Below are 56965 nucleotides of genomic sequence, written 5' to 3'. Positions count from 1 at the left end.
AGGGGGGTCAGTTGTATATCCGAACTTAACATTTTATGGTCATCAATGCTTGAAATTATATACACTGAAAGCAATTGTCCATTGGGATCAAATGTTATAGTAAAAGGACATCTTGACATACAAGAAATGGCAAAAAATCTCTACTAAGCCAATCATTGGCCATAGCAGTCGCCATCATCAGACAGTCATTGGATGAACAGGTTCTTTGTACCATTACCAGTCTTCAGATGAGACCAGGTATAAGCAAACCTGTTCATAACTTGTTCATTGCAAATTTTCCAAAAATGTTGGGTTTGCTCAACATTTTCAGGATTTGCCTCCCATGAATCAATATAGTCTTAAGACCCAAGAGTAGGGTTGAGCGATCGGGATCAGAAAAGATCGGATTCCAATCGGTGATCGAGTAAATTTCATGATCGCGATTGAAGTTCCGATCCTGATCTTTTCTTGAGGTTATCTCAAGATCGGCTCAACCCTAAAAGTGATATTTCCAATAGAGAAGCATTGACTAGGGTTGAGCCATCGGGTTCGGAAAAGATCAAATTCTGATTTCACGATCGTGATCGGGATCAGCTGGAAAATCGGAAATCGATCCTGGAATCTCAAGATTGGCTCAACCCTACCCAAGAGTATAATAATAGGGGACCCTGGAATAATGCAGAAAAATAACCTACCACTCATACTTATCCTTTCTCAATTTCCTGAGCCCCACAACATTGCCAAATCTTTATTCCTTGACAAACCTGCACTCTTTAGCTCTCCCAAGTAAGGTCAGAAGCTCCAGGTCACCAGTAAAGCATGTGGTTGGGCTTCCGTGGTCATATGGGGGATATTGACATCATGAAGCTTTGACAAAGGTGTCATGATGTGGATGACCCAATGTGGCTGCTTAGGGCCCAATTGGCAATGACCCTGGGCTGGTGGTGTCACAGGAAAGACTTGCTAAGAGGTTATTCCAGGAAACATGATCCGTGTGCAGGGTACATATTAAAGCATGACCAAATGGTATATTTTATCATATTTTTGTATTACCTCTGGAATACTATGGGATGTGAAGATTACAGAAATGATATGGCTGTTGTATACTTATAATATGCTAGTTATCAGTCTGTGCCATCCTTAGTGCTCATAATGCCCATTATAAGGCGGGGGGTCACTGACGCCATCAGCGCTTGGGCAGGCATTGGATTTAGTATAATATAGTCTTCTGGAATTCAGAAAATGTTACCTATGCTCTATTTAAAGACCATGTGACGGCAGGCAAACTAGCTGTGCGTCTACCTGTAGGAGTGTCCCTAACATTCATTTACTCTTATGTGGTGGACTTATCAAAAGCAAACAGTCACTCATTGCCCCAGCCCTTACTCATAGGCTACAAGTCACGCATTCACTTCTATAATAAGTCACCCCTGGGTATGACAGTCAACATTTTCCTACCATTTATGCTTGAATTATATTGCAGAACATCCCCCTTTTTTTAGCTATCTTGCCACGTTCCCGGCTTTTGGGTAGTTTTTTTCCTCTGAAAACAAGAAAACATGCACTATAAGTTTCCTGCTCGGTTTTCGGCATTTCGATGGAAAGAATAAACTTATTTGCTAAGGTGTTAGTGCCATCAAACGCCACTGGATCCCATTATGTCAGTGGGGTCAATGCCATGATGTTATGGCTTCTATGCACAGAAACTTAGGATATTTGATTTCTGTATTTACATAGGAAACATTACTAATATTACAGAAATACAGTGGAGTTAAGGCTTTGCTCATATGTGCGCCCCACTTTCCGAAGCATGAAGGTGACTTCTCTAGGCTGCAGTCTTATGGTTAGACTGGGGTATTAAGTTGAAGGAATCCCCTGTTCTTCAAACAGAACCCCTGATAAAGTTTCAGGAAAACTCTCGGGTTCCCGTGTTCCAAATATTAGTCATGGATTGGCAGCAGTAGCACTGTCAGAGGAAAGTGAGGTCAGGAACAGAGCCACCGATCAACACAGAGAGAGAAGATCAGGAGCCAGGTGTAGAATGATCCAAGGACAAGGAGTAGTCCGGAGTAAGGATGGGGAGTAGTATTTCAAGCACTAGGTGTGGTGTCTGAAGGGCTAAAGAGTAGAACCAGAAACAGTATTACAGGGAAGAATGCAGTCAAGGCACAAGGCTGAGGTCTGGAACTAGAGCAACTCATATGCAAAGAAGCAAGGTGGGAATAATCCTGATGAATAAAAGTACTAGACATGTATAAATTGGTTGCCCATTGTAACACAGGGGGCTTTGGGCCCCTGTTTTTGTGATTGATAGGGTCCCCAGTAGCCCAATGATCAAATACTTGATCATCAAACCTATGGATAAGTGATAGGTTGTCATATTGGACTAACCTCTTTAAATAGAAGATCTCAATGAGTCCATCAAAAACAACCAGATGACACATCACGTTGCAAACCAGGAATACATGACAGAGGAACCAAACACTATTTTGCCGCGGCAGTAGAGTCATGGTGTGAAGGTATAGGACTTTGGCCAAAACAAGGAACTGTTGTAGAAGAATTGTGCCATTGTCTTTTTGTCAGAAGAAGTTGTGACTGTTTGCCGAGATGCGTGATAAACCTTTTCCATTGGAATTCCAGCATTTTCAATGGCAGGATTTTCAATGCAGACTTTATTAGTTTTGCTAGTAACAATACCAGGACAGATGGAAATCCTAATAGGCCTTGTTAATGCTAATGTGAACAGAGCCTAAACTGTATACAGTGTCATAGGCAAAACCATCTCAATTTTTACTTTTGCTTTGGGTGTGAATAGAGAAGAAAACCATATGTGGGTGATATCAGATACAGGTACAGGAATGTACCGTTTGGCAACTTTATATGTAGATTTTTACATGTGAAATGCTATTTCAATAGGGAGTTTTTTATAATCATGGACTATGAAGACTATTAGTCATTCTGTCCTTATCTTCCTGTAATACGTAACGGGATATACAGTAGACCTACAGGCACACATGGCTTTATATTTGCATTTAAAGTTCTGGCTCCCTTTCTGCAGACCTGAGCCAATAGTTTGGATAGGTCAATAACGGATATGTACACGACATTACTTTCATTATGTGTTTCTTTCATTCCCATGAAGTTGTTTCCCTAAGTGGTAGAAACTGAAAGACTGAGACAAGATTTATTTCTGACTGCAAAGACATCACTCCATATCCTAAATATCAACATCCGACTAAATCTGGACATTAACACTTCGCTCAAAGAAAAACAGGCAAAAAGTTGACACTACATAGTATTGGATTAACCAATATTACAGGGGAAATAACAAGGCTTTGTGTATCATAAACATGGCCCACCTATAGGACCCCTAGGAAAAGGACCCCCAGCTCAGATTGACCCCATCCACTTTCTTCCAAGCCAATGTGACCTCATGCCGGGCTTTCATCTCCAGAGGTAGCAGAAAAAAACCTCACATTCTCCATCTTTGTAGAAATTATTGGATCCGTTGATAACATTTAGATTGATGTCCCTGTTGTGTCTGTTAAAAATTGATCAACACGGTGGCTCAGTGGTTAGCACTGCAGTCTTGTGCTGGAGTCCTGGGTTCAAATCCCACCAAAAAAAACATCTGCAAGGAGTTTGTATGTTCTCCCCATGTTTGCGTGGATTTCCTCCCATTCTACAAAGACATATTGATAGGAATATAAATGTACATTGTGATCCCTATATGGGGCTCATAATCTACATAAAAAAAAAAAAAAAACGGATCAGGGGTTTAGGTCAAAAAATAAAGACCAATTCATCTGACAGGCTGGGGCCCCATAGGTCAGAAACGCCGCGATTTGCCCATGGCAGAAACGCTTTACAGTAACTGCAAAGTGGATGGGTTTCTTGCGAATTATAATCCCACTTTGCAGTAAAAACCGCAGCACAGACATGCCACAATTTCCAAAACCGGTGCGGTTTTGGAAATCACAGCATGTCATTTATATCTAAGGAAACGCTGGAGGTCTCCCCATAGATATAATGGTAACAGAGAGGGAAAACTCAGCGAACTTTCTGTTTAAAACACTGTGGGAAGAACCGCAATGTGTTCCCGCCGCACTTTAATGCTGCGGGACGTCTCATGGGGCCTTAGCCTTAAAAACTGGTGTAAAACACATAAGACTTGGCCATCAAAAATGGAAAAACTGAACAGACAGAATACAGCCATTAAAAAGAGATAGAAAACGTCAATGTCGTGAATAACGTCTTAGTCATTGAGTATCCAAAAATGGATGGGAGGGGAATGACATTAATGTTTTCTGCCAAGACTATTTCTTTGACAAGTTTGTTGCAGCCTTAGTTCTTATTCCACTCCTTGGTTTGTCCCTTTAAGCCTTGGCTGATCATCAAGTAAAACCTTATCTAATGGTTTCTGATTGGCCCAAGAAGCGTCATTTGCAGATATTGCCTTCCTTCCGATTCCATTTTTAAAGGTAGGAAACCATAACAGAGTCGTCTGCCAAGACCAACAACTTTCACTTCTCAAAACAAACCTTGAAAGCGAGTCTGGTGTTTCTGTTATCGGCCCCACACAATGTACACCAAGTAACTTCCCTGAACCAAGAAAGATTAGGCATCAAACGCAACCTCTCCGTACATTTATTCCACAACCCTCCATCATTGCTGCTCCGCTGCTGAAGCTTTAAAAGGGGTTAATGCAAAATACATATGTGATTCATAATAAAAGCAAGATGTGACCGCTAAGACAATGATCGGCCAGGAATAGAATGAGGAAATGCTTAGTAGCTGAATGGCTCCATAAGCCGCTCTGTGCTGCCATTACTTTTATGTGACTTTGCTATTATTGCAGCAAAAACATCACAATGAATGCTGATTCATTTCTTAAAGTCGAGGCCACTCCTGTCCATGGGTTGTGCCTGGTTTAACTATTTATCACATTTCAAATGAAATGGTACTGACCTGCAGTATCAGACAAAACCCTTATGCAGGGTCCCAAATTGCAAAAACGTAGTATTTTGGAAACACTGCAGCAAAAAAATGCTGCATTTTACATTACATGCAAAGAGGATGGGATTGTGGCTAATTCTTAGGCTAAAGGAGTTTTCCAACCCCAAACTGATTTTTCATACTGATGACCTATCATCAGGCTAGGTTATCAGCATATGATCTGTCAGGGTCCGACAACCAGATCCTGCACAAATCAGCTGCTCTACTAGCACAGGGAGCAAGTGCAGCACTGATTCTATTCAAGCAGTAGAAGTGATGGAGCAGCATAGGGTGGGTTCACACCCACACCCGGTCTCTGCTTTGTGGGTTTCTGTCTTCTGCCCGAGAAACTGGACAGGAGACGGAAACCCGGCAGTCAGTGTTCAAACCCATTCACTTGAATGGGTTTGCAAAGTGACCGCTTGTGAGCATCTGCTGGTCTCCGCAGCAAAATCGTTTTATTTTTAAACGGGACACAAAGTCCTGCATGTCTGACTTCATGTCCGGTTAAAGAAAACGGTTTCACTGTGCACAGGCAGGAGACACTCACGGGTGGTCACTTTGCAAACCCATTCAAGTGAATGGGTTTAAAAACTGACTGCCGGGTTTCTGTCTCCTGTGCAGTTTCTCAGGCAGAAGACGGAAACCCGCAAAGCGGTACCAGGGAATTGCAGTACCACTCCTATTACTTGAAAAGCATCAGTACTACCCATGGTCCCATTCACTAGCAGCTTTTGGCACCTGAAAGAACAGCTGTAAGGGGTCCAGGTATCGCACACCAACAGATCATATTCTGATGACCTATCCTGTGCACAGGTTTGAAGCCACAAAACCTCTTTACTATATCCTTATAGCAGTCACAACTTCATACATTTATATAAAGCTTCCACATAGACATAGATTTAAATGATAACATGGTGGCTACCTGTCACCACCACTAGAGGGAGCTCAAGAGCTTATTGCCTACTGTTGGAACACAATAACAGAATACAAAATAACACAGAAGACAACAGAAAAAATATAAAATAATAAATTATAATAAAGGAATGATATAAAAAGTAGAAGGCATAGAAACAAAGAACAAAGTAAAACACAGAACATAATCATAAAACAATATGTAATGAAGTCCTAAGTGCCATCTAGGGTACATAATTTTACACATAGACACAAATCATCCCCATAAAGTTGTAATGACACACAAAAAAAGTAAAACTAAAAAATGTGTGGTTTCTAAAACCAGAATTTTCTTGGTCCTTAAAGGATTGAAAGAATTTGGCTGCTGACGCTCCAGTTAACCTTAGAATATACTGAACTCAGTGGTTACATGATATAGTCAGCAGGTTTCGTTGAAGTGAAAGAAGAGGATTGTTGGCGTTGGATTCCAAGGATTCCTCCTCTGGAGACTGATGAAGGTGTTCTGCAGGAGCGCTGAGCTTTATTTCACTGTGTCATATGTGACCTTAAGAAACCTAAACTTGTAGTAAGGAACTGTTATAAGAAACTTGGAGCGTCATCCCCAGAAGAGATCAGGAACAACAAACGGCAGGTCCTGATTGGTTTCTAATGGGGTTGAGCTGATCTTGACTTTTCAGGATCGATTTTGAAATCTGATTTCCGATAATTTTTCATTCAAACCCGATCTCGATCCCAATTCCGATCACAATGCAAGTCAATGGGATTTTTTTTACTAATCAGAGATCGGATTTTAAAAACAATTCTATTCACTACACAGCATGGAATCCAACAATTGAACGCTTTAATTGTTAGAATCCAGGCTGTGTAGTGATTTTTTTTAATAACTAAGTAGCCAGAGGATTTTTTTTTAATCCTCTGGCTACTTAGTCCCCCCTGGTGTCCACTTACCTGCAGAGATAGCTGCTCTGGTGCCCGGTGTTCTCGTTCTTCTTCACCTCGCTGCCCCGCCTCCCAGGTTAGGAGAGTGTGGGCGGGTAAAGGGCGGGGAGACGTGACGTCTCCCCGCCCTTTACCCGCCCACACTCTCCTAAGCCACAAGCCCCGACTTCTTCCTAGCTCTTTAAACACTAACATGGGAGGCGGGGGCAGCGAGGCGAAGAAGAATGAGAACACCGGGCACCGGACCAGCCATCTCTGCAGGTAAGTAGCTACTATAGATGATAGCTAGTCTCCCATTAGAATGAATGGACGCAGCCAACGTGCAGAGGGTTAAGGCTGTGTGCCGGCTGCTTCCATTCATTCCTATGGAACCGCAGTGGAGCCTTCACACTGAGTATACACTCCGCTCAGAATGAGTGGAGCGTATACTCCGTGTGAAGGCTAACATTGTTAGCTTTTCCCACAACGCTTGGCCAGTAGCAAAGCATTGTGGGAAATAATCACCGATCTCAATCCCACCTAAAAAGATCGTGTTCAGAATTCTGATCGCGATCGTGAAATTCTCTCGATCGCTGATCGGAATCCGATCTTTTCAGAACACGATCGCGCAACCCTAGTTTCTAACAGATCTTCAGGGTACATGTTAGTTGTTGGTACTAGTTAGGGCAGAAGTCTTTTCCTTGAATTTCCCAAAAACACCAATGAAGTGACAGAACCAGATGTATCTTGTATTTGTGTCTCCTTACCCCAGGATCCTGAGTTGTATGGCATGAGATGACTATCTTTTAAAAAAAAACAAAAAAAACCTTTGTATTACTCACAAAGCAGATTTTTATCATGTCTAGCGTTCTGTCGTACACGGCCTAGAGTCCTGTTTTTGGCCAAAAATTTGTGACTTTTTCTCTTTTTAGCGCCTTCACCATTTCCTAAGGGGGCATAAGAAGGGCCACCGACCCCATCAAATTATCCTTGATGCTCCCATGCTATGTGCAATCTGCCGCACTGGAGTATCAGCCGACACCAGGTAAGTCTCCACAGGATCCATTTGTGAAAGTGATCTGCTGGTGTAGCCTATATCCGATCACTTTCCACCTACGTGATTACTGATCCAACCCCCGGGATCTCTTCTGACAACAGGACTTCTATTCTGCATTCGCCCCTACCCCTGCCCTCGCCACCAAAATCCCCACCCCCGCTGGGCCACTGGAAAGTTGGCCTACATGAAAGTGTTCCTTGGTACAAAAAAAGTTGCTGTAGAATACCAATTGCCCTAAAGCGTTAACTTGGATTGTGATGCCACAAAACAGGAAGCATGGCAGTGCAGATTTATACGATTTTCGCCTAGTGCCATAGTTTGGAGTCATGGTTAGCAGTTTGCTTTCTCCCTTATAAGGCTGTAATTGTTTCAGTTTTAGAAATTATTTTTAACTTTCGAGACCTCAGCTAAAATCTCCCGTCTTTGCAGGATATGATTGTGGGTGTATTGCCGTATGAGGTTGCTCAGTCCTTGTTTTTTCAATTATATCAGCATAATTCTGCAGCATTCCTGTTATCACTTTTCAATCCCCTCTTTCTAGCGATGCCAGAGAAAACAGAACTAGTCCTGGCCAACACAGAGCTGAAGTTAAAAATAAGATTCCTTACAAGAAGGTAGGAAGTTTAAAGCAAGCGGACTCTCTGAAGTTGGCATGAAGGGTTTATGATAAAAAATTATATTGCCTGAATATAATCAGTAGGAATCTGAGATAATCCACTTAACCCCTTCCCGCCGATGGCATTTTTTTATTTTCGTTTTTCGTTTTTGACTCCCCTCCTTCAAAACCCCATAACTTTTTTATTTCTCCGCTCCCAGAGCCATATGAGGTCTTCATTTTTGCGGGACAAATTTTTCTTCATGATGCTACCATTAATTATTCTATATAATGTACTGGGAAGCAGGAAAAAAATTCAGAATGGGGTGGATTTGAAGAAAAAATGCATTTCTGCGACTTTCTTACAGGCTTTGGTTTTACGGCATTCACTGTGCAGCCAAAATGACATGTCCCCTATATTCTGTGTTTCGGTATGATTCCAGGGATACCAAATTTATATGGTTTTATTTACATTTTGACCCCTAAAAAAAATTCCAAAACGGTGTTAAAAAAATCTTTTTCTAAAAGTCGCCATATTCCGACGGCCGTAACTTTTTTATACGTAAGTGTATGGGGATGCATAGGGCATCTTTTTTTTGCGGGACCGGGTGTACTTTTTAGTTCTACCATTTTCGGGAAATGTTATTGCTTTGATCACTTTTTATTCAAATTTTTGTCAGAATCAAAACAGTGAAAAAATGGCGGTTTGGCACTTTCGACTATTTTTCCCACTACGGCGTTAACCGAACAGGAAAAATATTTTTATAGATTTGTAGAGCGGGCGATTTCGGACGCGGGGATACCTAACATGTATATGTTTCACAGTTTTTAACTACTTTTATATTTGTTCTAGGGAAAGGGGGGTGATTTGAACTTTTAATTCTTTTTATATTTTTTTATATTTTTTTTAACTTTTTTTTTTTTGCATTTATTAGACCCCCTAGGGGTGTTGAACCCCAGGGGGTCTGATCACTAATGCAATGCATTACAATGCTAATGCATTGCAATGCATTGCAAAAAAGCATCCTTTCTTTTGCAGGCTGCATAGACCAGCCTGCAAAAGAAAGGATTTGCAGACAAGCCTGGGAGCCTGTACAAGGCTCCCGGCTGTCATGGCAACGGGACGTCAGCCCTGGAGCATGCTCCAGGAGCCGGCGATCCCGGCCAAAATGGCGGCGCCCATGCGCCGCCGGGAAAATGGCGCCTCCGGCGCCTTTGATCGCGGCGCCAGAGGGGTTAATGCCTCCGATCGGTCCGGGGACCGATCGGAGGCATTAGAGCCGGTTGTCTACTGCTTAAAGCAGTAGACACCCAGCGGCTATGGCGGCCGCCCGGCTCCCGGGCGGTCGCCATAGTTACAGACCCGACATGCGCCGTACTATTACGGCGCATGTCGGGAAGGGGTTAACATGCAACATCTACTTAACTTGTGACAACTGAAGACCACGATGGGCCGAAATCTGGACATAAACATTTCAAAATCTAGCTAGATTGTTATTTACCTCTCCGCTGTCCATCCAGCTCCCTCAAGATCTTCATGTTACTTGCGTCTGCTAACAAAGGAACCAGCGACATCAGTGGCCTAACTAGGAATGGCAGGGCCCTGTGGCGAACTTTTGGCATGGGCCCCCCTTTCCCCACCAATGCCAAATACCCCTCCCCCCCACCGCATTCCTGTGCACACTATTATGTCACATAGTGGCCCCTGCACACAGTATTATCCCCCATAGTGGCCCCTGCACACAGTTTTATGCCCCATAGTGTCCCCTGCACACAGTATTATGCCCCATAGTGGCCCCTGCACACAGTATTATGCCCCATAGTGGCCCCTGCACACAGTATTATGCCCCATAGTGGCCCCTGCACACAGTATTATCCCCCATAGTGGCCCCTGCACACAGTATTATCCCCCATAGTGGCGCCTAAACACAGTATTGTGTCCCATAGTGGCCCCTGCACACAGTATTATCACCCATAGTGGCCCTGCACACAGTATTATCCCCCATAGTGGTCCCTGAACACAGTATTATGCCCCATAGTGGCCCCTGAACACAGTATTGTGTCCCATAGTGGCCCCTGCACACATTATTATCACCCATAGTGGCCCCTGAACACAGTATTATCACCCATAGTGGCCCCTGCACACAGTATTATCCCCCATAGTGTCCCCTGCACACAGTATTGTGTCCCATAGTGGCCCCTGCAGACAGTATTATAACCCATAGTGGCCACTGCACACAGTATTATCACCCATAGTGGCCCCTGAACACAGTATTATCACCCATAGTGTCCCCTGCACACAGTATTGTGTCCCATAGTGGCCCCTGCACACAGTATTATAACCCATAGTGGCCACTGCACACAGTATTATCCCCCATAGTGGCCCCTGAACACAGTATTGTGTCCCATAGTGGCCCCTGCACACAGTATTGTGTCCCATAGTGGCCTCTGCACACAGTATTATGCCCCATTGTGACCCCTGCACACAGTATTATGCCCCATTGTGACCCCTGCACACAGTATTGTGTCCCATAGTGGCCCCTGCACACAGTATTATGCCCCATAGTGGCCCCTGCACACAGTACTATCCCCCATAGTGGCCCCTGCACACAGTATTATGCCCCATAGAGGCCCCAGTACATAGTATTATGACCCACTGTGGATACCTATGAGCAATTATCATACTCTGGGCGCAGGCCCCTGTCATGTGACATCAGGGAAGTCACAGAAGTAGGCCCGAAGCCTGCCCAGAGCCAAGAGCAGTACCAATACTTAGGATAGACCATTAAAATCAGATTGGTAAAGTCTGACTCCAGGGACGCGAACTGTTTTGATTCAGACAAACCCAAAATTGGGGGGATTCACTACTTATGAATCAATTAATGGGAGTCTATCACCTCCCCTAGCCACAGAAAGGCGGACATTCTGAACTGCATTCCAGTGCCCAGTATAGTAGATCAGTAATGGCGATGTAGCACTAGTGCAAACCACAAACATGTCAATTACAGAAAGCAGCCGCCATTGCAACATTACTCATTCTTTTTCTGGCCAAAAAATAACCCCCCCAACCCCCCTACCCCCCCAGGATCCCCCCACACTACCAACTGCTGCATTTCTAGGTATAAAATCTACATTTCAGTAAATACGATGCCGCCTCCATCACATGCCGTCTATAACCAGCTGAAATAATACATTTTTTCCACCAGGTTGGGTTAGAAAAACAAATGGACCCTTATGATATTAACCTCTCACATACCAGTATTCAGACCTATGTAAATGCCTGTAATGATCTGACATGCTTTATATTACTCTATACGTTGGGTATAATATATGCAGCCCCAGGAACCTATAGTGGATATAGGGCCATCTATTACAGTGTTTGTAATATGTGTTATAACTGGAAAGAGTACAAATATATTCAGGTCATTGGCTTGCATGGTATAAGTTTCTATGAATATGAATGCATACTGTGCTAAAGTTTTAGGCAGATGGGGTTGATACAAAGTCAGAATGCTTTCAGTAATAGAAGAGCAAATAAAGAAAAGAGGAATCTAAATCCCAACAATATTTGGTGTGACCTTTACCCTTTCCGTTCTATCAATTATTCTTTTTATTTGAAGACAGTTTTAAAGGAACCAGGTAGGTTCCGGAGGTTGTTCCAGACATCCTGGAGACCTAAGCACAGATCTTCTGTGGATGTTGGCTTTCTCCAATCCGTCTGTCTCTTTATATAATCCCAGACAGACTGGATGATGTTGATATCTCAGAAAAATACATTGAAAGCACATAGTAATGTGGAACACTTACAGTCACCAGATCCAGGCCATTAGTTGGCCATTGTAGGATTGGCAGAACTCAACGGCAGACTAATTTTACCAATACCTGGACCCTACATAGTGGAAACAGCCTCCGGGTGCCAGGAGTTGCTAGTGGGTGGGACTTACTTGAATAGGAATGGTGCAGCACAAGCAACTTCTGGCACATGGAAACTGCTTATCTATGCAGGATACGGGTCTGCACCCTAACAGATCATATACAATCCTGGGCATAGGTCATCAGTATGAAAAATCAATTGGGGACTGGATGACTCCTTTAAGTACTGAAAATCTATTCATATTTCATGGTTCTGTTATAGACCTCCAATCGTGTTTCTGCCCATTATACACAGTCCAGTCATATTAATGTGACCACCGCCTAAATAACCAATCGCAGAAGGCACGTGTCATCAGCCACCTGGGTGCACTCATCATTGTGGAAGGCACGATGGAGCAACACAAGTATGCATCTATCCTTGCAGACCATGTTCACCCCTACATGTGAAATGTTTTTCCTCAGGATGATGGCATCTACCAGCAGGACAATGTGACGTGTCATAAAGCTCGCAGTGTACATGCGTGGTTCAAGGAGAACCAGGATGAGTTTACCATACTCCCTTGGACAGCAAATTCCCTGGACTTGAACCCAATCGAGAATCTGTGGGACCGACTCGATCGGGATGTTCGCGCAATGGATGCTCAACCACTTAACCTAATGCAGCAGGCCACGGCACTGGAGTCGGCATGGCTCAACATCCCAGTGAACATCATCACAACATCCCCTCTCTTTCTGCACGTCTCGCAGCGGTCCGCTCTGCCAAAGGGGGCTATTCTGGATTTTGACAGGTGGTCCCATTAATGTCACTGGACTGTGTAGTATAGTATAATATACTTTATCTTCTTTTATATCAACAAGTCAGGAGTGCTGTGATGTTTTGCAGTGTGTCACACAGCAGGACTACAGAGCAGAGTAAGCGGGGGCGTTAACCTCAGACTCTGTTTCCCGCCCACATAGTTCCAAGACCCTATTACAACAGCATTGCCATAATCCAATAGCACGCTTACTATAGAGGTCAATTTGGTCAATAATAAAACGATGCAGAGAGAAGATTTTGCAAAGCTCCTGATCATGTGAATGTTGAGAGTTTACAAATTTTCACATTGTAACCAATTATGACGATTATTTGGTGATTAACACCCTGGCTATAAATACACAGTAGATGTGAAATATTTGCAGGTTGCTGATATTAATCTCACACATCTGCTTTTTTTCCCTCGATTGTAAATGCCAGTTTTATCGCATTGTGTGCTGGAAATGTCGCACATTAACGTAAGCTGTAATAGAAATAAATATGAGCTGGCGTAAAAGCATCCGCTGAAATAATTCACAGCTGATGCGCAGTGTGAACGCCGTGCTCTGTAAAGTGATTTTGGTTAGGGCATCTCGCTGTCCTATTGTAACTTTACGCTTAACCCTGAAATATTTGATATTTGTTACCAGCGGAGGGTCTTTCACTATATACTGTATGCTACCTGATGGAAAAGGAAAAACGGAATAGCAGTAAGGTTATAGTTCAACAGTAACCTGAAATGACAGCGTACCTTCACGTGACTGTTATGTGCATATCCGCGAAAAGTTACACTGTATCTGGCCAATATATGACTCATAATCTGCAGTTTTACCCTTGGCATGCTGTATCTAGAGTTTGCACGCCTATCTAGGCTGGTGGATGTAGACTAGTTGTCATACACTGAACATGGTGAGTAGAGGAAAAAATTGTCATATAATTGCATCAAGAACATGCAGGACATATACAGAGACCTACTGACAAGTACTAATGCATACCTCCCAACTTTTGAAGAGTAGAAAGAGGGACAAAATGTGCAGCGCCACTGCAAATTTGGCTCCGCCCACTTTTATGTTGACTCCTCCCATTCTCATTCATTTTTCATGTGCTCCCACACAGTATAATCCTCCTACAGTCACCCGTAAAATATATGTCCCCCCTCCATCTCTCCCCCAGTTTCATATACACCCTTCATCTGCCCCTAGTTTCATGTCTCCCCCCCTCCATCTTTGTCCCTAGTTTCATGTCCCCCCCAGTTTTATGTCCCCCCGTCTCTGCCCAGTTTCAGGCCGTTCTCCCCCCCTTCATCTGCCCACAGTTTCATGTCCCCCATCTCTGCCCCAGTGTCATGCCGTTCTCCTCCCCTTCATCTGCCCCAGTGTCATGCCGTTCTTCCCCCCCTCATCTGCCCCAGTGTCATGCCGTTCTTCCCCCCCTCATCTGCCCCAGTGTCATGCCGTTCTCCCCCCCTCATCTTCCCCAGTGTCATGCCGTTCTCCCCCCCTTCATCTGCCCCAGTGTCATGCCGTTCTACCTCCCCCCCATCTGCCCCAGTGTCATACCATTCTTCCCCCATCTGCCCCAATGTCATGCCGTTCCCCCCCCTTCATCTGCCTCAGTGTTATGCCGTTCTCTCTCCCCTTCATCTGCCAACAGTGTCATGGGCCCCCTAAATTATGTTACACCTTAATGTTTTACACTCACCTTCCAACGCTCCCCCTCCGCTCTCTCACTCATACACATAGTTGTAGGCGCGATGTGACGTCATCACATCTACAAATGCTGGAGCGCAGCGTTAAAGCAGGAGCTGAGCTGTGACAGCTCCTGCTTTAACCCCTTAGCGACCTTTGACGTAACTGTACGTCATGGGTCGCATGGGGATGTATGGAGCGAGCTCACACGCTGAGCTCGCTCCATACACGGCAGATGCCGGCTGTATAATACAGCCAGGACCTGCCAATAACAGCAGCGGTCGGTGCCCGAGCCGATCGCTGCTGTTAACCCTTTACACACTGCGGTCAAACGCGACCGCAGCGTGTAAACAGCGCAGGCGGCATGGGCGCCGCCATGTTTCCCCGATCGCCGCCCTCCTGAACGTCACATGAGGGCGGTGATCGGTTGCTATGACAGCCGGAAGCCTATTGAAGGCTTCCAGGCTTGTCTCCGCACTAGATCTATTAGACAATGCCAGAGGCCTCGTCTAATAGAAGTGCTGCGATTCTGCTATTCACTGCAGTACTGTAGTATTGCAGTGAATAGTATGAGCGATCAGACCCCCTAGGTTTCAAGGTACCTAAGGGGTCTGATCATAAATGTAACAGAAGAAAAAAAAAAGTTTTTAAAAGTATTAAAAAAATAAAAAAATCTAAAAGTTCAAATCACCCCCCTTTCCCTAGATTAGCTATAAAAGTAATTAAAGAACATTAAACATAAACATATTAGGTATCCCCGCGCTCCAAAATGCCCGAACTATTAGAATATTAAAACATTTATCCCGTACTGCAAACGGCGTAGCGGCAAAAAAAATAAAAACAGCCAAAAAGCGTTTTTTTCAACACTTTGCCTCCTATAAAAAATTGAATAAAAAGTGATCAAACCATCAGATCTTTCCCCAAATGGTATCAATAGAAACGTCATCTTGTCCCGCATAAAAAGACACCACAACCAGCTCCATACATGGAAATATGAAAAAGTTACAGGTGTTAGAACATGATGACACAAAAATTTTTTTCTATTTTGCAAAGTTTATCATTTTTTTAAAAGTATCAAAACATTTCAAATACTATATAAATTTGGTATCACCGCGTTCGTACTGACACGTAGAACACAGGTAACATGTCATTTGTACCAAACAGTGAACGCTGTAAAAATTAAACCCATAAGAAAATGGCGCAAATGCATTTTTTCTCCAATTGCACCTCATTCTGAATTTTTTTCCAGCTTCCCAGTACATTGCACAGCATATTGAATGATGCCATTACAAAGTACAATTTGTCCCGCAAACAATAAGCCATCATGTGACTCTGTGAACTGAAAAATGAAAAAGTTATGGCTCTTGAAATGTGAGGAGGGAAAAACGAAAATGCGAAACCAAAAAATGGCCTGGTCCTTAAGGGGTTAAACGCCTATGTATTTAGTTCATCGGTGTCCATCAGTGTCCGGTGTCCTGATCACTCCTCCCCCTTCCCTCTCCATAGATCCATAGTTTCAAGGAGGGATAGAGAATAAGAGTCTGATAAGAGTAGAAAGTGACATTTTTCTCTGATAAGATATATTGCAGTTTCTCATAATTGCCTGTACTATTCATTTATACAATATTTGTTGGAATAACAGGGCTAATTTAAATACTGACTCTAAAAATTAGAGAGGAATCTTTCTTGGTATAGGAAAGTGGTCCAATATTGGGCAAGGCCCTTTTCTCACATCTATGTCATGCGGTAGATGGAGTCATTAAAGATGATGCCAAAACCTGACAATGCCTATCCATATGCATTAATAAATGATGTGTACGTCATAGAGAAAGGGCCCCCTACCCAGAACCCTCCTCTATAAGCCAAAGTGTAGAGCGTCCAACAAGAGGAAACTGTGGAACATGTAGGTCGTCCATTTATCATACTGATGGGCTTACAATCCATCTAAGAGGCGATCACGTGATTATTCATTTCTGTCTGGCCCCTGATTCCCCTGGCAAATACAGATGCTTGCCAGGGGTCTGGCAAGTCAAACCCTTTGGGATGAGTAGACTGTCTTGATGGATTCCATATGAAAGGAGTTTTCTAAGCAGAAGTGCAATTGTAGCCCTATAAATATAATAGTCTCTACTGCTATCTACCTCCTGTCTCTTGACAACCCCCGGCTGTCCTGCTCTCATGCTTTGCACTACATTTATCATTTTTTGGAGTTGGAAGCTGTATGTAAGCTCGGTGACCCTACAAATTCACCAAGGGATCAAAGACTGATGATTTCCATTATAACAGGAATAACAAGTCTGTACACAAAGCGTCTGGAGCTATTTGCCTTTCATGCAGTAAAAAGATAAACCAACTTAAAAGTTTCACTATCAAATTAGCTACAAAGTATTGACAAGTGCACTAGTGTAAGAAAATAATGTACAAGTGGTGATTGCTTAGTACCATCGTCATCATCGTGACCTAGGCCAAGACATTACTTGTTAAGTGACATGAAATGCCCTTCAAGGAGAAAGTCTGCAGACTCGTCCCCCTTACTGCCCTTTCACCATTGGCAGCAGCATCTTTCCCCTTATTGCCCTTTCACCATTGGCAGCAGCATTGTCCCCCTTACTGCTCAACCATCGGAAAGAGCATTGTTCCCCTCATCGCCTTTTCACCACTGACAGTATCATTGTCCCCCCCTACTGCTCTTCCACCACTATCGGATTTGATTCTAAATCCAAATCGGATTCGGTTCTAAGCCTATTGCTGGACACCTCCTGCTTGGCCTGAAGAAGACACCCACCCGGTGTCAAAACGCGTAGCCTTGTCTCCACTATCATTGTTTTTTTTTATTGGTTTATTTCTTTTTATTGATACATCCAAGACAGGTTCACTCAGGGACATAACAGCTGCAAGAAAAATCCTCCCTTATTAGTGTGTATTGGTGTAATAAATGAGGTTGCTTTTAAAGAAGCTAAAATAAAAACTGCCCCAATTGCTTCCTTATAAGACAGACACCATACCTCCCAATCGTCCTAGATTTAGCAGGACAGTCCCGGATTCCAGGTCTTGTCCCAGTCAATGGAAGGTATGTACTGGCTTCACCTCACCTGTGTCCTCTCTGGATGCAGATGAGTTGTAAACAATGCTGAAGCAGGAACCGTCTGCTCCCTGCTTCACCATTTCTCCATTCATCTCTGGTGTGATGATCACTTACATTAAACCTGCAGCTTCCTGAAGACTCCAGACCAGAACGTGTTGCTCATAGCTGTGGCCTATGGTCATAAGAACTAGGCCTTACATCTACCAGGTATTTTGTTCCTGTCATCTTGTCAAATATATTCCACTAATGCATTCTATTTGCTGTGTATGTACATAATTTTCAGTAAAAAAACGACTTTAGTGAGGAGTGGAGTGTCCATGTGTCTGCCATCTCCAATGGGCATCTTCTGGTTATTCACAGGTGTTGGTGCCAGCTTTGAAGAAAAGATGTCATGCACAGTAAATGGTTGACTGCAGAGGAGTGCAGTTCCAGCCAAAGCATGGTGGCCATATTGCCACCATCCCAGCTCTAGCGGTTTGATTTGCTGGCCTCAGACAGCCAAACACTCCTACTGGGGAAATTTACTATTATAAGGCAGGCCTTAAGAGTAATGGCTGTCCATATATTAAAAAGATGACTTGAGTCCACCAAAACATGGCTTACAGGGGGAACCCCCATTTAGGATGTCCTTCTATGATGTTGTAGATCTCAGTAAAGTGCATATTGCTATTGCAATGCTGTTTTCTGAAAAAATGTTTCCAACTCCCCAAAAACCCTACCTAGTGGAAGGAATTCTTACAGTGTATGAAAACAATGGACTTCCCCTTTAATTCATAAGCTATAGTAGTATTCCTCGTTCCAAATATTTACTCTGCAGAAAGAAATCCTTTGGGACTCTCAGATCCCTGAGCCACTACAGCAAAGACTCCTGACTCATCGAGGCATTTACAGTAAGGTATGACACTAGAAAACGCTGACTACGAGCCTCTCATTAATAAATAATCAAGGCAGTACTGTCTGAGTAATCCACCTATTATAAGGAAGACTGGTTATATCTTACACGGTCACCTCATAGATGGCAGCCACCATCCCCCGTGGCAAACTTTTGACATGGGGCCTCCCCCCCACCCCACCCCCACCGACACCGAAGACCTCGACCAACCTCCTCCTACGCATTCCTGCGCGTTCTATTATTATGCCCCATAGTGGCCCCTTCATACGGTATTATCCCCCATAGTGGCCCCTACACACAGTATTATCCCCCATACTGGCCCCTGCACACAGTATTATCCCCCCATAGTGGCCCCTGCACACAGTATTATCCCCCATAGTGTCCCCTGCACACAGTATTATACCCCATAGTGGCCCCTGCACACAGTATTATCTACCATAGTGGCCCCTGCACACAGTATTATGTACCATAGTGGCCCCTGCACACAGTATTATCCCCCATACTGGCCCCTGCACACAGTATTATCCCCCCATAGTGGCCCCATCACACAGTATTATCCCCCATAGTGTCCCCTGCACACAGTATTATGCCCCATAGTGGCCCCTGCACACAGTATTATCTACCATAGTGGCCCCTGCACACAGTATTATGTACCATAGTGGCCCCTGCACACAGTATTATCCCCCGTAGTGACCCCTGCAAACAGTATTATCCCCCATAGTGGCCCCTGCACACAGTATTATGCCCCATAGTGGCCCCTGCACACAGTATTATGCCCCATAGTGGCCCCTGCACACAGTATTATCCCCCATAGTGGCCCCTGCATACACTATTATCCCCCATAGTGGCCCCTGCACACAGTATTATGTCCCACTATGGACACCCATAAATAATTACTCTGGGGTCTTTTCAGACTCCAAAGTATAATAATCGGAGACCCGGAGGAATAAAAACATTAAAAACTACTGTTTCTTACCTGTCCCCCGGGTCCTACGCTGTCTTCTCTGCTGCCGTCCTTCTGCAACGACGTCAGACGTCACATGACCCGGGACGCAGGCCGGGTTCATTTGACGTCAGAGACGTCAGGAAGGAGGCCTGGCAGGATCGTGGAGAGGTAAGTAACAGTGTTTTTTATGTTTCTTACCTCTCCCGGTCCCCCAATCATTATACTCGGGGGTCCGAAAAGACCCCCGAGTATAATGATAGCAGCGGAAGCGGCTGTCACCAGGCCCCTAATGTCCCGGGCCCTGTGGCAGCTGCCTCTGCTGCTATGGCGGTAGTTACGCCACTGCGTAAGACCAACCTGATCAGGTGTTATTTGGTGCATGGTGTATATCAGGTACCAGACAAGTATTTACAGGCAATCTGTCCTCACTGTAATGGAAATTAGGTCTACCCTCGGCTTACATATCATTAAAAGTGAGCAGACAGTGTAAGATTGAGATACCTTGGGCCCACCAGCTAAAATGGCCTACCCTCCACCAACCCCTAGAACATAAACTATTGTACACTTCAAATTTCAGAATATAATTCTTCCTCAAACACAGTCAATCAATAGGTGTTATATAGAATAGAAAATCATTCAGCATCAGCCTGGGATATGTCATCAATATAAAATCAGAGGGGATCCAACACCCGGAACCCATGCTGATCATCTGCTTGAAGAGACTGTGGCACTCGCAGTGCAAATACAAATCTACTAGAATACCCCTTTAAAGCAGTGATCCACTTTTTAAAAATTGATGGCCTAACATTATTATTTTAGATCAGTGGAGACCAAACTATTAGGACCCCACAAATCAGCTGTTTCCCAGCAATGTTACATACTGGGCATGGGCTACTCACTCCCTGTATTCTTGATAATACTGGGTGTGGGTATTATACCTGCATCCCTTTCAAGTCTATTGGATGCTGCTGCAGCCCCCATAACTGCTGCTATCAAGAATATGTCGTAGGGTTGGAGTAGGGGGCCACTGGACTGAAACATTTTACAGCTAAAACCACTCCTATAATCTCTAGATGACCCTTCCTAACATCTCACACCTAACAGGTATAGTTTATGGTTTATTCCTTCACCTGGATCATTGAATTTCTACACAAATGTACTTAGTCTACAATAACAGCTGAGATCTTGGTGAACTATGGACACCTCTACAGACCTAGCCATAGAGTCACATCTCCTGCTCATCTACAGATGATAGAGCACTAGAAGAACCAGCCATGATGTCCTCCATTCCTCTGGACACTAGATTATCAGCCATGATGTCCTCCATTCCTCTGGACACTAGATTATCAGCCATGATGCCCACATCACATATGGCAGAGCTGGTACATGTAGTACTGGCAGGCAGGTGACACCTGAGGATTCTGTGACCTCTGACATCAGGCGACCTGCACACGGCCAACTGTCATTTAGTATCTACTGAAGATGGCGGCGACAAGACTGTTCCACTGGATATCAGCGATACTGCGGAGAGTGACTTTCATTGGACAAAGAGGAAGAAGCGATAGGAAGAGAGAAGAAGAGAAGAAGGAAAATGAGAAAAGGAAGAGAGAAGAGGATGGAGAGAGCGGATTTATGAGGATGAAGAAGATGAGAGGAGGAGGAGATGAGAAGAGGGAAGATGAAAAGAAGGCAAGAGAAGAGGATGGAGAGAGCGGATCTATGAGGATGAAGAAGATGAGAGGAGATGAGAAGAGGGAAGATGAAAAGAGGAAGAGAGAAGAAGATGGAGAGAGCGGATGTATGAAGAAGAGGAAGAGAGGAGGGGAGGCCAGTATATTGGAGGATGACAGCTCAAGACCAGGCAGCAGCCAGGACCCCGGAACATCCAGCCCCTACCCTGACTTCTACATCAACCGCTTCCTCATCCATCAGGAGCTGGGTAGGGGCGCCTTCGGCAAAGTAAGTTTTAAAACTTTTTATTTTTTGTTAATAGGACAATGAACCAAATTCTTTCTTATTTCCCTAAATAAAACTATTGTTCCCTGTTATCAGCCACTTAGGTAATCTGCATTTTCCATTAATGAAGTAAATGACAGGACACCCAGAAAGTTCCTGTCCTCCATGATAAGTCCTTTCTATCTCTAGTGCTGAGGACCTCCAATAACTTTCTATATATATGTGTGTGACTCCTTCTATAGAGCTGCAGTGTAATAAGCTGCCACATAGTCTATTCTCATAGTACGGGATATCCCGTGTGATGGGGCGCAGGTCTCAGGGACTGAAGAGATTGGGAAATGTGCTTGTTATTTACCTGCCCTGGTCTGTGTAGGCTGCAGTAAGAACATAATGTATATATAGACGTCTGTACACATATTACAACCAATGTCCACCTAGATCTGTAAATATACTTGACCATTATTTCACTGTTCCTATCTACAGTTTCCTCTAGTTATGCCTATGTATATGGTACATTATATTCTTCTGATCTGTAGGGTCTGGATCCAGCTGACTGACCGACCACTCGGTCCACCCCTCTGTCACAGGCGGCAGAATAGCCAGAGACCCCTGCAGATAAAATCCCCCATGTAATAAATATGTAAGAATTTCCTCTATGGCCACTTTCAATGACCTTTCCATCTTTTTCTTCAGGTGGTCCTGGCATCAGTCCCTGGCCAAAACATCTTTGTGGCCGTCAAGATCGTCAACAAAACAAGGGACAATGCAGCAATTCTAATGAGAGAGCGACGGATACTCCTCAAGGTCCGGGACTGCCCATTCCTCTGCCATCTAAATGCCGCACATCAGTCTCAGGACAGAGCCTACTACATCATGGAGTATCTGTCCGGCGGCAGCCTGGAGGAGTTACTGAGACGGTGCGGCAGTCTGAACATCGAAACTACAAGGTACGTGAATGACGTGGGAAACGAGTGACAGTGGACTGAAGGGTGGAAAATATATGGTGACATGTCAGGTCAGATGTAGAAGAGACTGGAGGGAATACAGACGACCATACACAGCGCCTCCTGCTGCTGGTGACACTTAGATAATAGCGGGATATTAGGGGATTACTAGGGAATGATTTCATGTCATTGATACTACACTGTCCTCTCTCTCAGATTCTACACGGCAGAGATGGTATGCGGCCTCCAGTTCCTTCATGGACAGAACATCATCCACAGGTAAGCAGATGTCATCTGTAATGGTGGAATAATGTACCCAGTTTTTCCAGTGTCCTGAATGATACTTGGTTTTGCTGAGGTACATGCCATGTCTTTTATATCACTACAACCTTGGACAGATTTCCTATTCTCTTTCATTTACATGTGTCTTCTTTCATTGCAGAGATATGAAGCCAGCCAACATCATGCTGGACGGGAATGGTCACATCCGGATTATAGACCTGGGGCTTGCCCGAGATGACGTCACCTCCTCCAATAAGACCCGTGGAGCGGCGGGCACATTACGCTATCTGGCCCCAGAGATCCTTCTAGGAGAGGATTATGACGCAGCAGTGGACTGGTGGAGCCTGGGGATTATTGTATCCAGAATGTCATCAGGATGCTTCCCATTTACCACGGTGAGATTATCCATCAACACCAATGTACAAGACCTGCTCTCAGGACTGCTGCAGAGAAATCCTAAGAAGAGGCTGGGTGTGAAAGGAAACATCAGAGACCATCCCTTCTTTACCATCATCTGCTGGGAGGAACTGGAGATGAGGAGAGCACAGCCGCCATTTATACCACCCAAGGCAGTTCTGAAGAACCAAGACCTTCTGTGGCCGGAAGAACAAACACTTCACGCTGCGTCCAGTTTCTCATATGTGTCACCAAGCTGGACCCGGATCATCCGTGCCTAAGGCCCAGAACGCTGTGCCTCCGGACCCATACCTCTGCGGCTGGAAGAGACCTCGGCTGCCAGAAACATCCTCTCCAACCATCTCAATGCTGCAGATCTACCATCAAGCTGTTGTCCTGGACCTCGACTGCATCCTCTAATATCTGGCTGGCATCGGACATCACTACCTCCTGAAGACTGCCCGCGACCCCAAGGATTGGCCTGTGCATGTATACATCTCAGCACAGGCCAGGTAAGTTATACACTGCACTCATACATTACACATAGATTACACACACCTAGCTATAAGTATAGACATATAGATACAAGTATAGTCACATAGATACAAGTATAGACACATAGATACAAGTATAGACACCTAGCTATAAGTATAGACACATAGATACAAGTATAGACACATAGATACAAGTATAGTCACATAGATACAAGTATAGACACATAGATACAAGTATAGACACCTAGCTATAAGTATAGACACATAGATACAAGTATAGACGCATAGACTTATAGACATATAGATAAGTATAGATACTCACTGATACGAGTAGGCAGATGGATAGATAGATGTTAGATATTAGATGTCGGCTTTGATCCTGGGACATGATCTGATCGCCATATTTGGGGTCAGGAAGGAATTTTTCCCCTTGAGGACAATTGGCTCACTCCTCAAAAAGGTTTTCGCCTTCCTCTTGATCAACTCAGCCTTAAATAGGTTTAGTGTAATAAATCCTAAGGTAATAAGTAATAATTCATATAATAGAATATAAAAATAGAAAAAAAAAGAAAAATTAGTTTTAGTTTCATATAACGTAAAGCTTATATACTAATGATACACTTTTATCCACACCAGACTGGCTTTTGATCCTGGGACTTGCTCTGATCGCCATATTTGGGGTCAGGAAGGAGTTTCCCCCCTTACTTGAGGATAATTGGCTCTTTCCTCAAGGGGGGTTTTCGCCTTCCTCTGGATCAACACAGTCTATACATAGGTTTAGTTTGACATATTATATATTATACAGATAAATATCATAACTATTGTAGAGATTATAGGATTTTAAAATAGATCTGTTTAAAAAAAAACAAAAAAAAACGTATTTTTTCTCATTAGGAAGGTTAGATACTGTCTTTTGATCCTGGGACTTGCTCTGATCGCCATATTTGGGGTCAGGAAGGAATTTCCCCCCTTACCTGAGGATAATTGGCTCTTTCCTCAAGGGGGGTTTTCGCCTTCCTCTGGACCAACACAGTCTATAGATAGGTTTAGTTTGACACAATTTATATTGTAGACACAAACACAATATTGTAGTACATATATATAAAATAGAAAAAAAATAAAAAACAATATTAAAAAATCTAAATCAGATAGGTTAGATACTGACTAAGGACACACGTAAATAGTATACATTCAAAATAGGTTTAGTTTGGCACATTTCATACTGTACACATAAATATAGTAATTTAGTATAGTGACATTAGCCATGTACTTACATATATAGAAATGCTATATACTTCTAATATAATATTAATACATTGCAAAAAAATAGGTTTAAAGTAATAAAATAAAGTCTATATATTAGAAACAGATGTATAAATATAGTATTAGAACAGATTTATATTAATATAGAATGATACAATAACCGGGTACATTAGGTAAATTCCCTGTCTGCCCCACTATTAGCTAAAAATAAAATGTTAATTTCCCCCTTATATCTTTGTGTCCATGGCTTTATTACTATGGGATGTCCATGTGGTAGTCAATAAATGAGTATATTTCCTCAATGTGATCTGAAATCAAGGAGATAAAGAAGAAATCCAGAGAAAAGTGACTGATGGTGACACCACCTGCTCACTACACACATCAATAAGGCATACCTCCCAACCGTCCCAAATTCCGTGGGACATTCACGGATTCGGTGTCCTGTCCCGGTAGGCGGGAGGTATGTATAGGGCTCGTAACGGCCTATTAAAAAAAAAACAAAAAAAAAACGCAGCGGTAGCAGCTGTCACCGGGCCCCCTAATGGCCCGGGCCCTGTGGCAGCCGCCTCTGCTGCCTCTACGGTACTTACGCCCCTGGCAGCCACCTAATTACTTGGAGTTGGGAAGGATTGCTTTTCCCCTTATTTGAGACAAATGGCATTCAACTCAAAGGGGTTTTTTCTTTTTACTATTTTCTGGCTCAACCTAGTAGGTTATAGGTTGGATGGTCGGATGACCTCTGAAGAGGAACTGGGTAGGCGGAGCAAGAAAAGACTGAAGGGGTAGCCTGCACTTTGGCATCAAAGTCCATGCATGTAGGTGCTGCTTGGCAATGGCAAACTCTTAGCCACCTGTCACAAGACACCCTATGGACCCCATTTGTTAACAATGGTTTGGGGTTACATACACTATGTGATAGTATCTGGACACCTGGCTGAAAATGACTTACAAGTTGGTGGCGCCCTCCATCAGTAATGCTGGATACAATATGGTGTTGGCCCACCCTTAGCCTTGATGACAGCTTCCACTCTTGCAGGCATACGTTCAATCAGGTGCTGGAAGGTTTCTTGGGGAATGGCAGCCCACTCTTCATGGAGTGCTGCACTGAGGAGAGGTATCGATGTAGGTGGGTGAGGCCTGGCACGAAGTCGGCGTTCCAAAACATCCCAAAGGTGTTCTATAAGATTCAAGTCCGGACTCTGTGCAGGCCAGTCCATTACAGAGATGTTATTGTGGTGTAACCACTCCGCCACAGGCCGTGCAGTATGAACAGGTGCTCGATCGTGTTGTAAGATGCAATCGCCATCCCCGAATTGCTCTTCATCAGTGGGAAGCAAGAAGGTGCTTAATACATCAATGTAGGCCTGTGCTGTGATAGTGCCACGCAAAACAACAAGGGGTGCAAGCCTCCTCCATGAAAAACACGACCACACCTAATTTCACTGTTGGCAGATGACGTTCACCGGGCATTCTCCATACCCACACCCTGCCATCGGATCGCCACATTGTGTACCGTGATTCGTCACACCACACAACGTTTTTCCACTGTTCGATCGTCCAATGTTTACGCTCCTTACACCAAGCGAGGCGTCGTTTGGCATTGACCTGCGGGATGTGTGGCACCCAATCACCTGACCACGTTCGAAGTCCGTGAGTTCAGCGGAGCGCCCCATTCTGCTCTCTCACGATGTCTAATGTCTACTGAGGGCGCTGATATGGAGCACCTGGCAGTAGGTGGCAGCACAATGCATCTAATATGAAAAACGTATGTTTTTGGGGGTGTCTGGATACTTTTGATCATGTAGTGCAGTACAGACATTACATCAGGGTCCAGAAACATCATATTATGTCTAAACCCATGAAATATTCAGCAGTGAAGTGGTTAAGCCTGCAATGCACATATCACCATACACGAGCACTGCTATCTTTAGTTATTGTTACTGGAAGACCTCGGGATCTATTCATTTTCCAGTAAGTGAGACGTGCATTATAGTGTTTGCTGCCCCATTCGTGCACTGCAGATGCGGCGGCTTATCTGTAGTCATAGTCTAGACACGCAGAGAGACGTCTTTATAGTGAATGTCCACCTTATAACTCCATGTCATGCTGATACACCTATATATATTGGTCTGATACACAACTTAAGTCTCGTGCATGTATGTAGATAATAGAGTCTGACTGCATGTGGCCACCACTAGGGGGAGCTCACTGCATACTGTTTTAATATTAAATTCTATGGCCCAGATTTACTATCTGGGATGCGCCTTGAAATTGGCCAGAAGTCTCACTCCACATGGCACATGTTCGGCAGACAATGGCAACTCTCCGCTCACCATTTTATTGGCTAGTGAGGGGACGGGCACGCTCCAACTCATGGCAGAAATCTCTCTAGTGTTATACTACGTCTGTTCCTGACTGGCATAGATTTGAGTTTATGCAGAAGAATTACTAAGAAGCCTTATAAGATGTTCCCCAATCTGTAAACCGTAAGCAGTAAACTGCAGAATTTTAGAATACATCAATCATATTATTGGCTCCTCCTAGTTGTCGCCTTAGGATCTTCTATTATATGTATAACAGGTGTAACGTGATCTACATAAGCCCAAGCCATAGTTCATCTTGTGCGCCTGTCCCTGTTATCTGATAGATTACTATTAACCCCTTCATTAAGGTTTGTTCCTTATTCAGCTCATGTCACCTAAATAAATACTCACCAGACTGTGGACGGTTTATTGTCTCTGTATATATAGAGGTCACTTTTGTCTTCTTACTGATGTCACTGTGACCTAGATGTGGGATTGTGATTGGAAAGATGGATCAGTAAGAACTGCAAATCCACCAATAACACCCCCCCTTCAGTGTTACTATACTGCCACCTGCTGGGGATACAGTGCAAGAAGTCATTTATAACATCTGTGGATACTGATGCTTTTCACTGGTTTTTCTACCCCAGTCAAAGCTGGCCTTGTGTGTTTATGAGAAGGTGATGAGCACTTGCCCACCCGGACCTTGAGGCTGAACAGATTGCGCCATTTCCGCTCCCTGAGAAATTCTGTTATGTTACAAGCATTGTACTGTTCCCAACTTCTTAACAAAAATAAAAAGCTGTGGCCATCCCCCATCCAAAAAAATATCTACTGTGTGGTGACTTTATTTATGGCAATTTGGGGTGGGTTGGTGGTGAGTACTGTTTGTTCTTGCAGTCCTAAATATCCTGATCCCGGAAAACATAGCGGCTTCCACCGAGGTCAGCGAATGTCTGTGAATTTGACCCTATTCATCTGCAATATAACATAACATGCTGCAGCTTTTTCCTGCATCATTTTTCACAGGTTTCCTCTTTGGACATTCTTCTACAGTTAATACTATATAGAGAGAGAAACCACCATCATTTCCGTAGGTATAATTGTCACGCTGCGATTTCCAAAAAATGCAATAGTTTTGGGAATCGCAGCATTTCCGCTGCGAGTATTCTTCTGCAATGTGTGGATGAGATTTGTTAGATTTGCAGTTTTTGCAACGGCTGTCTCCGTGCTCCGTTGTCCTCCCAGCGCTGTCCAGCCCTGATGTCTTCTTGAAGTAGAGTTCCTTTCCGACTGTAACATCCAAGGTGCCTCCTGATGAAGCTGCAGACTGGCGGGACCAGAATACCGGGAACAGGTGAGTATGATTTTTTTTTTTTTGCACCTTCTCTGGCCTATTTATAAAAGTACCATCTTTGCCCAGACAACCCATTTAAAGTTAAAATCCAATCAAAGTGATCTTCTATGTTATAGATACTTGTGAGAACTTGTGCTGGTCCTACTGACATGTCTGTTTTAGGAAATAAGGTGCATTCCCTTTAAAACAACATTCCCTAGAACCGCGTTGTGCTGCTTCTGTGTTGTTCCTCCTAGAAATATTAGGATACATACCAGTTAGGATTGCTGCTGTCAGTGACTCCTATCCATGCACACAGAGACATCATTGTTGTGCTTCATTAGTTATGGCGAATTGTCCTTAACCCACTTATGTCCGTCATATTGAATAAATAAGACAACTGAGTGTTATTGCTCATAACTTTATTATAAGAGTATGATGGGAGTTCTGATCCTTGATACTTCCCAAAGTCCTGGAGAAGGAGAGTGAAGCTGTACAAGTAATACCTTCTGGTGTTAGGTGAGCATGACTGTCCGCCCCCCTCTTCTTGCCGGCGTGTACTGTCCTTTAATCTTGAGCGTAGAAAAACGTTCATTCAGTGTGACATTAGTCTGGAAAATCCACAAAATCACATCAGCGTTCTCTTTCTTACTGTGCAACCATGAAATGCGAATGTTCAAGCAAAACCATCAATAAAACGTATCATAAAATGTAAGAAATGTACTCCAAAAACCTGGACAACCCAACACCATTTCCCCTCGTGACCCTTATCTAGACCCCGGCCAGTGCCCTGTTCTGCACTGAATAAGGCAGGGGCGTAAGTTGAGAGGGTGCAGTCACACGGGGCCCAGGAGCCTTAGGGGGCCCATAAGCACTGGCATCGGTATTGAGATTGCAGCTTCCATCTGGCCCATAAGCCAAGGAGACCCACAGATTACCCTAACCTAAGGTGGATTAAACTCCTTAGTACCCGTAACCATCACTATCAAGAATTCACTGTAGGGATGAGGTAGGGGGCCCCGGACAAAACATTGCACCGGGGCCCACAAGACTTTAGTTAAGTCACTGGATGAAAAACAACTACCCTGAAACAGCCGTCTGTGGATAGGAATCTCTTCCTTTTGCTGGAGTTATTCTGGCTTGGCTATTACTCCCAGATTATGCCCTTAGGTTTTGTTGAAAACCAGGTATGAATCTATAGAGCGCAAATTCCTCTTTTACCAATGAGGTCTTATCTCCATACTTCATGCCCTGGTAGGTTATACAAATAAGGGTTGTAAGTTAAAGTTACATACTTGCTATCCACAGGGGTTTGATCCATGGGGTCAAAACCTGAGACCCCCAACAATCACAACACCAGAGATTCTGAGTACCCCATATAATTGGATCAGTATGTTGTGAATGAGCATTGCCATTCCACTCAGGTCTATGGGGCTGCCAGAGATAACATTCAGCTTCTCTTTGGCAATTTGACATGAATGGACCAGCCTAGCACATGCCCAGACTACTACTCGAATCATAGGAGGAACACGGGAATATCCTGTTCTTGGTGTGGTCCCGGCAGTCCCTATTCTGTGATAACTTGTAAATACTGGAATACCCCTTTAATATTTGTTGCTCAATACTGAATCTGTTAGACCTTCACCACCAATAAACTGGATCTAGCAGAACCAGAAAATCCTCCGTATACTGTACATTCGGTAACACCATATAACTCACATGATTGGCCATAGCCCGGAAGTTGAATCTCAGAGGAACTCCTTTCGGAGGGGGGCCTTTGGGTTGCCCTTCTGTTTTTCTAAATCTTCCTACCGGTCGTTTCATTACTGGTTTTTTGGTTCTGTGATACGGAGAAAAGACAAGATCATTCATTTCTTATAGAAAAGATCGGCTCCAACGGCAGAATTTTTATAGTGGAATCGGCTACAAAACTTCTGCCTCTCATTCATTTCAATGAATGAAAAAAAATCAGCTAGAGTAAAAAATAACTTCAGGCTGATTCCATCCAAACCTCCCATTGAAGTGAATGAGAGTGGGAAATTTTTCTGTCGTTGGTAGGAAGATTTACATAGAGGACTATGCAAGTTCCTGCTGAAAAATCTAACATGTGAACTTACCCTAACGGTAAGTTCACACGAGGTTTTTTGGTCCGGAATCTGAGGCGAAGGCACTGCACCGGCATCCAGTCGTGCACTCAGCTCCGGATTAGGCCCAATGAATGGGCCTAGTTTGGAGGCGGATGTCGTGAGGTGTTTCGGCCTGAAGAATGAGCATGTCCGTTCTTTTTTCCAGGAGCCGGAACAAACAGCTCCCGGAAAAAAAGACGTGACCGGCTCCCATTGATTTCAATGGGAGCCATCTTTTTGGTCAGGATTTTGAGGCAGATACGGCCTCAAAATCCTGACCAAAAAACCCCATGTGAACTTACCTTTATAGTAAGCACTACATAAGATGCTGAAAGCTTTACTTACTGAGGAGCAAAACTTGCTTTAGGGTTCGGGACTGAAACAGTTAAGGTGTTTCCAAATCCGTCAGTGTTTTGCCACCTGGTGAAGAAGAAGACATTCATTACAAGCGCCAAATAACTTTACTGACCATAAACTCAGGACAGATTTGTCCAAGCAAGATTATATTAGAGGGCCCCTCAGTCAAAATTGTTAGGCCAAGATCCCTCTTTACCACAACTGCCCCCCATTTACAGGTGAAAAAATCCCCCTTTATTGGGCCCCACACAGTATAATGCTCCACTGAATATTGCTCCCTTTTATTCCCATATATTTCCCCACAGTATATTTTTCCAGACATATAATACTGCCCCCTTTTTTTGACACCCACACATAATATTGTTCCTTTTTTGGCCCCATGTGTAATATTGCCCCCTTTTTTGGCCCCATGCAGTGACATGGTAGACCGCTACCTATTAGATTCCAATAAGTAGCAACCAATATTTTGCTCATCCATCCCTTCTCCTGTCCAGGAGCCCTACGCGTTACGTCCTGACTGATCTCAATGTTATGTCTTGATGTTCTTCAGTGTCGGGATATATTGTGCAGTGCCCCCTGTAGATTGAAGCAGAGACAAACCAGGAAAGGAGCAGGGATGGGTGATTAAAATATTGGTTGGTACTAATAGGTAGAGGTCAATTGAAAGTATTTTATAATGTAACTTGCGTAGCTTGCATTATGGACAAATCCGCCCTTACATCAGCTAATAATATTAATGACCTTCTTGCATTCGTTGGTCTCTTCCCACGATTCATAGTGACTTGTTGTGTCAACTGGAAATGACAAAGAAAGTAGAACATTAAATATATTAACTTTATTTTAATTTTTTACATTTTTTTATGTAGATTGTGAGCCCCATATAGGAGATCACAATGTACATTTTCCCCTATCAGTATGTCTTTGTAGTATGGGATGAAATCCACACAAACACGGGGAGAACATACAAACTCCTTGCAGATGTTTTGTCCTTGGCAGGATTCAAACCCAGTACTCCAGCGCTTCAACATTTGTTCATAGATGTTTCATACCAGAAGGAGCTTCCCAAACTGGACATCCCCTTTAAGGATGTTGCTCAACCATTCTTCTCTTGCTTAATCCATATATATTCTTTACTAGAGGGAGGACCCGGCTTCGCACGGGTATATTACATTTTATGTTTGTGTAGTGGCCCCATAAGAATTGTCCAATTTTGCACTGGTGTATTTTGTATGCTGTTTGTGTGTATGTCCATAAGCGTCATGCGATTATGTGTATCTCATTTTGGATGTCAGTGAAAAACCTGTGATCAGTTGTTATGGATACCTGGAGTAAAGCTGTATCTAATCCTTCCCCGTGTAGTACTGTGTTTAGATGCAAGTATCCAATCCTTGTTGGTGTGGTACTGTGTGCAGATGCACATATCTAATCCTCCCCGTGTGGTATTGTGTGAAGAGGCGCGTATCTAATCCTCCAGTAAGTGAAACTGTGTGCAGACGCGCATATCTAATGACTCTGGCGTGCGGTACCGTGTGCAGATGCGCGTATCTAATACTCTGGCATGTGGTACTGTGTGCAGATGCACGTATCTAAACCTCCCCTGTGGTATTGTGTGAAAAGGCGCGTATCTAATCCTACGGCATGTGGAACTGTGTGTAGACGTGGGTATCTAATCCTACGGCATGTGGTACTGTGTGCAGACGTGCGTATCTAATCCTACGGAATTTGGTACTGTGTGCAGACGCGCTTATCTTATCCTCTGGCGTGTGGTACTGTGTGCAGACACACGTATTTAATCCTCCCCCGTGTGGTACTGTGTGAAGAGGCGCGTATCTAATCCTACGGCGTGTGGAATTGTGTGAAGAGGCGCGTATCTAATCCTACGGCGTGTGGAACTGTGTGTAGACGTGTATCTAATCCTACGGCGTGTGGAACTGTGTGTAGACGTGTATCTAATCCTACGGCATGTGGTACTGTGTGTAGACGCGCGTATCTAATCCTAAGGCATGTGGTACTGTGTGTAGACGCACGTATCTAATCCTACGGCATATGGTACTGTGTGCAGACGCGTGTATCTAATCCTATGGCGTGTACAACTGTGTGAAGACACATGTATCTAATCCTCCCCTGTGTGGTATTGTGTGAAGAGGCGCGTATCTAATCCTACGGCATGTGGAACTGTGTGTAGAGGCGTGTATCCAATTACCCGGCATGTGGTACTGTGTGCGCATATCTAATCCTATGGCATGTGAACTGTGTGTAGACGCGCGTATCTAATCCTCCCCCGTGTGGTACTGTGTGTAAACACGCGTATCTAATCCTCCCCTGTGTGATACTGTGTGCTGAGACGCATATCTAATTCTCTGGCTTGTGGTACTGTGTGCAGAGACACGTATCTAATCCTCCAAAGTGTGGTATTGTGTGAAGAGGCGCGTATCTAATCCTCTGGCGTGTGGAACTATGATTAGACGCGCGTATCTAATCCTACTGCATATGGTACTGTCTGCAGACGCGTGTATCTAATCCTATGGCGTGTACAACTGTGTGCAGACGCGCGTATCTAATCCTCTGGAATGTGGAGCTGTGTGTAGACGCGTGTATCTAATCCTATGGCATGTGGTACTCTGTGCAGACGCGTGTATCTAATCCTATGGCGTGTACAAATGTGTGCAGACGCACGTATCTAATGCTCTGGAGTGTGGAACTGTGTGTAGACGCCTGTATCTAATCCTTCGGCATGTGGAACCGTGTGCAGACGCGTGTATCAAATCCTTCAGTGTGTGGAACTGTGTGCAGAAATGCGTATTTAATCCTCTGGTGTGTGGGACTGTGTGGAGACCCGTGTATCTAATCCTCTGGCGTGTGATACTGTGTGCTGATCTGTGTATCTAATCCTCTGGAGTGTGGAACTGTGTGTAGACGCCTGTATCTAATGCTTCGGCATGTGGAACCGTGTGCAGGCGCACGTATCTAATCCTATGGCATGTGGTACTGTGTGCAGAAGTGCGTATTTAATCCTCTGGTGTGTGGGACTGTGTGCAGACCCATGTATCTAATCCTATGGCGTGTACAACTATGTGAAGACACGTGTATCTAATCCTCCCCTGTATGGTATTGTGTGAAGAGGTGCGTATCTAATCCTAAGGCGTGTGGAACTGTGTGTAGACGCGCGTATCCAATCCCCCGGCATGTGGTACTGTGTGCAGATGCACGTATCTAATCCTGTGGCATGTGGTACTGTGTGTAGACGCGCGTATCTAATCCTCCCCCGTGTGGTACTGTGTGCAGACGTGCATATCTAATCCTTTGGCGTGTGGAGCTATGTGTAGACGCGCGTATCTAATCCTACTGCATGTGGTACTGTGTGCAGACGTGTGTATCTAATCCTATGGCATGTACAACTGTGTGCAGATGCGTGTATCTAATCCTCTGGAATGTGGAACTGTGTGCAGACGCGCATATCTAATCCTCTGGAATGTGGAACTGTGTGCAGACGCGTGTATCTAATCCTATGGCGTGTACAAATGTGTGCAGATGCACGTATCTAATCCTCTGGAGTGTGGAACTGTGTGTAGACGCCTGTATCTAATCCTTTGGCATGTGAAACCGTGTGCAAATGCACATATCAAATCCTTCAGTGTGTGGAACTGTGTGCAGAAATGCGTATTTAATCCTCTGGTGTGTGGGACTGTGTGCAGACCCGTGTATCTAATCCTCTGGCATGTGATACTGTGTGCTGATCTGTGTATCTAATCCTCTGATGCGTGTATCTCAGTTTGGATATCAGTGTTGTATTGTGCATGTGGAGTGACCGTGTGTATTGCAGTTGGAATATGAGTGAAAGACTTGCAGGTTTGTATTGGCTAAGGGGGGGGGCACTGTATTTGGAATGCTGTATCTCAGCAACGGTACGTCCGAGCGAGTTGGAGTCTTGTCTTAAACCTTCCCGGATACCTGAAGTATCTCTGTACCAAATTTGGTGAAGATCGGTCCAGTCGTTTGGTTCGCATTAGAGTACAGACAGACAGACGGACGGACGGACGGACGGACGGACAGACAGACAGACAGACAGACAGACAGACAGACAGACAGACAAGAATTCATTTTTATAAGATAGGGAGATATGTAGTCTACACTACTGGTTTTATGGAAAATGTGCAAATCTGTTTTCCAGGATGTAATTAGGAAAACGATGCCTCTGTTTGCTGCCCTCTAGGAACAGCCCCGTTAATATAATACATGGCTTTTTTCAATAAGCCTAATAACATAATGTGGGGATTATTGCCAAACTAGTATTTCTATTCCAAAAGGAACAGATTCCCAACTGTGGACAGCGCTGTTTCGTTCTGTTGGATCTCTTCAGCACAGCGTAGGGATACTAATTTGGCAGAGTGAGGGGATAATCGTACACATCAGGGAGAGTGTGTGCCTACATAGGCAGTAGGGAGACTTAAAAGTCATTCCTGCTTCCTCCGCTAGGGATTCTGGGTAAAAAATATGCAAATCTATTCTCCAGGCTGTAATTAGGAGAACAGTGCACTCCGTATGCCACCCTCTAGAGGGCAGCATTCTTAACATCATGCATGACTCCGTTAAAAAGTTTACTATCATGATGCAGATTTAATTGCCAAATTAGTATTTCTATTCCAAAAGGAACAGATTCCCAGCTATGGACAGCGCTGTTTTGGTCTATTGTGCCTCCTCAGTATAGCGTAGGGATACTGATTTGGCAGAGTGAGAGACTATAGACTAGGGTCAGGGGATAATCGTACACATTAGGGAGACTGTGTGCCTACATAGCTTTGCATATTTTTTACCTAGTTTGGCAGAGTGAGAGACAATAGACCAGGATTAGGGGATAATCACACTCCTTAGGGAGTGGGCACCTTTATAGGCGTATGGAGACTTACAAGCCATTTTCGATTCACTAGAGGATTATGGGAAAAATATGCAAATCTGTTTTCCAGGGTGTAATTAGGAAAACAGTGCCTCTGTTTGCTTCTCTCTAGGGACTACTGGTTTTGGCTTACGAACGTTGATGCAAACCCCTGACATGTGAATAAGGCCTTATGTGGCACTGTAGCAATTGGGTGCAAGGACCCAGGTGTGACTGCAACCTCTGCACTTCCTCTAGGTATGTCCTCTCCCAAGGCGCCTTCCTTTCATGTATTTCTACTAGTCTTAGCTATAGGGCATACTTTGAAAGTTTATCTTGGAGGTTGTTTATCTTGGCTGATAACAGGATTACAGTAGATAGAGAATATGTCAGTAATAAAGTGTAAGTGTTGGCCATACACATTAGCTTGGCTGACAGCTATCTCGCCTGTCTGATCCTACATGTCTGAGAGCAAAAGGATAGGGCAGTAGAAATACCTGAAGTCCCCCAATCTCAGATGGTCAGCCAAACCCATGAAAACTGGCGGGTCTAACAGATACAGTAATGCTTCTGGTCAGCTTAAACCTGTCAAGTTGTGTTAAATATTATATATTTACAATATTCTCTAGCAGACATGGGGTTAACACTCTACTGACATCATAGTCTTATATTCTGGGGACATGGGTGCGGTTAGAGTAGACCATTTTAGAAATCTCCTTACATAGCTACAAGATGGAAGGTAACACCCACTCTCATGAATATAAATGAGTAAGAAATACACATGTCTGGGTCTGTCTTTGGGAAGACCAGGGGAAGACCAGGAGGTCTGTCTTTGGGAACACCAGGGTTGGTGGTCCAGGCAGATGGACATCCATGGACGTCGTAACCAGCCCAAGTCCACCAACCAGATGACAAGCATGAACCAAGCTGTAACTACAAGATATCCAGATGATTTAACTTCTCTGAAGATGTAAGCTATTGACAATTGACTGATATTTGTGTTATTTGGACATTTTCCCTGTTCCTGTGTTTTCCTTCAAGATATTAATAAACCTCTACACTGATTTATAACAAGCTGACTTCTTCCTATTGTGGATAAGGCCTACAACACGTGACACAAGTCTATCCCACAATTTCAAGGCCAGGTACGGATATTTAACAGTGGACACAAGTCTCACCGGCAAATACAAGATATTTAACAAGTTGAAACCAGCAACATGTCCTTTAGTGTCACCTATAGACATTTAGCAGTGCCATCTTTACCCCCTGAAAAAAAACCTTTATACCTACCTAGAGATGAATCCGATGAACCACATCAAACCCATCTCTAGTGCTCCTGGTACCTGTGTGACTCTTCAGTGAAGTCAGGGATGTACAACGCGCTTCACTGCGCATGCGCCCTAAGTCTTTAACATGTGCGCTGAAGTTAAGGTGTGTACCTCTGGCTTTACTGAAAAACTGACTTGGCACCGGGAGCACAGGTGTAGGGTAAGTATACATGTACTTTATTTTTATCGTGGGCACGGGTGGCATTAAAAGAGGGCTATTTGGGACACTAAACCACCAGGTCCATAAGCAATTGTGAGCAGTTTAGTGACAAATGGCCATGACATGTTCACTTTAAAGAGAGGAATTTATTACACCACAATTACTAAATAAGCCAAATGTTTGCCCACTACATTAGTTTGGTCTGTTCACTTACTCTTCTATTTGGGATGACTGTATTTGTTCTTTGCTGGCTTTGCCCGTCTCTCATTTGCGGTCTTCTATTCTGCGCGTTAATTGTGCTGCAATACAAAATATAGCAATTAAAAGGACTGCTTGGTTCCAGTAACAGCGCCACTCATGTCTAAGGGCTTTGCCCGATACTGCAGCTCAGTACCTGTAAATGTGATAAACTGTAATACCAGGCACAGCCTGTGGACAGGAGTGGAGCTGTTCCTGAAAAAGCAGAACTAAAGCCATTTGTCAATTATTGTGGAAGGTTTTACCAATGGCTTTCACCTTTTATAAAGGAAAGGTTCTAAGTTGCAGGAGAACCTTGTGGATTCCTGGAGATGTGCCTCAGCAAAATCCACCTGATTTCCTGTTTTGTTTTGTTTTTCTGCAGCTTTTCAGGAAATAAAGGCTGCTAAAATTCTATAATGCCCACAGCCTAAGGATCCATAGGCCATCCATGGCGGGAACTGGATAACCCCTTTAAAGTGAGTCTGTCACCAGAAACCAGCATGAGGGTCCATTCACAATAGAGGAGTTTGGTGTGGAATTTCAGCGCTGAAAAAAAAAGCCTCCCATTGACTTCATTGGGTTCCTTTTTCTGCTAGTGGAAGTCAATGGGAGGCTTTTTTTCTCAGCACTGAAATTCCACACCAAATTCCTCACCATTTTCCTCCGTGTGAATGGACCCTAACAAACCCAGCCCAGTGGATAGATTTAGGCTAGAGTTCTCCTGGTTGTTTTCCCTTATGAATTGTTTCTCTTTTGTCAATATGCAAATGAGCTCTCTCTTTGGAGTAATGAGGGTTTGCTGCTCCAAAGAACCATTTGCATGTGGACAAAAAAAATCGATATCTTGGCAATGCTGTTGGATATGTGTGACCCTCATCTATCTTTCTACAGGGCTGCATTGATATATCTGATGATAGACTGACGCCCCATGTGGCGGAAACAGCTTTTTTTATTGCAGATATTTCTGCATTTTTTTGTGCCATATCCTGGGGCCTTAGCTTTAGGGTAAGTTCACAGGGGGGGTTTTGGACCGGAACCTGAGGCAGAGGCCAAAAATACGGGTCGCTGCAACTGGATGCCGGTGCAATGCACCAGCATCCACTCACGCACTCCGCTCCGGATTTGACCCAAATGAATGGGCCTAGTCAGGAGGGAGTGTCTGCAAGGTGGATGTTGCGAATCCGCCTGAAAGAATGAGCACCTCTCTTCTTTTTTATTTCAATGGGAGTCGTCTTTTGGATCAGGATTTTGAGGCGGACACGGCTTCAAAATCCTGACCGAAAAACCATGTATGAACTTACCCTTAAAGTGCATTTGTATCTCAAGTATAAATGTACACGCAATTTCGAAATGACGCTCAAACCATCTTCTCTTACCTCCGCGTTAAAGACTGCACAGGAATACTTGCCACTCTGTACTTCTTTGCGTTTCTTTGGACCTTTTGAGTTTGGGTATTTGCCATTTTCGGGGAACTCTGTAAAAAGACTTCATTTTAAGTGAGGACTATTGGGGTAGATTTACCAGAATTCTGCCTTAATTTGTGCCAAAAACTGCCCTACATAGTATTCACCACATTCATTATGGATTTTAGGCGCTTTTTACAACTTGCCCAATGAAGGGTGAGACTTGAATACGAGAAGATAAGGACTTCTTTTTACAGCTGCACTATTGGAAGGAATCAAATGTCCAGAAGGTGTTTGGTGTGAATTCTGCCTCCAACAAATAGTTACCTTTGTGGTCAGATTCGGCCTCTTAAGCGGACTCACATTACTGAGTGAAGCAGCCGCTCTCCGCCTTGTAATGGGACCGAGCGCATTGTTCCTGACAGTCACACCGGGATACCTTTGTTGCTTGAAGCCAGGTTTAGGTCTGCCAAGCCCTAGGGAACAAAACAACATCATTAACCAAAAGCCCCAAAATGTGCTAATGCAAGCGAAAAAAGCCTAAAAATGTCTTAGAATGGTATAAAGGTTAACCCTTACCTTGCTGATTTCTTGGAGGGTTCCTAAAATACCTCTTATTTTGGAAGTTTCCTCTTTTTATTCTACCATTCTGAACGGTCTGATGGAAGATGGACTGGGCGCCTGACTCTTCCTTTTGAAGTTTTATGATGTCATCTGCAAAGGAAATCAAGTTCAAAGGTCAACGGAGAGATTAAAAGGAACCTGTCACATGAAAAAGGCCGTACAATCTGTAGACAATATGTCATAGAGCAGGTGGAGCTGAGCAGATTGATGTATGGGTTTGCAGGAATAGATTCAGTATAACCTGTCATTTATCCATTGAAATCTCTGCGCGTTTTATGTTGACAAGTCTGGTAGGCGGAGCTATCAGTGATTGACAGCCTCCGCCCCATTGACTGTACATACCGAGGTAGCACGGGGTTCAGTGCTCCCTCTATACTGGTCATACTGGAAAGGAAAGAGTTAAAGGTGTTTTTTTAGATTACAGATATCGGTGAACTATTCTTAGGATATCTATCAATGTCGGACCTGTGGGGATTGGATGCCCAGCACCCCCACTGATCAGTTATTCTCAGCAGGTCTCAGTAGCACAGCTCCATTCTCTAGTGGCCAAATCGGGTTACTGCAGCTCAAATATTCTCTATCTAACTCATATTTAATCATATTTCCTAAGCATAGACTATTTATGATCCAGAAAACCCTTAAGGCCCTACGTAGTGAGCCACAACCAAGGAATGAGCGGTTTTTAAATCGTAACTTTTCCATAGCAGATTTTTTTCTGCAATGTGTGGACGAGATTAGCCAAAATCCCATCTACTTTGCAGGTACTGCAGAACGCAGCGTTTGTTTGCCACAGCAGAATCGCTGAATTTTTGCAACGTAGGGCCCTAGTCAATGCAACAATAACAGCCTACTGACATCTACTGTATATCTGTCTGCAGGGAAAGGTAGCAGTGAAAAGTTAGAGAAAACAAAAAGTGCCCGGTGTTTTAGGGTCAAAAGGCCTCTTAGTCATGCCATGACTAAGAGGCCTTTTGACCTCGAAACGCTTCAACGTTTTTTAACTGCTATGGGCACTTTTTGTTTTCTCTAACTTTTCACTTTATGGATTTTTCGTTGTATAAACTGTATTGTTCTTAATGAGCCATTAAAAGTTAAATTTTAAACGAGCCTGGAGGACTGCGGATCAACTTGATTTACATATATTTCTATCTGGAACATGCTTCTTCTGGTCCAGAGGAACATAAGATCGCGCGCCCTTATGGTGAGTTGCAGTGATATCTTCTTTATATACGACAAAGGTAGCAGTGGATCATGGACCGACCTGATACAGGATCAGGCCGAAAAACAGCACTCACCCAGACAGTATCCAAATATCTTCTTTAATGATATTAAAACATGGCACAACGCGTTTCGGACTCGTGATGGTACTTTATCAAGTCCAGGCCAGTGATTGTGCACTTGATAAAGGACCATCAAGAGTCCGAAATGCAATGTGCCATGTTTTAATATCATTAAAGAAGATATTTGGATACTGTCCGGGTGAGTACTGTTCTTCGGCCTGATCCTTTATCATGATCCACTGCTACACTTCACGTTCTTGTAACGTTCCTCCAGCTGCTGCCCTACACACTTCCAATGTCCTGCCTAGGATCCACTTGTGTTTAAGGCTCTGTTGGGTTTTGTGACTTCATCACAAGCCATCCAGGTGAGCAGACAATTGTCTTTCCATTACCTCTGCTCAACTACCTAGTCATACATGAGGATCGGTTCAGTATCTCCTCTTTTGCCTTGCAGGGAAAGATGTCTTTTTAACTCTATAATTTCCAGTCAGCAGCTTAGAGGGAAAAATAATGGAGGCATATGTACTGGGGCGTCCAGCGTCTAAGGAAATTGGTGGGCTTCCACTATTGTACTAGTTTGGGATAGACTTCTAGAGGTGGATTGGAGGGTTCCTGTCACTAGTCCTGCCCTAATATTTCAGGCCTGGTTCCCATCTACGCATGGGGACCCCCAGAGCGGAAACCTAATACGCATAAAAAAGCAGTTACTTTAGGAAACCAGCAGACCCCATAAACTATAATGGGGTCTGTGTGGTTTCCGTTCGGTTTTTGTACAAAAAATGCTGCTTGCAGGACTATTCTCTCCGTATTTTTCATGCGGCGAGGGGAACAGAATGGCCCGAACACAGATGTGAACAACATACAAATAAAAATCAATGTGAATAAGAAAAAACTTTATAAAATACTGTTTAGATTAGATAAAAGGACAGGTATGTTTGATGTCTATGGTGGTTTCGTATAGTAACATCTTACTTGTTACATCCACACTGCTTATGATACTGTATACACCGAGGAGGAACGTATAGACGGCAGTATCTCCTCCAGCCGCGCAGACAGGACTCCCTTCTGATAGTCTTTCATCTGCACTGTCATTCTTAATAATAATGTGGGAGGGGGAGTTCTTTGAAGCCATTGAATGCATAATAGATACATGTCCCTGTTACTTTCTCCATCAAGAAGACAGTATTGCAATTAGTTGTGTGAGATGACAGGATTCTGCCGAAAATGTCCAGCAAGTGAAAGTCGATGCAGATTTTCCTTTCAGCAACTGTTCCTGTCAGACAATCCGGGTGTCACAGTGAGTGGGGGGATGGGGGGCTCAGCTGCTGCTTCTTACAAGTTTCTGAGTGGTGTCATCTTTATGATCCAGTCCCAATGACACTTAACCCTAGAATGGCGAATAGATCCCACAATGTACTGTATGGTAGGATGGAGTCCTGCCCTGGTTGTACCATTGCTCAGCCTATATTGGATATTTACTTGCCTACATTCATCCAACGTGGGAAAGGGATGTGTCATATTATTGTAATGGCCGCAATGATTGTCACTTTACATTAGTCCTATGTAGAGGACCAAGTCAGGTGGATGGGTGGGTGATCTGGGGTATAACAGTCCATGGGGTCTCATCTTCCCCTCGTTTGGTGGCCGGTGGACACATATTGGGCAGCGATCTCCACAGTCGACTCCTCTCCAACTCCGGGAGATTGTCAACCTTGAAGTCTCCATTCACATGGGGCACTTGTGGACCCAGTTCTGATAGTCATTGGGAAGACTAGGCAGTTGAATCCCTAGTGGTCAGACACTTATGCTTACGCCTTTGAGGAAAACCCTTTCAAGTCCTATAAGTTACAAGGTGGATCCGCCATGAATTGAACTTGTTTAGTAACACCCCCACCCCCAGATGCCAAGTCTAGATCAAGAACTCTTTGTCATGTTCCTTTAACCATTTCTGACAAACATCTGCATTATCGTGTCTACAGAGGCCGCTGCCATTAGAGAATAACACTGCCAGAATGGGGTGTACTTGGTGTGCATGCGCCCCAGGGTTTCCCTGCAGAACATTGCCCACTCTCCTGACTTCTTCCTATGGTTCACCGTAATGCCATTTTTCTCCCAGGTTAGCAACGCCTACCCCACTGTCCACATGATGTAAAAGATGATGTGGTTTAGCAGACCGGCCACCTTCTTTCATGATCCAGTTCTACTGCTCACGTGTACACTTTTTCAGCGCTGGAAGGGTTACTACGCGTTTGGAACCGATCTATATCAATAAGCCGTGTGAGCCTGTTACCATATTAACCACTGCAAACCAGTAACAACCCACGAGACCTGCCATTTTGGAGATCTGACTCAATCCTCTAGTCTTCGCAACCTTCCTCCACCAGGAGCAATTCACTGTTAAGATAAAGCCATGGCCACAGTCAGGGAAGACGAGGATCCAAAAATGATTCTGCACAATAGGAACGAGACCTTCACCACATTCATGTTTAATAGGCTGGAAATATCCCTAAAGGGGCTTTACTAAGTGCCGAGCAATGGCATCCCCCGTATAATAATAATACCCCCAGTGCCTCTTATCTATCTTCAGAGTAATGCCCCTGTATACTGAAGGCCGGGCCCATTAGTCTGACTATTCTATCTATTATTCAGCCATCGCCGCCCTGCTTGCCTTTGTAAATGTATATTCCCAGATCTCCGCCTTACTCTGCATTCTTAGAAATTGAAATTGTGCCTCAAGGGTGAATCTAGTCTGAAGTGTATTATCCGGCACAAAAGATTTGTGAAGTGGCTAGACAGTGTCAGAGCGTCTGAGCAAGAAGTAATGCTACATGACAGCAGAAACAAACGCACGCGCCCAGTGTTCATGTGTCATGTACGGGTAAGGGCTGGAGTAATTATATATCGAGAAGATGATATAACAGGAACTATGGACATGGGATATTTAATCTGTCTATACATATTGCAGCACACAGAATAGGATATAAGTGATGGTATACAGGGGTCCCACCTGCAGGACCCCCACCAATTATGAGAATGGGTGAGTGCCCCATTTTGAATGAAGAAATGGTTTAGAATGCAGAGAACCCGGATGGTATATTATATTACCAGCATTTCTCAGAATGAATCTGGTCCGGAGATCAGGACTTCCAACATGAGAGTCATCTATGGCAGGAGTCAATGCAACTCCACTGTATTGTATATTAAATGGGCAGTAACATAACTATCGTCTCGTGGGCCCTGCAATCTTTTGTCCGGGGCTCCCTACCTCATCCCTACAGTGAATTCTTGATAGTGATGGGTACGGGTGCTAAGGGGTTTAGCCTTAGCACCTGTACACCCTTAGCAATCTTAGTGAGGTTAGGGTAATCTGTGGGTCTCCTTGGTTTATGGGTCAGATGGAAGCTGCAATCTCAATACTGATGCCAGTGCTTATGGGCCCCCCTAAGGCTCCTGGGCCCTGGTGTGACTGCCCCCTCTGCAACCCCTCAAATTACGCCCAGAAGAGTCACAGGGAGACAGGATCTCCTTGAATTAGAGTCATCTATGATGGTAAGAGCCATTGACTGCTCCACTTCAGCCCCACTGTCCTGTAAAGTATATAGCCTGGGATAGTAGCGCTGCGGTGAGACATGGACTCCCTGCATGAGAGTGATCTATGGCACTACGGCAACATTCATGTGTCAACTGCGACTCCATTTATCTGGGGGACATGAGACCCTATTTCCACGATCAGTTTGGGTCCTACCCAGTGGATAGGGAATAACTTGTAATGACCAAAACACCCCTTTAAGCTTCATCATAATATGACAAATCTGTAAAAAACACAAAAACATTTTTGCAGAAGGACCTGTGTTTTACAAGCATGCAGGTCCTTAAAGATCCCTCTGCATTGTTTTTCCTGCACCACAACAAATAAGCGCTGTGTGAACCCAGCCTGAAACACTTGCTGGATTAGTTTACTGCACCGTACTGTGGAAAAAGCAGCTCCGCTAGATAGGATTGTCAGATAAAGATGTGGAACAGATGTCAGGGATTCCATAATTAGCAAATATGGGATTTACACTCCAAGCTGGGAAATGATGCCTTACAAATAAGACCACAGGCTGGGTTTACATTATGCTTTTTTACTTTGGGCTGGGTTCACACAGGGCTTGTTTAATCAATTACTGCATGTTTTTTAATTGCAGTAATCACTAGCACATTTTCCTTTGCATCTAAACCAGAGGTTTTCAATTCGATTACCATTAGCTCAGAGATGAAATGCAAAGTAACACACGCTACTCGCTACAGCAACTAAAGACTACATCAAGTTCTTAATAAAAAAAAAGCAATGTGTGAACCCGTCCTAAGGGTCCTTTGGCCCGATGATATTTAATACCACTAGAAAACCGACAGTGCACTGAATTCATCACACTATCAGCTTTCCCAGCATGTGCCAGCATGTGCCATGGGCCCCACGAGACATAAGACGCTGCAGGAAAAATCGCGGCGTTATACAGTGCAAGCAAAGGGGATGGGATTCATGCAAATCCCATGCCCACTTTGCGGAAGAAATCGCAGCGCGGACTCGCTGCGATTTGCAAAGCCGTTGCGGCTTTGCAAATTGCAGCACGTCAATTATATCTACAGAAACGTCGACGGCTTTCCTGTAGATACAATGTTAAGAGAAAGTCCGCAGAGGAAAACTCTGTGAATTTCCTCTTAAAAGCGCTGCGGAAAGAGCCGCAATGCGATCAGGCAGCGTTTCTTCCCGCAGCGTTTTAGTGCTGTGGATACGGCCCCCGAGGCCTTAGCCTTTAAAGGGATTATCCAGCTTTTAAAAATGTATGTCCAGTTCATAAGATATGCTGTGATAACCTATGCGCTCCCAATAAGGCCTCAGCAATGTCAGACCGTGCAGTTGAGACACTACAAAATAAATCTAGGGCCTCTGTACATGTCAGGGAGCCATCCTGAGCCATCCTACAGACTTCATAGTGCTACAGAGAGGTGGCCAGACAGGGAGCTACTGCGCATATCAGTTAAGACGTCTCTGCCATCATATAGTACGATATCTTTGCTTTTCGGTGATACCAGGAACAGCAGTTACATATGGAGCCCAATAGACTCCAAGGACTATAATGGGGTCTGACGACTTTCCGTTGTTTAAACTGAAAATGGCGGATGAAAAAGCAGTGTATTCTGGACTTTTACGGCCACTGATTTCAGAAGGACATTGCCACAGTCTCCTATGCCTGTCTTCACGGATCCCACATACATTTGAGTGTACTGAGGGATCCGCAAAAACGGGTAAAAACAGGATAAGCCTTATATGTTTATGGTCCATGAAATAGACCATCAAAATATCGGTCATGTGAAAAGCCCCCCTCACATACAGTGAATGTATATATGAATAATGACTATAGCTGTGCGACAGCCACTAAAAAAATGACTGTCGTGTGAATACAGACTTATGCTAGGTTCACACTAGCGCCCGGAGTCCGTTCTCAGCTTTCCGTCTTCTGCATGCAGAAGATGGAAAGCTGTCAGACCGGGTCTGGCTGTGTGTGCTGGTGAGCGTTTTATGCTCTCCGCCGCGAAACCGTTTTTTTAAAACCGGACACAGAGTACTGCATGTCCGACTCTGTGTCCGATTTAAAAAAAAACGGTTTCGCGGCGGAGAGCATAAAACGCTCACCGGCGCTCATGGCCGGACATCTTTCAAACCCATTCAAATGAATGGGTATAAAAGAGTCATGCAGGTTTACATCTCCTGCTCAGTTTTGTTCAGGAAACGGAAACCTGCATGAACGGAGACCGGGTGCAGATGTGAACGAGCCCTTAGGCCACAGAAACCGCTAGAAAAGTACTGCACAAACAAATTTTTTTTATCGTCAATGGGGTCCACCAGTGTCCATGGGTAACCACTGTTTTAGCAGTCCAGCTCTCCATTGTCCGGGTCCCCTGGCAGACCCGAATGGCAGAGCCTGGCACAGATGTGAACCTAGCCTTGTAGCCTTGTGTTGCACTATCCTATGCACCGCATAGGACGATTCTGATTCCTTTGTGGATCTTACAGTATATAGACTATATTTAGGTATCCGGATCTGACTTGCTGCTCCTTTCATTGCCATCCAGACAGCTGACACATTGTAACAAGTATAATATATTTTACAACCCAACACATGTACCTGTAAATAATATATCAAAGCCGCTCAGCTCTTTGAAGATGCATAAATATATGCTGTAGTTCTAGAAGGCATTACTAAACAGAACACGACATATACAAAGCTCCCTGTTCAGACTTGAAGGTTTATTCATACAGTTTACTTTGATCAAAATGAAAATATTGAATAAGTAAAAGGAAAGATATTGGGGCAGATGTATTGTGCCTTGCAGGGTCGTTTTCTGGCATACCAGGTGTAAAAATTCTGAAATTTTTTGTGCAAATCAGGTTTTTGGGAAAAATTTGTGGCTTCTTTTTCTGCATCGCAGGGGGTGGGGGCAGCAGTCACATTTATTATCATTTACACCTGAAGTCTGGAATACATGGTGTGGGAAATGTACACCAATCATGACAAGGTGCATATTTTCGTCTAGGCACGTGACTCGCCACTTACGCTAGGTCCCAAAAAACGGAAACCTAATTTGCTTAAAAAGTGGATCCCATAGACTATAATGGAGTCCGCCAGATTTTTACCTGAACAACGTAGAGAGTGTGGATAATATTAAATCTCATTCACATTGTAATATGCTGCATAGGGTTGAGCGATAGGGATTGGGAAAAATCTGATCCCGATCGGTGATTGAGCAAATTTTACGTCAGGATACACACGTGCTTGCATGGTAGGAAGAAAGCTGATGCAAAGATGGCCTCCTGCTCCCTGGCTTCCACACAACCATGTATCACACAGTTGTCTATTTATCCATGGTGAATGCAGCAGGAGAAATGAGCGGCTGGACTAAGCTTCATCCAACAACATCAGCCAAATGCTAGATTTAGAGAAGCTCATCCTAGGGCAGTGATGGTGAACCTTTTAGAGACTGAGTGCCCAAACTGCAACCCAAAACCCAGTAATTTATCAGAACGTGCCAACATGGCAATTTAACCTTACCAGTACATTTTGCTCCACAGTGGTCCACACACAGTACAATCTGCTTCAGAGTGGCCCCCACACAGTGCAATCTGCTCCACAGTGACCACACAGTACAATCTGCTCCACCATGACCCCCACACAGTACAATCTGCACCACAGCAGCCCCCACACAGTACATTCTGCTCCACAGTGGGCCCCATACAGTACAATTTGCTGTACAGTGGCCCCACACACAGTCCAATCTGCTCCACAGTGGCCCCCACACAGTACCATCTGCTCCACAGTGGACCCCGCACAGTACAATTTGCTCCACAGTGGCCCCACACACACAGTACAATCTGCTCCACAGTGGCCCCCACACAGTACCATCTGCTCCACAGTGGTCCCCACACAGTACAATCTGCTCCACAGTGGCCCCCACACAGTACCATCTGCTCCACAGTAGTCCCCACACAGTACATTCTGCTCTACAGTGGGCCCCATACAGTACAATTTGCTGTACAGTGGCCCCACACACAGTCCAATCTGCTCCACAGTGGCCCCCACACAGTACCATCTGCTCCACAGTGGACCCCGCACAGTACAATTTGCTCCACAGTGGCCCCACACACACAGTACAAGCTGCTCCACAGTGGCCCCCACACAGTACCATCTGCTCCACAGTGGTCCCCACACAGTACCATCTGCTCCACAGTGGTCCCCACACAGTCCAATCTGCTCCACAGTGGCCCCCACACAGTATAATCTGTTCTACAGATGGGTGCCCACAGAGAGGTCTCTGAGAGCCACCTCTGGCACCTGTACCATAGGTTCGCCATCATGGCCCTAGGGTGATGAATTATCACAACCTGTACACCAAGATAAGGGAGAAAAGAGACAGCATGGCCGCCTATGATTGCAAGCTGTGGTACATAGGCCTATGAGTAGTCAATGGTCTTGGATATATTAGTCTGTGTTGACTCATATCTGGCTAAAAATAACCTCTGGTATCACCGCTGGGCACTGCCAAGGAAAGATCCTCATACTGTGCCCAAACTATCTGTTTAGTCACCGCTGTACTGAATACTACAGGATATACCACAACTAATGTAGGACACTCCTAGGTGCGCAGTCCGGTGTACTGTGACGCTGATCCAGGACGGAGGGCTACCCTACTTCATCTCGTGGGCGGATCTCAGAGGGATTTAGGGGTGTATAATCTACAGCGCCCAACGAAACCCAAACGGCAGATTAGATGCCCATCAATATTAGATCATCAAAGGTCCAACATCCAGCACTTCTGCTGGTCTGCTTCCATTTCAGGTGTCAGTGATGTCACATTCATGGTCACTTGGCCTGTTTGCAGCTCAGGCCCATTCAAGTACATGGAACTGAGTTGCAATACCAAACACAGCCACTATATAATGTACGGTGCTGTGCTTGGTGCGCAGTGATGAAGTTGCAGGGTTCTTCAGTCCGATGATTGAAGAGGTACCAGGGTGTCAGACCCCCCACCAATATTATATTAGACTAAGTCATCAATATGTTACGCTAGGATCCCACTAGCCTATCTAACGGACCAGAACAATGGAGAGGTGAAACGCTACACATACGGAGTCCGACAAAACCCATTAACTAAAATGGGATCCACTGGGTGTCCATTCCTTTAGACTGAAAAAGTTGAACTTGCAGGATTTATTCATCCAGTGATTTTGGGAGCACACTGCGGCGGAGATTCCAATGTAGGTGTGAACGTAGACGTAGTCCAAGAAAACTGCTTTAGGCTGAGGCCTCATGTTGCAGAAACACAGTTTTTCTTGTTGCAGATTTGCTGCGTTTTTTTCAAGGGGGCCAAAGTCAGGAGTGGACTAAACAGAAGGGAAACATCTAACGCTAAGTTTACAGGCGGACCCAAAAAACGGAAACCCTATCTGCTTAAAAAGGGATAAGCCATGGTTAGCGGTTAGCCACAGACCCCATAGACTATAATGGGGTCCGCCGGCTTTACCCCTGGTTTCTACCTGAACTCAGCAGAAAGTAATGTCCTGCTTGCAGGACTGTTCTCTCCAAATTTTAGGCAGAATGGGGGACAGAATCTCCGGATACTAGTGTGAACATGGCATAGGAGCTTCCTTTATATTTCCACCTACTGACTTTAGCTTGAAAATGAACTAAAATATGAAACAAAAAAGCTGCATTTCCACAGCGTGTGGCCGTAGTCTATGGCATAGTAATATCACTCAGGTTATTCATGTTATATCCATGACCAGTCTGACAGGGTCGTATAAATAGACCAATATATTGTTAGAAGTGGCGTATAAATGTCCAGTCTGCATATATATATATATATATATATATATATATATATATATATATATATGGACAGTGACTATCCCTATATAACACTACAGTACATTATACCACTCAGAGCACATGTACTCCATAAATAACACTGGTGGTAACAGCTGAGGACTCGTCACAGTGTAGCACTACTAGTCCCAGCTAGTCCCAGTACCTACCCAAGGACATGTCAATTTTCTTATTCTCCTCCTGGACCTCAGCTTCAGACTGACTCTCATCCACCTCCATGGCTGCCCGGGGAGCTCCCTGTACTCAGGCACAATGGCCACCGGCTAGGACAGGGTGCTGGGGCTGAGCGTGCCCTCTCCCGGCTGGAGCGCATGTCCTGGCCCCATGCCATCTGCTCAGGATGCCAAATAGGGACATGGAGCAGCTACTATAGGGCAGACCCTGCCGGGACCAGGGGCACTGCGAGGACTAACCCAGGGACCTCAGAGTATCAGGCAGGGGAAGAGATACAATGTAACACACAGCCTTATTCACATCTACACGAACGCTGCGTTTATCGTACTGTAGGAAGTGTGTGTGTGTAGGCTACCAGCAGGTGGCGCAATACAACACCAAAGTTATAGGCTATAGATATGTAAGTGTCTATCTATCTATCTATCTATCTATCTTCTATCTATCTATCTATCTATCTATCTATCTATCTATCTATCTCCTATCTATCTATCTATCTATCTATCTATCTCCTATCTATCTATCTATCTATCTATCTATCTATCTATCTATCTATCTATCTCTTCTATCTATCTATCTCCTATCTATCTATCTATCTATCTATCTATCTATCTATCTCCTATCTATCTATCTATCTATCTATCTATCTATCTATCTATCTATCACTATCTCCTATCTATCTATCTATCTATCTATCTATCTATCTATCTATCTATCTATCTATCTATCTAATCTATCTATCTATCTATCTATCTATCTATCTATCTATCTATCTATCTATCTATCTATCACTATCTCCTATCTATCTATCTATCTATCTCCTATCTATCTATCTATCTATCTATCTATCTATCTATCTATCTATCTATCTATCTATCATCTATCTATCTATCACTATCTCCTATCTATCTATCTATCTATCTATCTATCTATCTTCTATCTATCTATCTATCTATCTATCTATCTCCTATCTATCTATCTATCTATCTATCTATCTATCTCCTATCTATCTATCTATCTATCTATCTATCTATCTATCTATCTATCTATCTATCTATCTCTTCTATCTATCTATCTATCTATCTATCTATCTATCTATCTAACTATCTATCTATCTCCTATCTATCTAGCTATCTATCTCCTATCTATCTATCTATCTATCTATCTCCTATCTATCTATCTATCTATCTATCTATCTATCTATCTATCTGTCTCCTATCTATCTATCTATCTATCTATCTATCTCCTATATATCTCCTATATATCTATCTATCTATCTTCTATCTATCTATCTATCTATCTATCTATCTCCTATCTATCTATCTATCTATCTATCTCCTATCTATCTATCTATCTATCTATCTATCTATCTATCTATCTATCTATCTATCTATCACTATCTCCTATCTATCTATCTATCTATCTATCTATCTATCTATCTATCTATCTATCTATCTATCTATCTATCTATCTATCTATCTATCTATCTATCTATCTATCTATCACTATCTCCTATCTATCATCTATCTATCTATCTATCTATCTATCTATCTATCTATCTGTCTATCTCCTATCTATATAACTATCTATCTCCTATCTATCTATCTATCTATCTATCTATCTATCTATCACTATCTCCTATCTATCATCTATCTATCTATCTATCTATCTATCTATCTATCTATCTATCTATCTGTCTATCTCCTATCTATATAACTATCTATCTCCTATCTATCTATCTATCTATCTATCTATCTATCTATCTATCATCTATCTATCTATCTATCTATCTATCTATCTATCTATCTATCTATCTATCTCCTATCTATCTATCTATCTATCTATCTATCTATCTATCTCCTATCTATCTATCTCCTATCTATCTATCTATCTATCTCCTATCTATCTATCTATCTATCTATCTATCTCCTATCTATCTATCTATCTATCCATCCATCTATCTATCTATCTATCTATCTATCTCCTATCTATCTATCTATCTATCTATCTATCTATCTATCTCCTATCTATCTATCTATCTATCTATCTATCTATCTCCTATCTATCTATCTATCTATCTATCTATCTATCTATCTATCTCTTATATATCTACTAGCTGGTACCCGCGACTTCGTCTGCGGTGATTGTAGCAGTGGGTATATACAGGTGTGGGTAAGGTTTTCGTACTGTGTATAAGGTATGGGATATGAAATGTAAGCTCGTATCTTGTTTTTGCTGTAATTCAGAGAATACGTGATACTTTTGTGTTGCAGTTACTTTGTATTTCAGCCGCTATATATACGGTGTTGTGAGAAACTTTACATAGTGACTTTGGGACAGAGGTATTTGAAGTTAACTCCTTCCCGTCGATGGCATTTTTTGATTTTGGTTTTTCATTTTTGACTCCCCTCCTTCTAAACCCCATAACTTTTTTATTTCTCCGCTCCCAGAGTCATATGAGGTCTTAATTTTTCTTGGGACAAATTTTTCTTCATGATGCCGCCATTAATTATTCTATATAATGTACTGGGAAGCAGGGAAAAAAATCTGAATGGGGTGGATTTGACAAAAAAATGCATTTCTGTGACTTTCTTAGGGGCTTTGGTTTTACGGCGTTCACTGTGCAACCAAAATGACATGTCCCCTGTATTCTGTGTTTCGTTACGATTCCGGGGATACCAAATTTATATGGTTTTATTTACATTTTGACCCCTTAAAAAAATCCAAAACTGTGTTAAAACATTTTTTTTTGAAAAGTCATCATATTCCGACAGCCGTAACTTTTTTATACGTCCTTGTACGGGGATGTTTAGGGCGTCTTTTTTTGCGGGGTCGGGTGTACTTTTTAGTTTTACTATTTTCGGGAAATGTTATTGCTTTGATCACTTTTTATTCAAATTTTTATCAGAATCAAAAGAGTGAAAAAACGGCGGTTTGGCACTTTTGAGCATTTTTCCTGCTACGGCGTTTACCGAACAGGAAAATTATTTGTGTAGTTTTGTAGAGCGGGCGATTTCGGACGCGGGGATACCTAACATGTATGTGTTTCACAGTTTTTAACTACTTTTATATGTGTTCTAGGGAAAGGGGGGTGATTTGAATTTTTAATCCTTTTTATTTGTTTTTATATTTTTTTTAACTTTTTTTAAACTTTTTTTTTTTGCATTTATTAGACTTCCTAGGGGTATTGACATGGGTGGGCGGTGTCGCGGATTGTCAGAGCGGTGGGGGTCGGCAAACATGGCTGCTCCGGAGCGTTAAAGAGAGCCTCCTGGAATATCGTTAAGGTGAGGGGCAAAGTGGTAAAGTATATGTATATGAGATTGTGTGGGGTTAGGGGCGAGGCTGTAGAGGGCAATATGAATTTTGTGGCTTGCTATGGTCCAAAGTGTGTGAGATTGCAGAGATAGTGGTGTGAGTTTGGGTTTTGTGGGGGTCCTGGCACAAACGTATGTGCGCTGTTGTGATGAAAAGTAACCTATTGCGCAATCGAGTGTATTAACTATGTTTGTGGAAAATTTCAGCCAAATCGGTAGAGCGGGTTTTGCGTGATTGAGGAACAAACATCCAAACATCCAAACACACAAACCCACAAACATCCAAACTCACAAACTTTCACATTTATAATATTAATAGGATCTATCTCCTATCTATCTCCTATCTATCTATCTATCTATCTATCTATCTATCTATCTATCTCCTATCTATCTATCTATCTATCTATCTATCTATCTATCTATCTCCTATCTATCTATCTATCTATCTATCTATCTATCTATCTATCTATCTATCTTCTATCTTGCTAAAGCTGTCCATACACGTGACGTGTTGTCAGTGGGGAGAGGGGAGTAATTTGTTGTTAGAAGAATTTTTCTTAAGAGGAATAGATATGTTGACATCCAACATGATTGACCCCTTTTCCCCCATTGGTAAAAATCAAGACACCCCCATACCCATTAGGTGGTCAGTTTGTCTGTTCTGGGATTTTCTCATGAGGATAACCCTACTTAAACTTGTAGACGATTTAAAGATAAACATTTTTGCAAATATAAATAATTGTTAAAAAATCCAAAGTTTATAATTATTAATATTTGCAAAAATGTTTAACTTTAAATTGTCAACAAATTGGTTTTATTCATGGGAAGACCCTTTTAAGACACAATATTACGCAGGAAAAAAGAAGTGACATGACCATTCTTGCCACGGATTCTGCAGCATTGTGTGAATGCATTGCGGTTCTTCCTGCAGCGCTTTGAACAGAAAGTTCACAGACTTTTCCTCCGCTGACTTTCTGTTACAATTATGTAGGTTATGTTCCTATAGGAATGGCATATCGTGTTCATTCTGTGGTGTACTACGTATACTGGGGTATAGAAGACAATTCGGCAGCGGCGGACAAGGGGCACTATTCATTGGTGGAGGACTTTAGATAGTTGACACTTTGCCATGTATTGTACAGTGTCATGTGACTATTAGTACAATGTGTAGCTGCATTCATTTCCCTATGTATACACAGCTATATGGCCGGCATAATGTTTTTCCTAGGACTGACTTTTTTATAACCCGCACACACGACAACCCCTCTGTTTGTTCAGAATGACTTAGACTTTGTTTAGAGACCATTTTACTAGGAATCTGTATACATGGAGACACTCTGTGTACGGCCTTATGGTGACAGTGTACTGCACCATGTCATTGTGTCTATCAGAAATATGGGATAGGGGTCATATATACATTACCCAACATGTATACAAGAACCTGTATCCTGAATGGCAGTGCTGCTTTTCACTTCCCCTTTTCTTCCTAGGCTATGTTCACATCTGCATTGCACATAATAATAGATTCCTGAAGGACCCCATTATAGTCAGAGGGGTCTATAGGGATCCATTTGTCTTTGTCATATTTGTCCCTATTAGGTTTTTGGTTTTTTTTTTTGCTTCTATAATGGACAAAAAGAAAAAAACAGAAATCCCGACAGAGATGTGAGGCTTTTTGCTTGTGATCGGATTACCTCCTGGCCCAGACGTTTCTTCTGTAGCAGACTATAGACTACCAGGACATCACCTTCCTGATTCATTCTCCTAATCTTGATCCTAAGGGCTTGTTCACACGGGGCAAGAGGGGGCGAATTTTGATGCCGAATCCACCTCAGAATCCGCCTCATCACAATAGAGGAGTGTCCTTTTTTCCCTGAGCGGTATGTCCCGGCTCACAGAAAAAAGAAACGAGCTGTCCTTTCTTCAGGCGGATTCCGCGGCTGATTCAGCCCGGGCGTCCGCCTCGCGACACCTTCCTCCGGACTAGGCCCATTCATTTGAGCCTACTCCGGAGCGGGAAGCCACAACAGTCACGGCAGGCGCATTTTGGTCCTATTCTGACGCGGCATCAAAATCAGGACCAAAATACACGTGCCCCATGTATACTAGCCCTAATACTGATCATCTTGGTAAGTTAATGGTGGCTTCTGTTCTTGTTTCCAGACTTGGACCCCCAAATTCAAAGTCCATCTTACCTTGCGACTGGCGCTGTCGATGGAGTTTTCTGTTTGGGCCTATCTCATATGACCATATTGGATTTAAATAGCTCTCTGTTATCAGATGCTACTGTTGCTGGCATTTGCTCCTGGAACTCAAGATGTTCTGTATGAAAAGGACCAGATTTCGAAAAGGATTTCGAAAAGGATCACCGCGCTCAGCCAGCAGTCATACAATATTCTTTATTTTCGTTTAGAAGAACACACTATGCGTTTCGAGCACAACGCTCTATTTCAAGTGTATAAGCTTAAAGGGATTCTACCACTAAAACACTTTTTTTTCTAGTTACCACGTTGGAATAACCTTTAAAAAGGCTATTCGTCTCTTACCTGTGGAAGTGCTCTCCGCCGCGCCGTTCGTTCAAAATACCGGTTTGTACGGGTATGCTAATGAGTTCTCTCGCAGCGATGGGGGCGTCCCCATCGCAGGAGCAGCGATGGGGGCGTCCCCATTGCAGCTCGAAAACTGACCGCAGCGCCGCCTCTCTGGTCTTCGGTGTCCTCCCCTTGCCTCTTCAGCGTACTGTCGGACGCCTGCGCAGTACGCTCTGTTCAACGAAGATTGCCGAACGTACTGCGCATGCGCGAAATTGCGGGCACCGAACTTTCGCGCATGCGCAGTACGTTCGGCAATCTTCGCCGAACAGAGAGCATACTGCGCAGGCGTCCGACAGACGCTGAAGAGGCAAGGGGAGGACACCGAAGACCGGAGAGGCGGCGCTGCGGTGAGTTTTC

At 43.7% G+C, this 56965-nt stretch overlaps 2 protein-coding genes across 2 annotated transcripts; one reads left to right on the top strand and one right to left on the bottom strand.

Annotated features, from left to right (window-relative positions):
* The first annotated feature begins 22449 nt into the window (after nt 1-22449).
* On the top strand, nt 22450-24256 carry LOC142184400 (protein kinase C delta type-like). The gene is made up of 3 exons (XM_075259244.1): nt 22450-22639; nt 22853-22915; nt 23079-24256. The coding sequence occupies exons 1-3, from the start codon at nt 22470-22472 to the stop codon at nt 23593-23595; spliced, it is 750 nt and encodes a 249-aa protein (XP_075115345.1). The 5' UTR covers nt 22450-22469; the 3' UTR covers nt 23596-24256.
* Nucleotides 24257-29117: 4861 nt separating this feature from the next.
* Nucleotides 29118-50835, bottom strand: LOC142185298 (UAP56-interacting factor-like). Its single transcript, XM_075260636.1, has 9 exons — nt 50676-50835; nt 39777-39911; nt 39525-39673; nt 39171-39268; nt 37769-37853; nt 31935-31987; nt 31182-31256; nt 30430-30550; nt 29118-29321 (listed from the first exon to the last, which is right to left on the bottom strand). Exons 1-9 carry the CDS (start codon nt 50743-50745, stop codon nt 29226-29228), a joined length of 882 nt encoding a protein of 293 aa, XP_075116737.1. The 5' UTR covers nt 50746-50835; the 3' UTR covers nt 29118-29225.
* Nucleotides 50836-56965: the final 6130 nt, after the last annotated feature.

Source organism: Leptodactylus fuscus, chromosome 11 (genome assembly GCF_031893055.1).
Source record: "Leptodactylus fuscus isolate aLepFus1 chromosome 11, aLepFus1.hap2, whole genome shotgun sequence".
Taxonomy (NCBI): domain Eukaryota; kingdom Metazoa; phylum Chordata; class Amphibia; order Anura; family Leptodactylidae; genus Leptodactylus; species Leptodactylus fuscus.
The sequence above is the reverse complement of the archived record's forward strand: the minus strand, read 5'-3'. Positions and strand labels throughout refer to the sequence as shown.

Excerpts from the sequence above, each read along its gene's own strand:
- LOC142185298 (XM_075260636.1), bottom strand. The coding sequence starts at position 50,745 with ATGGAGGTGGATGAGAGTCAGTCTGAAGCTGAGGTCCAGGAGGAGAAT. Across the intron at positions 39,912-50,675 it reads GAAAATTGACATGTCCTTGG|ATGACATCATAAAACTTCAA; the intron begins GTAGGTACTGGG and ends TTTCCTTTGCAG. Across the intron at positions 39,674-39,776 it reads CCCTCCAAGAAATCAGCAAG|GGCTTGGCAGACCTAAACCT; the intron begins GTAAGGGTTAAC and ends TTTGTTCCCTAG.
- LOC142184400 (XM_075259244.1), top strand. The coding sequence starts at position 22,470 with ATGAGAGAGCGACGGATACTCCTCAAGGTCCGGGACTGCCCATTCCTC. Across the intron at positions 22,640-22,852 it reads CTGAACATCGAAACTACAAG|ATTCTACACGGCAGAGATGG; the intron begins GTACGTGAATGA and ends CCTCTCTCTCAG. Across the intron at positions 22,916-23,078 it reads GGACAGAACATCATCCACAG|AGATATGAAGCCAGCCAACA; the intron begins GTAAGCAGATGT and ends CTTTCATTGCAG.